The sequence below is a fragment of the Bombus pascuorum genome, unplaced genomic scaffold (genome assembly GCF_905332965.1).
Source record: "Bombus pascuorum unplaced genomic scaffold, iyBomPasc1.1, whole genome shotgun sequence".
Taxonomy (NCBI): Eukaryota; Metazoa; Arthropoda; class Insecta; order Hymenoptera; family Apidae; genus Bombus; species Bombus pascuorum.
The window spans coordinates 1385613-1457701 of NW_026869730.1; the positions used below are offsets into that span (position 1 = coordinate 1385613).

The following is a 72089-nucleotide window of genomic DNA, read 5'->3' on the forward strand; positions in this document are numbered from 1 at the left end:
CTTTTATGAAATTGTGCTTGAATTATGCCATGTGTAAAACCGGATGTTTAATTAAATCCTAACTTCAAACAGTACGTAATTCTGGGCCGTAATTTATATGCATATATTCTGATATATTTGATGATGTATTAAGTGAAGTACCATTTTAATTTTCAATATCAAACTCATTTTTAAAATCAATTTAATTTCACGATACAAAAATTGGAATAACAAAAATTGTGTAATCACTTCGATGTATTTCAACTGAAATGCAATACTTGCCTTTCGTGTATGTATAAGATCTAATATTATCTTTTAAAAGGGTGAACAATTGTTTCCTTGAAACGTTGAGTTTAGTATTTCGTAATTTCACAAAAATTCATAATAAGACAATTATTTTTCTATCACGAAAACGCAACCAACTCTTGTTAACAGGCTAATATTTAAAAAGGTAATAAAACAATATTTGATGCAACAGAATACTCGTTGTGAGTTTATGAGATCATTCTGATCTTCTAGTATATACAAATGTCCCAAGGGTTTATTTAAATTCCGATCCGTTAAATTTGCATTGTACTATTAAGTAAAGTAAGTGGCACATTAGCGATATTTAGATAAATGATCTCGTACTTCCTGTTATTTCAGGGCTAAAAGAAATTGGCTTCCGTAATTTCATTTACAAACACGAGAGACGAAAGGAATTTGTCCCGCTGTCGGTGTATCTATGCTATTAATCACACGGTTAAATCCCCGGATTTAATCCAAATGTGCTTAAAAGTGAAACTTCTCTATTAATATCTCCGTGGAATTTTATTTTTAGCTCTTTTCTTTTGCTGTAAATCTAACGGATAAATCGATTACTTTGATCTTAAAATTCTGCGAATAAATTGTTTAAAGTCAAAATATATGGACATTACGTCCGATCAAAAATGTTATGAAAATTATAATTATGGGTTGTTCAGAAAATTTACAGCGAAAGTTAAAAAAGTAAAAAAAGAAGTTAAACGAATAATATATGCACCGATTGAGTAATATATTATAGATGACTTTTAATATTTATAATTTCATGAGTCTTCCTTGAAAAATTGTTCGCCTTTTTCGGGAATAAATAATAATTTTTATAGACTTCTAAAGTATCTCGTTTCTCACCGTCGTTTTTTGACTAAGCTTGCTACGTAAATGATACGATAAATAATAATGAGATTATACTATATTCAACGAATGAAACAGCTAAACAGCAACGATGGACAGCTAAGAAGTAAGAATTTCTTTAACATCGTCTGTCACTAAAAGAAAGAAACCAGTTTTATTAGCGAATTTTGGATATTTCTCCTCGATTCTCTTTCGTATTCAGTTCGAAATAACATTTGTTCGAGCATTTCGTTATTTAATGGAAGTTCACAACAAAGACGCTACGATGGTTTCGAACAATACGAAATAGAATTCGAAATGTAAATGAATATATTTACGTAAGTAGATAAGCATGTAGGTGTGTGTAAGCAACTTTGTAGTATAATATATTCAAATAATGTCAAAGCTATTCTCTGTTATTTAACTATAACAAAATGAAGTATAATAGAAAGTGCAAATTGTACCTTGCAATACAGATTTTTAAAATAAAACGAAGAGCATAATTGAAGGTGATCTCCTTTGTTCTATCGTACTCTCGACCTTTATTCTTACAATTTAAATTACACGATTTATTAAATCATATAACGACGTACATTTTCCTCGCTTTCTCAAACAGTTCATGTCCTTGGTATTTTACAAAGTAGCGTAAAATAGACTCTTTTTTTACCAGATAATTATGAAAATATAATACAATAACTGTATTATTATAATTTATACAGACAAATACTTTTAAATAATAGAAATGTAATTTTTCTTAGCAACATTAGCGAATCCTTGCTATAATAACTTCAGCGTGAAGATCCGTTTGATACCTTTCATTTAACACCCTTTAATACGTTTTATTCAAATTTCATTGACTGTTCGTTAAATATACCTGTAACGACTAATGATAATACATATTATGCGAGTTAATTAATGCACGATCGCTTGTATCTCGAGTACGAAAACAATTATTCAAATGAAATGAAAACAAAAGATAAAGTATAATATAATAAATAATGCAATAACACTGTATCATGAAGACGAATAAAAGCATAATTTATTGACTACAAACTTTCAATATAATCGTCGTTAACATTGATACGTTTTTGACGTGTAACAAATTTTTTTTATTCCGTCAGCGGAATTCTGCTGGCCTATTTTTGATGAAAGATTTCACAGCTGTCTTCTGCCCATCGTCGGGCTTCAAATGAATACCCTTCGATATCTTATTTAACTTCAGGCAAGGAATGGAAATTCGATGAATTTTTGTACGTATAACAGACAGTTCAGATCGGGTTGTCAGTTCACATCAGATATGGTTTTTCGATCGGTTCAGAATCTTTGCCGAATTAATAATAACCGAAAATAGCTTTCGCGCAGTGCCGTATCTTCTGAAAATTCAACTGTCACGCGTATGATTACTTCCTTTATTTGTTCGTTCGTTCCGATATTTGTAGTTAGGAAAAATGAATTTAAATATTATTATCGGCGTCGTAGAAAGACAATCAACAGAGGAAATTGGTTATTTCTTATCGTAAAAGATCAACTGAGTTTGTATCGAATTCTCATGTCTCAACCAAGAAGAGATGAAATAAGAGTTTTTAATTATTTCCGGATGTCAATATTTTGATAATCTGTTAAAAAGAGTGGAAAAAGATTTAACAGAAGAGAACACAACTATGAGAACAAGCATCGGTTCCGAAGAGAGATTGATGATATGTTTGAGGTAAGTAAGTTTTATTAAATTTTATACTTAGTTTTATAATTAACTATAATGGCGATGTATTGATGATTTAATTAATGCAGACTGTTATCTTTATAAGGTTTTTATTCATAAAATTCATTTGGTGGTCTGGAAGCCAACCAGCCAATTTCGACTTGTTGGCAACGTCGTTCTAATCGAATCTCCCGAACGAAATTGATTGAACATAAAATATAGTCAAAATTGAACTGACTAAACTTTACTACGTGGCGAAGTTTACTCAACTGAGCAAACTCGGTGATGCGCTTTAACTTCTAATCTCACTAGTGATTTCCATGAAAGGCTCTTACAAACAATCAAAAAACACTTCCTGCAACAAATCCACCGCTCACTCAAATCATACCTAAGCAACTTTACAGTAAAAATAAAAGATGTATATTCTGAATTAAAAAAACATCAAGGCATCAAACACATTGTTACGACCTTTCCCGGCGAGAGCCGGTCGTGGGGGAACGCGTCAGCGAGAGGGGTAACTACGATTCTACTAATCGATGCTGCGAAATGGTCGCTCCCCGTGCGGTTCCGGTAGAACCGGGGTGGCTCAATGAATGCAGCTGTGTTCTACATTCACATGCTTCTACACATATTCCACTCTCAACTGTAGAATACAGTTGCATTCATATATATATATATATATATATAACTTATAAGTATATATAAGTATATATGTATATATATAAGTGTTAATCTCATATAAATATAAATATAAATATATATATTTTTTTTTATATCAGATTAATACTTACAGCTTATACAGAAAGTATTGGTTTTAATCGTATCGGAAGATACCGATAGAATGTTCGAGTGAGACCTTGTAAAATGTTACTTTTCGGAATGACAGTTCGCTTTAGACTGACTATCTTAGACCGATTCTTTGTTTTTCGGGAAGACAATACCCACCACCCTAGGATTACGACACCGCACGCGCCAATGATCACGTAGGCCGATTTCTTTATAAAAACGAACAAATCGCAATCGATCTTTCTGGAAGTCGCGGCCAAGTGGCAACCAGACGCTCGTCGATACATTGTATGTTCATTGTATACCCGCCGGGAATGTAATACAGGAGACCCCGGGCGATGGTTAAAAATATGATCCGTAATGAATTCGGGGCGCAAAAACATCCTACGTGGCAAAACGACCGTTTCTGCAGTAACCATAAATGTGGGTCGTAGAGATTATTGAAGGTGCAGACACGTGGATGCCCGCTTGGCCCGGGCGCATGGCGCGTGGCGAGGCAAAATCCCACTCGACGTTACGCCCACCACAGAAAATAAATTAAAAGTCTACAATACAATGGTAAAATCAATTTGGACGTACTGAATACCACTATGGGGGACAGCAGCAATAAGCCACATGGATAAACCAGAATTTCTACAATCCCAGATACTGAGAACAATAGTCAACGCCCCATGGTATGTCAGAAACGAGGATATACGCAGAATTAAAAATACCAACGGTGAAGGAGAACATTTTGGCAGGTATGCAGAAAAATACAAAAGACGAACGACAACACCTCGAAACCAGCGGGCTGCTGAAGCGAGCAAAATTCTCACAGAAAGAAGACTAAAAAGAACTGACCTCGCTGAAGAAATAAAATAATCAAACTCGAATATGGTATTCCGCTGGAGGTAGCCACCCACATGTTATTTAGCAGTTAAATTAAGAAAATTTACCAAATGTCCAGCTCGACAAATTGTAAAATACAAATTAAATAATAAAAAGAAGAAACTAATGATTGACTTCCGACCTTAACTCGAAAAAGCTAAAACTGTTCTGCTGCTCTCACCCGAGATCACGTCAACGAAATAATACACACGATGGAAAATAAACAATACTGTACAGCCGTATTCCTGGACATAGAGAAAGCATTCGACAAAATAAACCACGAAAGCCAACTACAAACACTCAAAGAATAATTCCCGGAACAAGTATACCAAATAATAAAATCATACATAAGCTTACAGAACCTTTACAATAGAAGTAAAGAACGCACATTCCGATGTCAGACATCAAAGCAGGGGTGCCGCAATGAAGCGTCCTAGGGATCGTACACGCTACATACACGGCCAACATACCAACAACTACCAATAGCAAAATATTGAGATTCGCGGACGGCACAGCCCGTACTAATCAGGCATATTAACCCTGTAACAGCAGCCAAATTGCTACAAAAACAGAAAATTAGATACAAGACAAACGAATTAAAGCTAACCCTAACGAACGCAATCACGTCACATTCATATCAAGCTGAGAAAATAGATAACAGCTTCCCGAACGGCACGCAAATAACGCGAACAAGACAAGTCAGCATATCAAATCAATAGTAGACGAAATGCAGGCAGCAAGAAGACAAATGGGCAAATGTTAACAAGCCGAAAATCCAAATTGAGCACAGAAAACAAACTAAAAATATACAAAATAATCATAAAACCAATCTGGACAAAATCTAAACAAAATCGAAACAATTCAAGCCAAAATCCTTAGAACAATAGTAAACGCCCCGTGGTACGTTAGAAACGAGGACATACGGAAAGACCTTGGAAATACCAACGGTCAAGGAGGAGATTTCAGGTGGCAGCTGAAACGTGCAACACAACGAACATCGCAAGAAGACTAAAAAGGAAACACCCAATAGACCTCATACAAGATATAACTTATTTATTTTTATTTTATTTTTTTATTACCAATGAGATATAACACTTTACCAAATGTCCTTCAGGACAAATTGTAAAAAGCAAAATAAACTATTAGAAAAAAAAAAAAAAAAGAAAAAAAAAAAGACCGTGAGGAAGACCGGGAGTGCTCGATATCACTAATTGGCTTGCTCGCCTAAAAAACGAGGATGAATCAGGAATCCCTCCTTTCTGGAACGCGAGCGAAGTGATTCGAGGAGTGGTCGAACGTGGCGGCCTCTCCGGTTACTGTGAAATGATTCCTCCGAGTCTCGATAATTGCCCCTGGTACTTGACACCAGTCGAGATCCCTCGGAATTCTTAATTTATGGCGCGAATACGTGTGGCAAGAAAGAAATCGACCTTTCTATGCGTGAAGTGTCAGCTTATATAATCGCCGAGAGACTTTAACACCGGATTAAACAGCACAGCGAACAGATCGCTAACAAAATTAATTTAGTAATGCAACATGTAATTCATCTTTTAAATATTTTTTGATTACCTGTACGAAACACGTACTTGCATTAAATATTTTGTAGCTTTTACGTAAATTATTGGTTTTCTCTTATATTCATTATTGCATGATAATCCCCATAAAATTCAAAGCATTACGTATTCTATACTTGATATATTGTTAACATCAAGATCTGTATTGATTGTATGTGAAGTTTGACCTACATACCTTGATGGCTGAATATCGTGCATTCTACTTATTAAATAAATAATTATTGAAAGAGTACGTACGTACTCGTATAATCTGTACAGAATGCATCACAGCTTGTTTAAAATTATATTCTCGAATAATTAACAAAACAGTGGATGTTAATTGAAGTAAAGAAAGAAAGTGCGGAAGGGATTATCTACTTTCTAGGTAAGCATAATAAGTTAACAATTAACAAACAATTCAGGATGCAGGAAATCCTATTATAATAAAATACATGTCTATTCAGTGAAAACATTATAAATATTTATTATTATATGTTTAAGATGACTATTCATGCTGTATATTAATTATTTTTTAAATATACAGAGTGTCTAGAAATTTCTGTCATTTGAAATAACTACCAAACGCGAGAGTAAATAACACGAAGAGGTGTTTTTTAAGCTTTTTTTTACGTGGATTATAATAAATATAAAAATTCCAGTTAAAAATTTTCACGTCGCGTTTTTTAAATGGAACATCGTATTTTTGTTCTCGTACGATGAAAGGTCCGAGGACGAATTCGATGCCCTGTTTTCAAGTGGTCTTGAATTAACGCAACGTCGCAACAGAGGAAATGTCGAAACACACAAGGGCTGAGTTTTTTGTTTCTCTATTTTTTCACTTTACATTGCACGTTCGAAATTCGCATATCGGTTAAAACGCTGCAGCACTCTGTTTGAAAATGGAGAACAACCATTTGTTTCGATACACCTACGCGTGTGACACCATACGCGAAAAGCATTGTCTACGAAACAGGACCAACAGCTCTTGAAAATAGGAAGAATCGAATTACTGATACACATGCAAGTGTAGTAGAACAAATGGTTGAAAAATTTGTCCGTTTCAACGATACTTTTTCTATAGCGACGTTGCATCAATTCAAAATTATTTGTCAGTAGCGTTTTGAATTTTTCTTTTTTTTTTTACTCTGTTATGACATGCGAATTAAAATGTGATATCCCATCTAAAAGATGCAAAACGACCTTCGACTGGCTTTGAAAATTTTTAACTTTAACATTTTACATTTTTACACTTCTTATTACTATTTTATTTTATTTAATTTTATTTTTAATATTTTTTTTTCCACTTATTACATTTCTCCGTATCATCTATCGTTTGGCAGTTATTTCCAATTGCAGATATTTGTACAGACGCTACATATTTGGTGTAAACATTTGGCAATCTCTGTGTACATTTTCACATTCGTCTCGATCAATATAATCACGATAATTGCGTCTCATTGGTGTATTAATGACATTTCAGTGTTTTATATAGGATACAGAATGTATGCGAAAATGGATTGATAAATAACGCTCACGCGTCACGTAGCTCGAGGACAAAAATAGATGCAATGGTACTGGTAAGCCGGGAGCTTGTAGCTTCATTCCTCCCCTATACCATACCAAAAATCAATAACTGTACATGACGCAATTACAGATACCGTTTATGGGGAAGTTGAATATTGACACGATGTCAACGAGACTCAAGCAACGTGCAATAATCGATTTAATAACGAGAAACGTTATAACCGTTATATTATAATATTATTACCGAATCGATAATGAATAGCCGAGAGCAGCAGTTCTGTATTTACGCCTTACCTTCAGCTGCCGAACATATGAATTGATGGATTCAATATAGTTTGTAATAGCAATTACCATAAAAGCTTATTCACACTATGGTGGATCATTCATTCACCGCACAAATTATTTGTTTTGCGTAGTACCGCATGACACACACATTTCATATGCGGGCGCACAGTAAAGTTAAATTATTAAATGAATTTACACAAGCCAAGTTCAATTACAATTGTATGTAGCACCTTTTCCGAGGAATCAATTGCCAGTATCCTTTCTTAACAGAGTTGCCAACATGTTCAAAGCAAATTGGAAATCTCAAATTGCGCTCTGCCATGGTATTAGTTTAGAATATTGCCGTTATTATTTAAACTTAATTAGTTAATTGGGAAGCGAGAAACTACAGGAAACTATAATCGAACTTCACTTAAGTGAATTCGTTTAATTATCGCGTTGTATTTGGCGCCCCTTTCTCAAGATCGATTGGCGAATGTTTAAGGCATCTAATACCAACGGACAGAATGTAAATTTAATTCTAACAAAAGGGGAAGAATTAAGATTTATTATTATGCTTAAACATATTATAATATAAGGCATTCAATAATATTCAAATTGCGACTTCTAAACGGATTACAGATTTTTCCTGACAAAGTTCCACCGTTCCCTCGAAAGCCCGTCATAATTCCTTCGGGAACATCTCTTAAGCGTTTCAATGAAATTGTCGAGCACAGCACTCTTCTGGTCCCCAGCAAACTCAATTTCAATAGAACTACATTTAGCATTAATTATATGCGTAAGATGGGATTTATTCAAATCATGTCGTATAATAAATATTCACAAGATATATGTATACATTAAATATATTGTAATTTCTGTTTTCAGCAGTTTCGCTACTTTTATATAAAACAATATAAAAATGTAAATGTATGTAAGGTGGTTGAAACGACATAGCGAGATCATAATATCGGTCAATAACTATTTAAATATTTTTGTGCTAAATATATTATAAAAAAAATATATATGTTTATATGTACTTGTATTAAATATTTGTAAATTCTATATACATTATTAGATTGATTGCAAACTTTACCGATGACCGTAATAGTCGTCTACGTCGGTTAAAACTAAATCATAGATATTTATGCAAATTTTTGTAAATTTCAATATTAAATTTTTGTAACTTACAGAATGAAATTTAAAAAATGTTGCATCTACTAAATATTATAAAATCTACTATGTTCTCAATGGAGTTTACAATAAAACTTTACCGTTGAACAACGATCGTCTAAATAAACATAAGTCTGGCGATGTAATTAAACCTGTGTTTTATTTTGAACTACTGATAACGATGAAACTTTTCATGTTGACGATGGTATAAAGAGATACGTGCATCCGCAAAACGAGCAAATGTAGGAAGCGAGTAAATAAATTTCAGAATTGTTAAATATGAAAATTACCGTTACACTGTGGATTTTATCCAACATCATGTATTCTGAACACGACTAAAGGATTAAAACCCCGACAGATATTTGTTTCGTCCGAAACAAATATATATATATGTATATATATAGAGAGAGAGAGACAGAGTAACATAGATATGTATAGTAACATAATCTCTAAGCGACCTTCATCTCGTGAAGTTTATGCCTATCGAGATCGCAGGTTTTAGCAAACGTGGACGTTGAAACCAAAGAATATAAGGAAATATCTTCTATTGCAGTAATATCATTTATCCCTTACTTTCTCTTAGATTATCGTCTTTCACTTGCTTCGGCTAATTCATTACGGACGGTACTCGACTCGCTGACAAATTGAAAGCGATTACGTCTTCGGATCCTCTCGCGTGTCGTTTCAGATTTCAGGTTTAATTTTCGAAACTAAATTCCACTTCAGGATCTTCTTACGTTATATACATAATCCTATTTTATCATTAATTATTCGAGGCGATAGAAAGCAGAAATGTATGTAGTTGTTCGTGTGCTAAAATGGCCTTGTAAATTCTAAAAGAAAAAAAGAAAAAGAAAAAGCCTTGGAAAAATGAAAAAACCTTTCTCAATACTGGCCGAATTTCATGTAAAATACTTTTCACGTTGTCACAGTTGAAAGAGATACTTTAGTAGACTTACTCGGATGGATCACCTAGCAGATTACTACACACATACGTTCATCCATATACACACACACATACGCTTCTACTATCGTGAAACATATTTTGCGTTAGTTAAAAACTACGCGTAGGAGAAGAAAACATTTTTCCACACAGTTGTTTGTAATACAATTTGGACGAGATATTTTGCAACGCAATATCGTTTACATGACGCTTTGTACGAGATAGCTCGCAGAGAAATATCGCTCATGTGGCGCTTTGAACGTGATATGTATGTTACACGTTTTTCACTAGAAAGAAAGATCTCGCAAATTCGAGGAACGAATCTCGCAGAATGATTCGCAGAAAAATTAATTTGTAAAATACTGCGTATTTATGAATATAAAAGAGCATCGGTTTCCACGAACAAGTAATCCTATTCCTTTGTCGTATGAAATAATTCAAAGCACGGTATTATGCATAATGGTACGTTACAATCGTTACAAAAGTACCTCGTTTTTTCTACGTAACTCATTCTCCTCACAACGTACGCAGTATTTTGTAGGATGGCATTTCTTTATCGTAGGAGCTATTTTCTTAGGGAAACATCGAGATTTAATGCAAAAGAGGAACTTTTTCTGAGATCTTTTTGTTTTGCGATAAAAATTTTCAACTGGTGTAAAATACTTCTTTAATGATCCAGAAATAATGTCTTCTTTTATCTCGCGAAAAGTTTTTCCATCTTCGTGACAAGAGAATATTACAAGACAATTAAATATCGTTATGTTAAGCAAATGTAGAAGATACTTCTCGTGCCATTTCATAAATTTACTTATGGTCAGATTCTCCCGTAAAATTTGATGGATTTCATTTGCTCCACTCATGTATGTGTTATAATCTAGAACGACATTGAGTTTCTGCCGGTATTGTCCCGTACCGTGATCGATATTAGTTGACATCACCAAGCGAGGAGAATGTACAGTAGCAAGGGTTGATACTAGCTTCTTGTCTTCCCACGCACAAAAAGCCACCGTTTCGCTATATCTGACTAGCATTTGTCCTTTTTTCAATTTTTTTATATCTCTTGCAATCGTCCCGTAACGTGGCATTTCCTTTCGTTTTAGACGTACAATACCGCAAACGTTAGTTCCATTTTTATGTAATATTTCGTACAAGGCAGGAGACGAATGGTAATTATTGAGGAACAGAGTTCTTCCTTGTTGAAGCAAATGTTTCGTTAAATGTAATACAATTGAACCGTAGGCATCAAGTGGTTTGGAATTCAAGTCACGTAGCAATTGTCCACTTCGAATTGTATACATAGCCAGTTTCACATTCAGCCAAAACAAAGGTTTTTAGTCCAAAAGTTGCTCGTTTGTTAGGAATATACTGGTTATATGGCAGTCTATCTTCCCATAGCATCACGCTTTCATTAACGACGATATTTCTTTCTGGCCGATACGCGCTTTGAAAGCGTAACGGTAATCTGTCGATAACAGGTTGTACTTTGTACGTTACATCGATGTCTTTTCCATTTATTTTTCTCATTATCCTCGTCGTTAAAATTTAAGAATCGCAGGATTCGCAAGAATTTGTCTCGTGACATAACGTTTCTTATAAATTGAAAGCTGTACATGGGATCGGTATTCCAATACATAGAGATCGTAGGTAAATGGACTATACACGTGTAAATAATAATAGGGATGGCGGAATACATATCAGTAACGGTAATATTATAAGGAACCCTGGAGAAACCGTATTTCTCGAACGAAGCGAAGGAAATATCCCGCGTATTCGTTTATTAGTCAACGATATTGCGTCGACATATGTGTCTCTTTCGTGTTCCAAAGCGATTAACAACATTTGAACCTGAGATATTTTGTTCAAAGCATCGCATGAATAATATACCGTGAGGTATTTCGTATAAAGCGTTATACGAAACGACATTGCGTTGTAAAATATTTCCTTCTCAAATACGAGAGGATTAAAAGGATAAACATAACAAATGGAATATTGAAACGACGAACAGAATAACAAAATAACTGTTTACTTGGAGGTATAAAGTCTGATGAATTTGTTTTGTCCTTGTTTATCTTATCGATTTGAATTAAACGTAATTACCTTTACGTAATTATTATGAATACCTTGTACAGAAACCACTGTACGTTTCAAAAGTCTAAGAAATGAATTTTCGTTTGCAAATTTCACCTATAAATTAGTATACACAAGCAACTTGTACATGCAGATAGAGAAATTCCACTTATTTCCTTGCATTTTGTTTTAAGGATGAAAGGATAAAATGGCTGAACGTAATAATCCTTCTTTCATACCAATTTAATGTAAGAATCGTATCGTTGAATAAACACAAATACCTACAAATCGAAAAATTCTGTTTAAATGAATATGTATGTATACATGCATTTACAATCAAGTTCCATGAATTCGTATCCATGAATTGAAATTATTTTCATATATTCGAGAACAAAAGGACACGTATTTATACGTAACTATCGATACTATCGATTTATACGTAGCTATATATAAGGAAAAAGTATGCTTGTTTCTTTCGTGAAATGCAGATATACACAATTACGTATAATTTCATGGTAAATAAATGTTTAAATAAATATTGCAGAGAGTAATTAGTCGATATACCAATAAGTATTTAAGTATTTATAAATATCGTGTACCAATAAGTATTTATATTTTATTTATTTCATATTTTTAATTTTCTCTTTACGTCAAAAGTTCTCTTCTCCTATCTCAATTATCCCAGAACTTTTCAGGTTTTTCGGCGAAAAACTTTATTGTATAATTTCTTGTGTCGACCAAAGAGTTACGGTCTTTATCATTAAGGGAATTTTGTAATGACCTGAATAGGGGAAAATTTGAGGGTCCAACGTCTGTTGAACACGGTGGGCGTGCTTCAACATCTTTTGTCGAGTAATCAAAGACGCGCAAAGCCACGCATTGTTCTGACGAAACTGAAACTTCTGGACGTTTTTGTTCAATTGCTGTCTCTAATTCGTCTCATTGCGAGCAATATCCTTCCGAATTTATCGTCTGGTCGTTTGTCGTCATAAACAGCGGATATATTGTTTCCTACTTGTGTAGCATTTTTGCCTTTTCGGTAAAAGAAAAGCATCAAATGCCTATAATGAACTTTGTTTCCTTCCATATTTAGATTTGAAACTAACAAAAATTAATGTATTCTAAGCAAGACTTTTTCTAAAGATGCATCAAATATCACCTTTTACGATATGTACACAATTCATTTGTTTTCAATCATTCTGATATATTCAGACCTGTTTTAATGCCACCTACTGAACATCGGCACGAAATTTCCCAACAACCCAATGTATCACGTAATATATAATTTAAATATCTTTATAAAACAATCTCGTAACTCCTGTATATATTGCGTATGATGGAGGCAGACATAGTTTTGCTTCTTTCTCCTTTTTATAATTTATCACGTGTCTGATAAAATCTCATACGAATAGTTCATAGAAATAACTCAAATCTAATTTCTATATCACAATATCGAATCTTGATTCTGTAAGTATGATAATATAACCATAGTGTTCAAAGAATAGGAAATCAAAATATATGACTATTTCAGCTTGTTGAAACAGTTTAATAATATGTAAAAATACAATTTTATAGTTTACATGTACATCTATGTTTATATGTATGTAAGTACATATATACCATTGATCGTTTTAGATAATAAATGCTGTAAACATACTGTAAAATAAAAATAGGGATAGATAGAAGCTTTTTAAGTTTATGTAATATGTAAATAGCAAATCTGAAAGATCCTAAGAAGTGTATTAGAAAAAGTATAGAATCCAAAAATGACCAAATATTATTTCATTTTATAAGAGTTTTATTTGAAGAAGCTATTACATCTTTATATACTGTAACATTAAATTTGAATACAAGTTTATCTTAGGATAAGTTAAGTTAGTAATTTTGTTATATACGTACATAAAATAATACAAAATATATAAAACTAAATTCTATTTGTTTGTTGCTCATATTCTGGAAATATATAAGTGGAGTATAAACATATAAACATATTGTGGAGTTCTCTGATTTTAATACCACCCAATATCGATAAATGTTATATATATACATATATATATATATATATGCAGTATCGAGGGAAAACCCTAAGAAATTGAGATCTACTTGACCATGGATTGTTCACGTCTCTGAAACTTGTGCGTGCCGGGCATACCGGAGTCATGCTATAAGGGGAGGCCGTTAATTAATTGAGAAGCGAGTATTGTCAGGTTGCCAAGGAGTGTGGTCAGCGTGAAAAAGAGAGTTGGAACCGTTGTAACGAGAGTAGCGAATGACAAATGGTGACTACGTGTATATAGATTGGCCGTACATCATACTTGATTTTGTGTTGACGTGAACGATATTAAAACCTACTAGCACTATACTCTCCCCCATTACATTACACGATATACACACGTGTACACACACACACACACACACACACACACACACACACACACACACACACACACACACACACACACCATATCATATCATATATCGTGTAATGTAAAACTTATATACTCCTCTCCGTACCTCTCTGTACCCCTCGGATCAATCCTTGTTTTTAAAGAGAGCTATTCATTTACTTCATACCTCTATTAAGTACACGCCCTTGCCCTGACCGTGACCGCGTCCCATTAATCTAGGGCATCCATAAATCTAGGGCACCCATAAATCTAGGGCACCCATATTCGGATTAAATCATAAATAATTATTTCTCAGCTTTATTATTTAAATACAGCTATAATAATAATAAAAAAAAAACTGGACTAAAGTATCGGGGACCTTTCCAAACATTTCAAAAGAAAAACTCCAATGTCCTTTCATCTCCGACATATATGTATATATATATATTAAAATGTCACACCTACTTTTATCATCAAGTGACATTAAAATCAGAAAATCGAGCAAAATGTCATAATCCACAATTATGCTTGTTTCATCTTTAGTTAAAAAACACAATGTATTGCGTTATACCATTCTCTGCAATTTCCGTATTATTAGTGAGAAGGGAGGTAGTATATTCAGGTAGATTACGAAAGGAACTAATATAATTGTGCTCGACAGAGATGTAACAGATGCAACTACGCTGCGTGTTATTCATAACGAACAGTGCTTCGGCATCTCGAACATCTACACATCTTGATTTGCAAATAGCTATGCACAGTTGCAACAGATTTAATAAGGTCTCAGAACACTTAACTCGTCCTTCAACGTTTTACAACTTGCAAGATTTCTACGTTGAAAGATACATTATCAATTTGCCAATAAGTTACTTTCAAACCCAAACTTATTATTTGTATATTAATTGTTGTTAATATCTTCTCTCATTATAGATATACTTATTATTATTTTTTTTTTTGCATCGTAATAATTATTATTACGCGTTTTCTTATTATCTGAATGATATAATTTTATTACAATTATTAAGTTGTAAATACTGAATTTATTCAAAAATAATGAAGCAAAGATAATTGTTCAGAATCAATTAAATGTATGAAGCAAATTCAATACATTGTACATTATGCATCGCAACATTTCTTTCGTTACAAAAAAAAAGTTATTAATTCATGAATTTAATTAGTACTGATTAGTATTTTCCTTCTCAACTATAAACGAGTTATATAAGACCTATGCTTAATGAAAGGATATATCTGTTACCCACATAAACTCGTTATTCTCAATAAATTGCAGACATTCGATATTTTATTAAGTTTCCTCATCCACTAGCAGCAGCTCATCAATAATGAAAGTTCGTTATTGATCCAAGAATTGATATATCATAAAGAGTATGTGCGTATAGCAGCATCGAGAAAATGTTCAAAATCGTTTCTTTTTTCTTTTTTCTTTTTTCTTCGAAAACGAAGCGTCTTCGACTTGTTTTCTCACGATTGTATGAAATAGATACAATGGCTCATAAAAGTATTTTGCAACTACTATTTTTATGATAGAAAAGCCAAAAACCAATCTGAAAATATACATAAAAGTTATTTACAAACATATATTTAATAAAGATTAGCACACAGCATTAATAGCCTCCTTGGTATGCCTAGAAAAAATCTCAAAAGTGGTTCCAGTAAATATTTAGGCTTATTTCATACATATGGAAAATGTTTGATGAAATGTTAAATGACTGTTTAAATACTTTATTGATTTCTACAAAATATCTGCATACTTGTGTTAGGTGTTTTGTAATATCTATGTATATTTTCAGATTTGCTAAAAACTTTACCAATATAGCTATGACAATCGGATTTTGTTACAATACTAATGACATTTCAAAATGTTTCTTTCAAGACATATAGTATATTCATAAAAGGTGTCTTCTGCAAGAATATGAATACCTTCATGAGCAACTGTATAAAAAGAATGCCGTTACTTGACTCCTATTTTAATCTTCTAAAAGCTTTCCTGATCTTTCGTGGATTGAGTAATCGAGTGGGACTGATCATTGGGCGGTAATTGATGGTGGCAGTATTTTGTTGTACTAGAGTAGACGCAGTATTTCGTTGTACTCGAGTAGACGCAGTATCTCGTTGTACTTGAGTAGGTGCACTAAAACAACACATGGCAACACATTTTTTTATGGAAAAAAGATCCTGCTATTAATGTGTAAAATAATTTTATATTTTGTAGATACTTAAATTCATAAACACTAAAACGGAACGATGGTCTAGTATTGGGATTAAAATTAAATCCTTCGGACTGGATTGAACCAGGTTCCTAAAAAGGAAATCATATATTAATCATAATAATGTTAATCATTTGTAAAACACAATCATTAACATAGTTGGTATCGCGAACCTCTAATATACTACAATACAATTTTGTAAATTTCTTTCTATACCGCTGTAAAAGTGCTTTCAAAAATAGGAATACGGTAACTCTTATCAGGTCATCGCATTATTCGAAATACTGTTTATCGACAAGTCATGATAGTCATATCTTATGATAGTAGCAATGGAATTTGAAAATGTTACGTATAACGTATATAATATTAGGTTGTCCGAAAAGTTTCTTTCGTTTTATAAGGAAATAATAGATGCACAACATTTTCTGTTTTATATTATTTTACTGAATTTTGAATGAAACGAAAGAAACTTTTGGGACAGCCTAATCTATTGCTAAAAGATTTTTACGAGTGTTCGGTGTGTACAGAAGAGTGTACAAAGGGTGTACAGAATACAACAGAATAAATCGATTATCGAATATGCTAGGAATTTTTTCAGTGACTTAATACTTTTAGTTTACTTACAGCTGTATGATCTCCTGGTGACGAATCAAAATTAAACGCGCATTCTAGAGGAATAGATGATGAAGTAGACAATTGTTGACTTTGGGTAACAGGTTGCGATATAGAAAATGAACTTGTAGTTGGACATTGCGGAAATGCTGCTAGTTCCGGATTAGGTCCGTTAAATGTATAATCGGTGGAATCAATCGATATTTGAATCTGAGTCGATACAGGAGGTATCATATTCGTAGGAAAATTGAATCGAGTCCCATGCATTACAGCCGGTTCAGTAGGAATGGCGTTAAATATAAATTTTTGATGTACACGTATAAGAGGCGTTGACTCGCCGGTAGACGTTCTAACAGTACTATCACCAGATACTACTGATGTCACTGACAATGTGCCACGTACAGTTGGCATCCCGAGTGTTGTATTATATGTTGTTTCTTTTTGGTTTGTTGGTGTTGAATCGCAAGCTGCAGGTTTATTTTCTAGCACCGGAGAAGTGCAAGATTTACGTGAAATTGCGCCACCAAATTCACATTGTTTATTAGATAAACTAAAAGTAGTTGGTACCAAAATCGATGATTCGGGTGTTCCAGAATTATGCAAAGTTTGTGATGCATTAGGTACTTGGAATGCTGGACTTGATAATGTTGTTGTCGTTGTTGATTTCCACCAGAAAGGCGTAGATCTACTTTCTGCGTTATCACACGCTGACTCTTAACTTTTTGACGTTGGAGAACAAAGAAACTGGCTCGTACTTGTGTCACCAAATGAATATTGTTTTTTAGATAAATTAAAAGTAGGTGGTTTTAAAATTGATGATTTGGATGTTCCAGATTTATGCAAAGTTTGTGCTGCAGTAGGTACTTGGAATGCTGGACTTGATAATGTTGTTGTCGTTGTTGCTTTCCAACAGAAAGGCGTAGATCTACCCTCTGCGTTATCACGCGCTGACTCTTTACTTTCTGACGTTGGAGAAACAAGAAACTGACTCGTACTTGTGTCACCAAATGAATATTGTTTTTTAGATAAACTAAAAGTAACTGGTGTTAAAATTGACGATTTGGGAGCTGGAAATTCAAGGTTATTCCATTTATCGGTCCATTCTTCTTTGCATGCACGTGAAACTGGTTCAAGTGTTTGTGCAGTTTTTACGTATTTATTATTTGACAATGTTAGAGCATTAAAAGCGTTGGAAATATGTAATGTATCTACTATTGTACTAGAAGTCTTAATCGCTGGAAATTCTGGCATTGAGTCTTTCTTCAGATTCTCTGAATCTTGCTTTACATCGGCCTTTGCATCATCACCTTCAATTCTTCGAAATTTATTTCTATTTTCTGAGATCGACGAAGCTGTATTTTCAGCTGTCTTTGCTGTATTTGTATTTTTTCCTCCTTCAAACATTGTCGCATATAAAGTTACTTTTAGATATTGTAACATCAATCTCCTGTTGGCCATCTCTGTTAATATCAAATTTAACATTGGCAATATTTACAGAGATAGATTTAGTCGACGTTGTACCTGGAAATGATTAAATCCTGATAGCAATATTAGCAGTACAGTTAGCTATATTACAATTTGGACAAAAATAACAGAAATAATCGAATCAACAATTAATGCAGTGAACTGTATAGAAAATGTTTTATTATATATTTCACATATTTTTATAACGTCTTCCTTTTTTAATTGTCCTCGTAATATTATACAAATTCGGAAATTTTAAATTGTACAAAATAGTAGGTCACATTAATATTCGGACCGTCTAAACCAGAATTACTTTTTAGAAATTGGACCAGAGGACTTGAATTTCTTGGAGAAGTTAAAAGGATTAGATTACCAAATGATATGGAAGATAGACTTGGAAAGAAATTGCAATTAGTTGGGATTGCGAAGAAAACAGTAATAGTCATTTGTCATGACATTTTTATCTAAACCTGTAATGACTATTACGATCTTCTAACGATACGTTTCGTAGACTTATGTAGGTTATGTACATGCTTCAAGTTTCATCGAAATCAATTGATGCAGAAAGATGTAAGAATTGTTAGATAGATGTAGAATTGATAGATGTGGAAAACAGGTTTCGTTATTTGCAATTTTATAAATATTGCAGTTTTCGCCATTTTGAATATTTAGTTTATACCAATATTGATCGACGAACATTGAGCGCACAGTAGGGGTTAATTAATCAAAATGAAACATTTCATACCACATTATTTACGACGATTAAAAGCAGTTCAGTGAGCATTTAAAGGATTGATCAATTAGAATATAACACAATTTACATATCCACATTTAACACATAGTTAGACAAGCAGAATACTCAAATCTGTAGTTAACAGTTATAAATCAATATGAATGATATATGAAATTCGAGATAAAATACAGGATAACAGAATAAGCCAACGCCCAAATCACGTTGAATACACTCGTTCCCGTCCGAACACGAGAAACTTAAGCAACGCTGGGCACGGGTGGGGTAGTACTCTAAGATAGGTGACCACTAGGGGGGAACTGCGTGTGGTGTTGGTTTTTTCAGAGGAGGTCAGCCCAACATTGAACTGGTTGAGAAGATGAAGCGAGCAGTAATTGAACGAAGAAGGAGATACGGAGCATGAAAAAGGACAACCCTGATGATTGCCGACGCCGGGTATTACTGGGGTTGTCAGCCCTCAAAGCAGAGAAAGGAGGGCGGGGAAGGGTTTTTAGTGGGTATGGCAACAACATCCGCCCGAGTCCCCCACATAACCCCAGTGATGCGGGTCACTGGGTATGCGTAACAGCATTTTTTTCCCCTCCTCACGCAAAAAAAAGAAAAGAAGGACAATCGAATAAAATAGCCAAGCATAATATGATAGTTTGATAATGGAATCTTGAAGCAGTTTCCTTCGTTCAATGTTACACTATTTTCTTTTACTATTTATGAACAAGGCAATTGTCGAAATGATTGCAAAATGTATTATAATAAAACAGATCGTATTTTTACGGATTGGCAGTTGTGACCGATTTGTAGATTTGTTTAACAATTGCAGTGACATCGTGATGAATTGTGGGGATACACTCCGGCATAATACAGGCTCAGAATCGCGTAATGATAGAAAAACTTTTCCTCCTTTTCCTTTTTTTCTTTTACGAGATTTTAAGATCATCATTTTCCGAAAATGGAATTCTATCGTATGTTCTTTTATATTTTCTCTAATCGATACATTTATTTATTCTTTATAGAAGAATATTGAGATTCTTTGCCTTAAAATGCCTTCGTACTTACGTAACTCATTTTGAGATAGCAGAGGCATGATCATTATGAATATGTTTTCACACACGGACAATAATTCAGTCACGTAGCAGGTGGCAGGTAGCAGGTACATAAAACATATAATTTAACAAACACGAAGATGGCACCCAGCTGGGGGCAGCCACCCACCTGCTATATTTTATTTTTATTCTTTTATTACCAATAAATAAGATATAATATTTTACCAAATGTCCTTCAGGACAAATTGTAAAAACCAAGATAAACTAAAAAAAGATAAAAAAAATAAAAAAAACGTAGCATGCAGAGCTGAATTTTATCTGTCCACTTTGAAGAATCACTACGGTTGAAACGAGGATAAAAAGTCGCATTTATGTTGTTTCATTTTAGTACACACAAATGGAAACAGCGTTTATCCGTCGCATCTGTGCGAAGTGAAATATAAATTCGCCGAAAGCGACGTTTTCCGACGAATCGTCCGCTGTATCGATCCGCAGTGAGAGAGTGTAAATTTGACTTTACTTAGAACTCGCAACTACGAAGGAACAGTAAGTAATTCCAACATAGAAATTCTCCACGAATTCCAATCTAAAACCTTAAGATCCTTAATAAATGCACCTTTGTACGTAAACCCTCCAATTAGTCAACTACTCGAGTTGTTGGAACAGATCCGCAGGCTAAAAAGACATTATATCTTATACCTAAGCACTAGATTCAAATAGAATCAAATATATTATAAATACTTCTTAATCATGTTATAGTACCACGTCAGATAAATTTATTTAAAATTCTCTAACGAGAATTGATTGTAAAATAAACGCAAATAAAAAAAAAAAACATATAACTTGACCAAACTACTGACCATGTTTGACTGACCGCGTTTATACAAAGCATCTGTCGATAACTGCTGCTTAAAACAACTGCAAAACGATTGACAAAGGAAACTAATGTATAAGCATCTTTTGTGTGCTTTATTGATACCGTTCAACGTTCAATATTTTTCATCATATAATTGCAATCCTCTAAAGTTACCTCGAGAATATCGGTATTAAATAACTATTTAATTATTTAGTTACAACTAAAAGTTCCTAACATAATTACAATGTTTCATCTACTTTGTTACAAATGCGTAGCTGATAAAGTTACCTTATTGCAATTACGACGCAATAACTGCAAAATAAAGACTGTACGTATACTTGTATTATAAAAATCGTGCAAATAGAATAACAACGGATTGGTGTCCATTTTTTTCTTTTTCTTTTTTCTTTTTCGATTACCGATAACTGATAAATTAACGTATTACGAACGTTTTACAGATTAAAACCACTAACAAGCTTTAGGATTTTTATCTGATTTTAGTAAGCTCGGTTACCTTCGAATAACAGTAATCCTGTTTTCAACTGTGCATTTTTACACCCGGATGAATATATACTGGAGCAATCGCTTGATGTAAGTTTACCGTTTGACAAGGCACATCCTTGATAAGATCCTACTTACTACCAGTATTATATTCCACTAATTATGGATTAACGAGGCAGCCATTCTACATGGCAGTATAAGCAGGAAATGTAGAGTAGGATTCGTTTATACGATACTAGGTTAAAATTGACTTGAACTTCCCTTGAAAGCTTAAAATGGAGTTAAAATCTTTGCCAAATATGTCTTGAACTTGTATGATTCTGAATTATTTATTAATTCGGTTTGGTTTCTAAAGTGGGAGTGAACGATCGATAAAAGGTTCTACATCCTGAAATAAGTCAAGAATTTATAGAATGTGTTTTCACACGGCGCTTAAGTGAATACAGGCAAAAATGAATCAATAAGAGAAGTTATTCTGCATTTCAAACTAAATCGAAAATGTAGAATAAAATTTCATAGTACCGTTTCTGGGAAAATAAGATTTGAAAATTTATCGAGTAGACGTGCAGCAAGTCGATTCTTAATTCAACGCATTAAACTCTATTTTCTTAAAGACGAAGCTTTACATAGAAGAAACTTGTTTTACATCTTTATTTTCGCAAGCAATAGCCAAATTCACATACATTAAACGAATTCGATTCTCTTGAAAAATCAGATAAATGGAAGAATGTTATTCTTTACTGCATACTTTTTACTTATTTTTGGAGATGGAATACCTCGTATTCCACATCTATCCTTCAAATTTTATTTTCCGTATAATATCTCGTATAATTTCTCGTACTAAGATGCAAGCAAGATGCTAGCAAGCCGCCCTTGAGAGAAGGTTGCTAGCGGGAAGCGTCGTTCCGAGAAAAGTAGATTTCCCGTACCTCCTCTTAGATGGATGGTAGATTTAAGGACTTATTAAAAATAAAGACTATTTGTCCGTTTGAAGGATTTTAATTAACGAAATTCTAAGAATTATAGCGGGTGTTCGGTCTAGCTGAACATGTCCCGTGGAAATGCATCGCCATCTGGTAATTATCTTGCCCGAAGAATAGGGTCTGTGTGTGGCGAGCCTCGGGGTAGATATCCATTACAACGTTCACTGTCAAGTATCGCTACGACTATTTCTTTTTAAAGGGAGCTATACAATTATTCTGTACCTTTGTTAAGTAAAACGTTTATTCCGTGGTCGTGGCTGCATCTGACAACCAGTTATCGCCTCGAATCCAAACTCGTTATCGCAAATCTCAGACAATTATAATCGATTTAATTCACAAAGGTTTATAATAATCGGTTTAATTTATAAAGACAGTATTGGGATATTTTTCAACGAATTCCAAGGGAGGAGGCCCGGTGTCCTTTCATCTCCGACATATATATATATATATATATTGAGGTTTTCACGTACGAAAAGTTAAATTTATATATATTCTATACAATATTCTATAGAGTAACATTAGAAAGCGTTTTGCAATAATATCTTCAATCGTAGTAGTGTACATATTCTTCCACTTAATTTCAATTTCGATTATGCTTTGTGAAAAGGCAGTAGTTCCTACGCTCGATAAGAACATAAAATTACAAATTTCACGTTTTCAACATTAACTGATAATTTAACGGGTAAAAACAATTTTAACGAGCGTTCGATCTAATCTTCAAATCACGTGTTTTTCTATAAATGCATCGAACCACTTCGAAACAATGATGGAAAGATTTTACGATAAAATACAAATATACATAAATATCTTAATAATTACCGTTAATAATTACCTAAATCGTCTAACAATATAATCACGCGCTATCCATTGCAACACGAACCAAATACGCTTAACTTTCAGATTGTAGAAGTTTGATAAAACGTTTCTTCATATATATATATTTCGTTGCATAATTTCGATACGAGATTAAATATTTCTTGTTTGAAGTAAAAATAGCAAATAAAAAGATTAATTACTCCAAGTAACTTTATTTGAAAATAACGCTTGAAAACGAATTATTATTGCTAGAATTGCATTTAATATCGTGCAAATATACATACAATTTCGCCATTACTAGCTTTATTACACATTCTGCAGTAGGTATTCTCAGAAGTAGGTATTTAAACTAAATACTGCGAGATAGAATGCTTGTCTTGTGAACAATTTAAGTTTCCAAGTCTGTGCAAATTATTGCGAAGCTTATAAAACGAGGTATGTGAGATATTCATAAGCTTATTCCACGGAATTTAATACACGGTTATACTGTAAATTTAATGCTTGAAAAGAGGAAGGTTTTTCTTCGAGTCGGGTTGTATACTACCGCATAAAAATTTAATCCTTTACACCACGTTAACGGTTAGATACATTATTTCATTATATATTTCGTCATATACTTTGCAATATATATCGCAAGATATATTTTATTCGCAACATTATTGCAATGATTTTATTCTTTATAACTGTTGCGACCGTTCGCGGAGAGACGCGGTCGCGAGGAAACGCGTCAGCGAGAGTCGTAAATTCTCGCTACGATTCGGTTAATCGACGCCGCGAAATGGTCGCTCCCCGCGTTTCGTTTAGGATAACCGGGATGATTCAATGAGTGCAACTTATTCTACTATTGTAGAATAAATATATATATTTATATCAGAATCACTTACAATGTATATAAGAGATCGGTTTAGATGGTGTCGGAGGTTACCACTAGAGTGTTCGAGTTAGATATTATACAATGTGATTAATTTGGACGCGACCGTACAGAGAGTTTTTGACTGCGATTGATCGGTTCGAATGTTAGATTGCGACTTTACGATGCTTCTCAGTGAGTTCGTTGGACTGAGCGATCGTGGTAGACGTGTTGATTGAATTGACGACGAAGACGAACTGACTTGATCGTGACGATGCTGTGTCGGAGGTGAGCTAAGGAAGGGTGTGTCTAACGCACGGAATCATCTGATTTGTTGATGACAGTTTTTGGTTGGAGAAGTGAGGGTAATAGAAATTGTTTCTATTGGTTAGTAAGACTATCGATAGACTAGGAAGGGTATTAGCCACCCTCGATGGAAAGTTGGGAGTAGGAGGCATCGCACGTGTGAACACTTAGCGTTCACGTGTTTTCAAGACGTTAACCAGAAACCTTAGAAAACGCTTTCGTGGAAAAGTCCTTGTTTGCGATGAAAGACTTTCGCCAGAGTTTTCTGAGATTTATAGTCAGGCTGCGAGTGTTTTCAAGAGTATGCGATAAGGATGTGCGGGCATCTGGCTGCCATCCGTCCGCGCTGTGAGGTCCGGCTCAGGTAGAGAGTCGGTCGACGTAACATCCTCCCCCCGTTGAGAGGGTACCGATCAAAATGATGTGATTGATTAGATGAGGTGGATCTCGCATTAGATCGCGTTGCTGTTGATCAGGTCGGAGTCATCTGGTGTCGATCTGCTCGGTAGTGGTACTATCCGCTTGATGCTAGCTGGAGACAGTTGGATGGAGCATCCCTGTCGAAGAGCGATGACTTTGGATTTTGTGGCGGTTGCGAACCCTTTGCTCGTTGACATAAAATGGTTTGCAGTGGTTGATTCCGAGGCTGATGAACGGATGCTGTTCCACTCGGAGAGTCCAGATTATATCTGGAAAAATAACAGAGTTATGATAATCTGACAAGTATGTTGTTTATGTCCTGTTCGGGAGTCGGAGTCTCGACCGTCGTGATCCTTGTGGTTGTACGGAAACTTGCGGTTGTGATTATTGACCCAGGAAGTGTCCTTGGATGATCGTGGACCGTCTCGGTCCTGGAATGTAGTGGACCAGCTTGATCCAAGAGGTAGCGTTGAACGGAATTCCAGTGTTGCTTGATGCTGTTTCGTTTGACACGATGCGGGGTTCTGTAGTTGATTGGGAGGCTTGGCTCCCCCCGATGAGTCGCCCGACTCGAGTTCTCCCAGTGATGTTCCTTGGTAGGTAATGAACGTTGGGTGTCGCGGCGTGGTTGGGATCCTAATGCCCCCTCGTCTCAACTGCTGATTGTCCGGATTCCTTGAAGTCAGGATGGATTGGCAGTGGGACAAGTCTTTTGATGCCTCGATCCACGATGTTTTTCGCCGTTTGAATCGTAGCCGTTCGGATGACACCATCGTCGCCTGGATGGACCTTGATAACTCGTCCCAGAGGCCACTGCATAGAGGGCACATTGTCCTCTCTGAGGATGACGATTGCGCCTTCCTGGATGTTGTGCCCACCTTTGTTCCATTTGCTGCGGTTACTCAATTCGTTTAAATATTCCTTATGCCAGCGATTCCAAAAATGTTGCCTGATCTGTTGAAGATGTTGCCATCTGGAGAGCCGATTGGAAGGGACGTCTCTGAAATCTCGCTCCCGTAAACTCATTAGTGAATCGCCGATGAGGAAATGGCCGGGAGTGAGGACTAGGAGATCGTTCGGATCGGAGGATATCGGAGTTAACGGTCGTGAGTTGAGGATTGCCTCGATCTCAATAATGAGGGTGTTGAATTGTTCGAAGGTGAGTAACTCGTTGCCGATTACGCGTTTGAGATGACGTTTAAATGACTTTACCGCTGCTTCCCAGAGTCCGCCGAAGTGCGGGGTATGAGGGGGAATAAAATGCCATTCAATGTGCTTATCTGACAGAAATGAGGCCACCTTGGAATTATGATCGTTCGATCGTAGGAGTTCGTGAAGCTCACGTAATTCGTTGTTCGCCCCAACAAAGTTTGTGCCGTTGTCCGAATGGATGGTAGAGCAAAACCCGCGTCGAGCGATGAATCTTCGGAGTGTGGCGATGAAGGCCTCGCTAGTGAGATCGCCGACGAGTTCGATATGCACCGCCTTAACCGCTAAGCATACAAAGATGGCAACATATGCCTTGACCTGGCGGCGGTTGCGATCTCTCCTTTCCTTGATGTGGAATGGTCCGCAGTAGTCGACGCCGACGTTCGTGAATGGGCGTGACTCGGTCACTCTCGCCTCAGGTAGATCACCCATAATGTAATCCACCGGCGGTGGATGAGCGCGGCAGCAACGGACGCAGCTCTTGATCGTATGCCAAACTTGACTTCGACCGTCGATGGGCCAGTATCTTCGTCGTACGGCGTACAGCGTAGCTTGTGTTCCTGCGTGCATGTGGACGTTGTGTGCATGATCGATGATGCGTGCTGTAACATATGACTTAGGCAAAATTATCGGATGTTTTTGAGGAAAAGGTATCAGTGAATGACTAAGTCGGCCGCCTACGCGTAATATGCCTTCCTTATCTATGAACGGGTTGAGTCGCGTGAGCTTTCCCTTTATTGTTGCGTCTCGATCCTTCTGGAGCGCACGTATTTCTGCGGAAAAATAGATGCCTTGCAATAGTTTGATGATCTTGTTGTGGGCTGTATTTAATTCAGTTGCCGTGATGGGTGTAGTCGGATTGTTTTTATGTTTCCAACGGAGACAGCGAGCGATGATCCGGATCAACTTAGGCCAAGATGAATACCTTTCTAGAAATTCATGATCGGCGGGGGTTGCGGACATACAGGTTGCTCGTTTTTGTTCCGGTAACTCCGTTAGTGGTGGCAGTGTACATGTCGGCCAGTGTTCTTCAGATAGTTGGAGCCATTCAGGACCGTGTTGCCAAATAGTCGGGCGTAGAAATTCTTCAGGCGTTTGTCCTCGCGAGATTAGATCCGCGGGATTGTCGTTGGTCGGAACATGGCACCAATCGTGCGAACTAGTTCTAGTCTGGATTTCGGAGATTCGGTTGGCCACAAACGTTTTCAGTGTGTGAGGAGACGTGCTTATCCAATGGAGGACGATGGTGGAGTCGGTCCAGTAGACGGCTCGAGACACATTGCGCGATAGAGCCTGTTGTATGGTAGACATCAGGGACGTAAGAAGAAGGGCTCCGCACAATTCAAGCCGAGGAATGGTTTGGGACTTGAGCGGGGCTACCCTTGATTTTGCGGCTAAAAGCTGGACCTGCACGTGGCCGTCAGGATTAACGGTTCGTAGATAAACGCAAGCTCCGTATGCTTTCTCGCTTGCATCGCAGAAACCATGCATTTCGATTTCTTTTGCGGATCCGATTATTGCCTTGCGTTGGAACGAGATATTGTTCAGGAGCGCTAATTGGGAATAATAGCGGCTCCATTCGGAATGGAAATCTGCGGGGAGTGATTCATCCCAATCGACCTTCAGTGCCCAGACTCTCTGTAGTAATATTTTTGCTCGAACAATTACTGGCGCGAGTAGTCCTAAAGGATCGTAAATCCTAGCGATTACGGAGCTGATCGATCGTTTGGTAACGTGAGGAATATTGGCCATGGCGGCGACTGAGTAAAGGATTGAATCATCGGAGGACCTCCAATAAACTCCAAGTGTCTTTAATGGTTGGGACTCACCCAATTGTAGGTTTTGGTTTATGTCGTGGTCCGATAGTCCGTTGAGTAGTTCGCGGTTGTTGGATGCCCATTTTCTGATTTTCAGGCCGGCCAGTTGGAGAAGTTCGGTGAGTTCTGTTCTGATTGACAACGCCTCGCTCATCGTGTCAGCCCCGGTAAGGGCGTCGTCGACGTAGAAATCCCGCTGCAAGACTGACGAAGCTCGCGGAAATCGATGTCCTTCATCGTTTGCCAATTGTTTGAGACATCGGATAGCTAGGTAGGGTGCGGCCGACAGGCCGAACGTGATGGTGTTGAGTTGATAAGTTTCGATTTCGCCGTTCGAATTGCGCCACAAAATTTTCTGATACTTACGATCTTCCGGGCGTACGAGAAATTGTCGATACATCTTCTCGATATCACCCGTGAGAACATACTGATGAGAGCGGAATCTCAAGAGAATATCGAATAAGTCCTCTTGTAACTTCGGTCCTGTGTGAAGGGTGTCGTTCAAAGAAACTCCGGTGGTGCTCGGTGCGGATCCGTCGAACACGACGCGGAGCTTTGTAGATGTGCTCGAGTCCTTGATTACGCCGTGATGTGGCAGATAGTGTTCATCGGCTGATTGATGATGTGATGCGATTGTCGTCATGTGCCCTAATTCCAAGTATTCCTGAATTACCGCCCGATATGCTGCTTCGAATTTCTGATCGCGTTGGAATTGGCGCTGAAGAGAGGCGAGTCGTTTCATCGCCATTGTTTTAGTTGATCCGAGTGAGGAAAGTTTGTCGTTAAACGGGAGTGCGACGATGTATCGCCCTTCGCTGGTGCGTTGGACGTACGCTTGAAAGTGTTCCTCGCATTGTCGATCCGCTTCTGACACGTGTTTTGTTTGTGGTCCCTCGTCGAGTTCCCAAAAGCGAGTAAGATCCGTTTCAAGATCGGCTGTGAAGGTGTGAAATGCCCTGGCCGTTGACGGGAAGACCGGGCTCCCCCCCGATGACCCACCCGAAGTGTGTTTTTTGTAAACGGAGGTCGGGGCCTGTTGGCGGATTAAGGTTGATTTGGCCGACACATAGTGATGCAATGGTGGGCCCTGCGCTCAGCAAAATATCGATTGGGGATGGTAAATGGAATGTTGGATCGGCAAGATGGATATTCTTGGGTATTGGGATTGTTGATCGGTCTATTGGTTGATCCGGAATGGATGTCGAAATTGTTGGTATGATGAGAAATGTTAAGGTGCGTTGGTAGGTTCCGTTAGTGGATGTGATCGTGGCTGTAATAAAACGATTTGACGTCGTGGATAAAACATCGAGGGCTTTGATTGAGATGGAACACTTTTGTTGCGGAAGTCCTAAAGAGTTTGCAAGGCGTTCGGTAATAAAATTCATACTAGCACCGGTATCTAACAATGCTCGGCAGCGAACTGGTTGAGCTTTATCGTTTAAAATGTTGATGCGTGCAGATATTAACAGGTCGTTGGGTAATGTGGTGACAAAGTCTATGAGCAGTGATTCGGTTTTCCGAGTCGCGTCGGTCTGTGGTTGTCATTGTGTGATTTGTTGTTGGATATCGGATACTGGACTAGGGTACGATTGGTTCGGTGATGTACTAGTTGGGTGTTTCGAAGGACTTCTGCATTTGCCTGGGGGTGTCGTTGCGGGCTCTTCGTTGCTGGAATTGGTTCGATCCGTAGTCTGAGCATCGGATCTATGAAGAAGGGTGTGATGACGTTGTCCGCAAATGCGACAGGACCCGGCGGAACACTGTGGGAGTGTATGTCCTGTCGTCAGACAGTTGGTGCATGCCGATATTTCTTCGGCGGCCCTGATGCGCTCTTCGATGGTTTTCGTTCTAAAGGTTCTACAAGTCCAGATCTTGTGCGGTCCGCTACACATTGGACAAATTGATGACGATCGTGATGTGACAAACGCCTGCCCGCGTGGCTGGCGCGTCGTCCTTGAGGGTTCGCTGAGTAGACTCCGATCGTTCAAGAAATTGAGGAATTCCGTGAATGTGGGGAACGGTGTGTGTTGTGTTTTATCCTTCCAGATGAGATCGGTATCCCGGTCTAATCTAAAGGTGCATAGATATAATAGCACGGAGTCTGCCGTCAAATGTCCGAGCGACTCTAATGCCTTGTAATGCCATTCTAGTTTGGTCGCGTAGGATTGCAGGTCTAGGTGTGCTGTGCGCGATGCGAGGCCTGTGTTGAATATCTCTTGCAGGTGTCTCTGCACGATCTTCTCTGGCCTGTTATACCTTTTCTCTAGTATTGCCCACGCGGCGGAATAATTGGTTGCTACGTTATTCAAAGATGGTATGGTTAGCGCCGCGGCGCCCGTTAAGCAGGATCGAAGATATGTCAAACGTTTGCAGTCGTCGATTCGTGGGTTGTCGTGAACCGTGTTACGAAATTGATTCGCGAAACCTGGCCAGTCCTCGTAAGCACCCGAAAACGTGGGTAACTGAATTTTTGGCAACTCGATGGGTTCCGGCGAGGAAATGTTCGAAGTCGGAACTCGGATCGTCGGCTCTGATTGTTTCGTTGCGGTGTCAATGATGGCCGACGCGTCCCCGAAGATAGTATAGAATGTCCGTTGTAAATTCACGCGATCTTGCTGTGTCGGGCCTTCTTCCCTATCGTCTAGGTCACACTGATTCTTTTTGAATGATGCGAATTCTATCTCTAACTCTTTCAAAGTACGTTGGATGGTGTGGATAGGGCCCCCTTCCTCATAACTGTCGAGTATTGCGCGAGCTATCTCTAATTCTTTTCTGAACGCCTCTCGTTTTAATATCAACTGTTTTGTGCGCTCTTCTAGATTGGGCGCCATTGCTGATTTCGATACTTTGATTGGGCTTACCTTGGAGTTGCGGTATGAGACCGACGTTGTTCCGACGGCAAGATATCGCTTGTTACTATGCAGCGGACTGTGGTTGATGTGCGCTTCGCGAGGAAGGTGATCCTTCCCGAAGGTGACACAATGGTAGAGAAGTTGAAATGGTTGTACTTGCGATGTTGCTGATTGTCCCGCTGCGGCGGGAGGTTGAGTGGTTGCGTTCTTCGACCAACGGGTTGTACCTCTTCGAAGGTGATGCGCCTGGCCTCGCTGGAGTGGTAACGCTTCCGCCAATTATGATGGATTCACGTGGCACTGTATGTTCACTGATAAGTCCACCTTTTCACTGACACGTGATCCGGCTCGAAGGACCAAATGTTGCGACCGTTCGCGGAGAGACGCGGTCGCGAGGAAACGCGTCAGCGAGAGTCGTAAATTCTCGCTACGATTCGGTTAATCGACGCCGCGAAATGGTCGCTCCCCGCGTTTCGTTTAGGATAACCGGGATGATTCAATGAGTGCAACTTATTCTACTATTGTAGAATAAATATATATATTTATATCAGAATCACTTACAATGTATATAAGAGATCGGTTTAGATGGTGTCGGAGGTTACCACTAGAGTGTTCGAGTTAGATATTATACAATGTGATTAATTTGGACGCGACCGTACAGAGAGTTTTCGACTGCGATTGATCGGTTCGAATGTTAGATTGCGACTTTACGATGCTTCTCAGTGAGTTCGTTGGACTGAGCGATCGTGGTAGACGTGTTGATTGAATTGACGACGAAGACGAACTGACTTGATCGTGACGATGCTGTGTCGGAGGTGAGCTAAGGAAGGGTGTGTCTAACGCACGGAATCATCTGATTTGTTGATGACAGTTTTTGGTTGGAGAAGTGAGGGTAATAGAAATTGTTTCTATTGGTTAGTAAGACTATCGATAGACTAGGAAGGGTATTAGCCACCCTCGATGGAAAGTTGGGAGTAGGAGGCATCGCACGTGTGAACACTTAGCGTTCACGTGTTTTCAAGACGTTAACCAGAAACCTTAGAAAACGCTTTCGTGGAAAAGTCCTTGTTTGCGATGAAAGACTTTCGCCAGAGTTTTCTGAGATTTATAGTCAGGCTGCGAGTGTTTTCAAGAGTATGCGATAAGGATGTGCGGGCATCTGGCTGCCATCCGTCCGCGCTGTGAGGTCCGGCTCAGGTAGAGAGTCGGTCGACGTAACAATAACCAATATTGCAATATTCTATTTAGAAGTATTAGGACATTCGTGTGAAATTTGACGATTAACATGCAAAATATAAAAGTCAGAGTATCAACAGAAATCCACTTATATTTTCTCACGTGATCTGTAATTAGAGGTAACTTCAAAATCGTAATTTTATTTTTATACTTCCATGTATAATTCGTTAATTATTATAATAATCTTATAATATAGAATCACTTATTAATCAATCAATAACCGCTGTATACATATCTTGTAGTTTTATCTTTGTATCATCATTTCGTAATATGTTGAATGTAATATACGATAATGTTATTGTATCTTCATGTTAAATAATGTATTCTACTTATTAACTTGCAGTATGATATGATTATGTATTATAATTTAGTCGCTGGAACCGTGTCATTTGCTATTGCCAATAATTAAATTCTGGACGTTTGTGCATATTAAATTTACAGAAAACGTATGATATATATACGCATATAAAATATGCGCAGTACGTCAGCAGTACGTCAGTACATCATACAAGCTAATATGTCGAACATTATTATACATATAATATTTAACGATCAATATTTAACAGCACTTCTATAATTATTCTGATATGCGCAGTTTGCGCGATAAATTATCAGGTTTTTGCCCAAATTTGTAAATGTTAACTGATGAAGTTTATGCAGAACAAGGACGTAAAGTTGGATATTCACTATTATACGCGTATAAGATGACAGTTGGATACTGTTGAAAATATTGATGATAGAAAAAAATGTTAAGAAAATCAAAAATTTTGCACGGGGAAGAAAATTTAGTGTAATTGAATTTTTTGCACGAGGGCATTTCAAGTTCGCTAAACATAATGATGAATTCAACGACTATACTCATTCAAGGTCATTCAAAATCAATCTAAGTCACAGAAAATTTGGTGGTGTTCGTGGTCGATTTTACGAAGCCCACAAGGATTCTCTGTTGCTCGGTACATATTTCCTTGTTCCTTTGATTTTGTTGGTTATGGTACACGATCGCTATCCACGAGGTTCCGCGAAAGGAAATCTACGTGGGCCATTCGTTTACCTTCTCGGTACATTATGTCAAAAGTAAAATTTTGTAAATAAGCCCACCACCTGTAAACCCCGTCATTCACTTTATTACTGGTTCCCTTCAACGAATTACAATCAATAACAACAAGAAATTCCCGTCCATGTAGATAGTGGCGAAAATGTTTAACGGCGTTTACAACTGCCAACGTCTCTAGTTCATACGAATGATACGTAGAATCCACGGGACTAGTTTTCTTACTATACTATACTATTCTATTAGCCGGTTTTTACCGTCGACCTTATTGGTCAAAATAGCCCCGTATCCACGCGATTTAACGTTAGGATGTAATTCTATGGGATAATTAATTAGGGTCGAACATCATTTACGCCAGTTCATCAGTCAGGATGGAAATTACCTTTTGGCTTATATTTTCATGTTTATCTGTCCAATTTAAGGTAAGCAACAAGATACGAGTAGGCGAGGTCGCCCAAGACCTTGGGAACAGCCAAACGACGTCGTTACGTACTCGTATTGCCCGTTGGGGGTGAAAACTGCTGTACATTCTGTAGAATTAGGATGAATGGGAATTTCATGGAACCCGCTGGCCATGTTCGGGCTAATAAGAGGTAGAAGATATCGATCCGCGACATTATTTTTATTTAGTTCCCGAAAATCTACGCACAATCTGTCCGAGCCGTCCTTTTTCTTTACGAGTTTTCTTTACATAACCGTGAATTACTAGGCCTTATAATTTTTACTCTAATTAATTCGCTTATTCTATCACGCATTATTCTTCGCTCTTTCTCGCTCAATCTATAAGGGCTTCTTCCTTGCGCGGCAACGTTTGGATCAATAAACCGTATTTCTAGCTGGCTCGTATCTACACGAGAGCGTGGGAAGCCCGTAACGAATGAACTTTTGAACTTTTCGAGAACAAAGATCAAACGACTTTAACCATGATCAAGTACCTCGGTATCAACATCATAAACATCGATCTTCTTCTCAGCGGTTTTGTCACAGACATTAACAACTTTTGTTTTACAAAGAGCAAGAAATTTTCTGTAATATTCACGTTAAAAGCTTGTCTTAAAATTTCACGATCAATCATGATATCATATTCCAAGTAAGTAACTATCAGCAAGGACATGAAAAATGATCTCCCATGTAAAACCATTAATACATACTGTGAACAAAATTTGTGATGTACATTTAATACAAGTGTTTTCTATCTATCCCTCGCAGTATTACTAAATCACTCATTCTTTTGCCGGAAAATTTTGGGGCTACGGATTCTTCAATTAGTGAGCATTCAGCTCCCGAAACGAAGTTAAAGTGGAATGATGATTTAATGTACCAATTGGATCTTCCTCTACGCGGGAGTCTACTCGACGTTCGTTATTACAATCGTAGTTTTTCCTCCACAATAACGGACAATTAGGCGCGACATATCCCTTCTAGCGGCACTTGAAGCAAGATGCCGTCGATGATGTGGCTGATCGATTTTCATCAGAGTTTCGTATATTCTTCACCTGCTCCAATTTTATCCTCTTGCGACAACCCGACATTCGATGTCCGTAGTGGCCACAGTGATGGCACTTTATCCGGGGCTTTCTGACGAAGCCGTCGACTTCTCCTCGTCGCAGAGAAATCACATTTCACTCTGAAATTGATCTTCCGTCTCTATGTCATTCGTGAGTGCTAGTCGTTCGGAGAGTCGATCTTGTAGACCGAGGCAAAGAGCGGCGGCATTAATTATTTCGGCCGTCAATAAATTTTGCCATCTTGTCTTCAGAAGGGAACGGAGACGATTACCGTAAGCTCCTGAGGATTCGCTCTTCGACAGTCCTTCCTTGTATATCTCCATTAGCGCCGAGGTCGCCGTCTCTTGGCCACCAAAACGCGTGATGAAAAGTTCATTAATTACCGGCTAGGTAATTTCTTCATCGTTCAGTACTTGCGTAATCCAATGCGCTGCGGAACCCTCTAAAGCACGATTCAAGGCAGAAAATAACTCGCTGCCTCGTAAAGGATTTTCTTTCATCATTAGGATAACGATTATGCACCATGCAGCCGGGTCGGCGCTCACGATACCGGGGTTAAAACGTGGTAGCGTTAAATTTCCAAGTCCGCCGCTCGATCTTTGCTCTCGCGGCTGAGTCAACTCGCGCACAATAGGTCACGAGCTGTTGCATCGTTACAATCGGCACTGATCCCACTTCTGTGATGTCGGGTTATCATTAAGATTAAAGTTAGGGGCATATAACGAATCTTCAGAGGAATTATTCATCGTTGTCACACAATCGAGGTAACGTTTATTAACACAAGTATGGATGTGACAATAACTATATAATAAGTATGGATGTTCGATAACGAATCCGCTGTCGACGGGATAACAGATGTACTTTGCTTAATTTTTTTCATTTTCAATAACTATCATCGTCGATGGAAATTCTTTTTGACTAAGAATAATCACTAGCGTTATCGGCGATAAAAACATTTTTGGATTATTTCTGACCAAATGGTTGGCAAAGCTGATATACATCTAAGAACAATTTATTTGTTATATATATGCAAAATGGAGAGGATAGTCGTAGTACAATCGGAAACAAGCTGATTCTACATGAAAAAATAAGTCGAAACTGTACAATAAAATTTGTTCATATGACGCTTCGTTTCTGAGAAAATCAAATTTGAAAATTTGTCAAGCATACTTTAATTTTCCTATGTTTTTCCTATATTTTTTTACTTATTTTCAAATGAAATTTAAATCCCTGTCGATTATTTACCCTTATCCGGAATTAAGCAAATTTAGGTATATTTGTCAAATCTTCAAAGTCGATTTTCTTGAAAGCGAAGCCGCAGACGAACGAATACCATACGAAATTGCTTTCATATTTTTCACGTGGAATCACCCCTGCCAGATCGTACTGCGACTACCGCTCCATCTCGTGTAATAAAATTTTTCGATATGAAATAGCATTTATATTAACTTTTATTCTTACAGTAGATTTCAATTTAATATCTATAATTCGAGAGGGTAACATTTTTGTCCAAATATTGGCTTCGTAAAGACGTCAAAATCCGTAAACGTCAAACTTTGACAAATAATTTGAAACTTGGTAAACTAGATTGAAGATCTTTCAATTCGTTACGTTTCTACGTTCTCGTGATCCCACGAAAAACAGTTTACAAGCTTCAACGTTCCGTCTCTCATGTTACAACCCCTGGTTAACTCCCCAATCTAATTTTTCTGCGCTGATTTGATTCGCTTGCCGAGCGGATTTCAAATTGTATCTACCGATCGATTTGTTGACCAGGCACGTTTCACTTTCGCGACACGACGACTGCGTTTATTCGCAGCAAACGTATTACGTTACATGGAATGTAAAAGCTCCAACACGATACGAGAACAAAGAGGGTCTCTAGTCCCGTTGAAAATGTTTCCGCGGTCGAGGCATACGAGCCGACTCTCCACCTCACTCGCTTTTTCCCTGCCTCGTCCATGATAAAACCAATAGATCGCCTTGGTCGAACAGGAAAAAATTTGATCTCATCTTGTTAATATGAACGTTCCTCCTCCTTAAGCACCAAATGCCGAAGATTTTATGGAAATGGCACGGCTGTTATATTCCTTCGAGGGGGAGCAATGATCGCATAGGCACTATCGGTTTCCATTATACGTCTCGATTCCATATTGTCGATCGCCTATTTGAGGGGGTTGAACGATAGGCGGAAGTATCAGAGGTCGAGGGTTGAAGCTTAGGGAAACGGAGATTGTAACTACAGGTCGGTTAGAGGTATTGCATCGTAATGTTCCGTTGCAGTGTACCGTTGCTCGTAAGTATAGTTCATAAACGTTGGTAATCTGTGACGATATCATTGATAGCTGATAATGTATCTAGGCAATTGAAACGATTTGCGACAACATTATTTAGATTTATTTGAAGTGTAGAAATTAATGGTAAATATGATTATAATTAGAAGTCTAGTATAGTAATTAAAAAAACTATTGGCACATACTGTTATTCTCCAATGAAGCAGTCTTCCGTCAGATTTTGTTCGTCAAACTTTTGTAACCATATTAAAGTACTACTGATATGAAAATGATATTGATAATGAAATGTAGTATATTTTGACCTAATTAATTAGCATGTAAATGCTGTAATAAATAGAATGGTATGCCGATAGTTTCTGTAGCCACGTGTGCCTTTTTATGCAATCACCAAACTATAATAATAAATTATCTATTAAAAAACAGCAACATTATATTTTCCCATCTAGCGTGTACAATTTGCTATTTAAATATCGCTGATTTTAATATCGGAAGTCAAATTACAACTTACAAAGAGATCTGGAAGATTTCTCTTTATCTAATTTATAATCAAAAGATTAAAAAGTTAAAAAATTTGTAGCTGAAGACTTCGTCAATAGTTTTGTAATATTTTACGATTACAAACACCAGTTTTATTGTTGCGTATTAGCTTCGAAAAATTAATTCAATCCGACCATAATATATTATTATATGAAACTAAAGTAATTACGAATGTAGTTATAATAATTTATTCTTAATTTTGTAAAATATACATCAAAAATAAACAAGTGTCTTAATACTTTTTAAGAGTAATGCACACTTTGGTCGATTTGTATGAACAAGACACAAATGCTACTAAAACACATGGTAGAACAAATAAACATCCAGGACCACTTTATTCTCTGTTACAGTCATCCCTGAATATCATAACAGCCTGTTATGCCCGGAGCTATCAAATATTATGGAAGAGTCTTGTTACCGAAAGAATCCATTGTTTTTAGCTCACTCGGTGATAAAGCTATATATACAGTAGATATGATGGAAACGGATTGAATAAATTGATAGATAGAATATTGTGATTAACCGAGGCAATAATATTTAATGTTATTTAACATCTAGATCAATCAGGTATTCAATTCAATCAGTACGACACTGATATAGTTTTAAATGAATAATTATTCCACAACAGGATTATGAAAGATGATTAATTCATACGTTTTAGTAACATTCGTGCATTGTCAAAACAAATCAATTAACATATCCAAATACATAGGAGCGAAATCCTACGTAAACATTACAATTTGGTTTAGACACATGTTTAATTTCAGAATATTATAATTTTAATTGATGTTCTACACTTTATACGACGTATGTTATTAATAATAACATGCACAGATTTTGTTATATAGTATACTTTAATGTCACGATCGTTTATCATATATATGTGAATTTTTAACAAATTAAAAACGGATAAAATGTAGAATATAGATAAATAAATATCACGGATGTAAGTGCAATGAAACAAATCAGCCTATTTCTACAACAAACTGAAATTTAACTTTCAGAAAGACTTTTAACAAACTAGGATTTAACCTAGCCGTTTAGAATGTTGTTCATCCTTATACAAAGTAACCAATTTTTGTTCTCTTTCCATCAATCACGTACGTATTACGCGCAAATTCTGTCAAACATTTTTAAATACAAAGTGTAAGAATTGTCGATCTTTCCAGGGAAATTCAAATTACTTTTCACTGAAATTTCATTGAAGCTTTGGAACGAAATATTTAATTTTTTGTTTCGACATAAATTGATTTATTTTTAGACATTTACAATTTCTATTTATTTGACAATCATCAAATAACGTGTCACACAAACTGTTGTCGTTTAATATTTTGCGACAGTGCTTAAAGAATTCATAGCTAGAAGATAATGTACGCATTATAGAACTGTGTAAAATAGTACGTAGCAATTGAAATGCTGCACAAAGGAAATTATTTGATCGTTGACCCAATAGAAGTGAAATAGAAATAATTATGTCGTGTCTTATTATCGAGAAATAACCCTTTATCCTTGTTGAAAAATGTATAATAAAATTGGCCAAAATGTACGCCATGCTGTTGTGAGAAACTTATACGTTTCTAACGGATATTCCCGTTTTAAAATTTCATTAGTTACCGCTAAGGACATTTCATTAAATCTTCCGACGAGAAGAGTAAACAGATAAACAAATTTAAAACCAGAATAATTATTTGCAGAAAGAGAGGAATGTGTTTTTCGATCAAATATGGGAGCATACACATCAGAAAATTTAGTCCAACGTAAAACCAGAGAAAATTAATACCACTGCAAAACCAATACACGTAATCCTCTCAGATATTAAACCGCCAATGTAATTTATTTTTGCTCCTCGCTACTTTTAATTTAGTTTTTATCTTTCCGCTAAATTTCATAAGATTTTTCATAAATTTTCATAAATTTTCACAAGTCTAATTTCCATATGTGCATAGTATTATAATATTTATACGTATCTAATATTTGCGTATTATTTTTCTATATTATATTATATTAATAAATATTTTTACGTTATCCCTTTTATACGTATACACCTGCTAAATACTATAAAAAATACTACACTTTGAATGTTTCAAATATTTGTATATCGTCTCTTCAATTTTTACGTCTTTAAAATTGAACATTATTGATTATGACATTATTTCCTATTATATCCTATTATGGAAATTGTTAATTTTAGAGTCATCATTCTTGTGGATCTGAATACATTTCTATGTGTACATTATTTTCGTTATAGTCTCCCTATTATCGTATTACAATAGACAGATCCATTGGTTATAAGTTAGACATATACGTACATTCTGCCTGTTTATTCTTTCCAATTTCAAATCTTAGTGCACAAATTGCAGATTTTTCGTATCTGTAGTCAATGATTGACCGGATTTGAAAGTAGTATATAAAAACTGACTGTTGCAGTTTTTCAGCAATGTCATATGATTCTTACAATATGACGACCAGATGCGTAAGTAGATGTGTAGAAAAAAAGATGAAAATAGTATAATAAATAGGAACAAGTTATATACATAAATAGATAATATATACACTATATATATATATATATATATATATATATATATATATATATATATATATTGCTCTCAACTGTTACAAAGACTTCGCGATATCAATGCTAGTAATATTTACTTATATTTTTATAATTATCGATAAATGTACTACAGAAATTGCGAACCACGCGAATAAGTGATCGCAAAAAAAAAAGAAAAAAAGAAATTTTTTCAGGAAGTACCGAACCCTCTGATAATTCCTGTAAAATTCTACCGTAATTCAACACTCACTTGTAAAATTCTGTCGTAATTCAACCCTCACTGTGTTGCTTCCTACGCGCGGATAGAAGCTGGAGGGTGCGCAAACGCGGTATGGATGACGGAAGGGGGAAGTTATCGATCGTCCGCCGCAAACACGGTCGAGGAGGCACGCTTCAAAAGAAACGTCCAAGCTACTGATGTTTAGAATAGTTGCGAAAGAACGTTTATGCAATACCTTAAGGACTAGAGACGACATCCTTTCGCTTTACCGACCATAACAGAGCCGATCCTCGTTGTCGTTGCCGATTATACATTCCGTGAATCGACGAGCTGGCCATCGTTGACGTAATTTAACACCGTATCAAAGACCTTAAAAGTATTATAGTTCCTGTCAAACGAGCATCTAGTATCGAGATAACGAACCATTATTTTCCTATAGTACGTCATCATACGCCGTTTTATAATAGGTTCGATGGCGCGATGTAACACGAGTTTGGTACCGTTTATCGTCTCACATGCGAAATGAATTTTACTTTTACTATGCATGACTTTCTGTATCAAGACTCTGATGAATTTTAACCTATTAACTAGGGTCATCCTTTGATCAAAAACTTCTATAACCGATCAAAGTCAACGACAAAACCAGCACAGCATAGACGCAATAACTTATATTATTATATTATAATAATATAATAATTTTTGTAACCTCTATATAGATTTTCAGACTCGTTACAAATTTGAGCAGCGTAGTCACGATATATTTGTGTTTTATTACAATATTGGCGAAACTTCAAAATGTTACGTATAGCAAATAGAATATATGTGAGTCGCAACATGTGGACCATTTTGTCGATTTACATCAACAATTCACGAATGTTACTAAAATATATAGATAAATGACAAATTAATAATCAAAGCCATATTTATTATCTTCTTGTGGAATCATTAGATTTTTTAAATTACGCATAACGGTTGTTACGTCGAATGACACCCTCATCGACCGGATCATCTACCGCGGGCAGACTGGCAACCAGATGTTCGCACACTGTCACGGCGCCCCTTCAATGTCGTGTTTCTAACCGTCGCTAGCGGTCCGCCGGCGTCGTATATCAATACAATGTATCGACGAGTGTATGGTTGCCACCTGGCCGCGAGTTCCAGAGACTTTTATCTCTTGTGACGCTCATATTAGTGTATGACTAATCGTTGAATATAGACGATATTTTAACCTATTAACACAGTGATAAATTCATTAAACCGCTCCGGTTATCCTAATCGAAACACGAGGAACCACTACTTCGCGGTGTCGATTACACGAATCGTAGCGAGAATTTACCCCTCTCGCTGACGCGTTTTCCCCGCGACCGCGTCTCTCCGCAAACGGTCGTAACAACGTTCGACGAGATAAATACGTCACATAAATACGTGATAGATACGTTTGCATATGGCCTTATACATAAATATGCAAAACATGCATCATACAAAGAACGTGAAATAAAACAATACATTTTTATAGTCTGCTAATCATTCTAACAAACTTCTATCTTTATATATTTCATTTTATTTATTATTTATTTATTAATTTCGTTCTCCTATTTGCATTCTATAAAAAAGCACATTTGCATAAACGTCAGCAGTGTCATAACATGTACAACGTACATATCTATAAAAATGTTCTATGGTAAATGTCGGAAAACTTTCATGAGCCACTGTGTGTAAGTAGTACTTGACGTAACTGACAAGCAAGACATACATGGTGAACAAAGGAAAGAGAGAAAAAGGAAAAGAAAAGGAAAAAAAGAAAGAAAAGGAAAGAAAGAAAAGGAGAGAAAGAAAGAAAGAAAAGGAAAGAAAGAAAGAAAGAAAAAGAAAGAAAGAAAGAAAGAAATATTATAATGCAAACTGTAACAGCAGGTAGAACCGCAGAAAAATTCGACTCGATAACCGCAGGAATATCAATGAGCCGGTCGCATTCTTCGATTACAAATAGTTGTTATTGTGACACACGGCAAGCAGAACGTAATTTGCGTTGCTCGTTCGCGATGTGACTGTTAAAACAAACGAGTAACCGGCCCGTGGCTGTTCACTTCGAGAACATCAGAGCTCGTAATGGATGACAGCTATTAGTGTCTGGTGCACGCCCGAAAATTGCTGGCGTTAACTTTATCATCGTGGTCAGTGAAACTGTTGATTATTGTCGGTTACGGTTTAAACGGTATTGGACCATGCTGCAACAAATCATTGGAACGCATCGATTGCCCGGCTAAGCTTCACGCGATTGCTTTTTTCACGCACCGAGTGTGCCGATGGATACGATTAAAAATCAAATTTCGAATAATTTCATACTGGCCAAGGCAGATAGAAAATTGTTAACCTGTTGATAACTAGGTCATTTCTTAACCAGAAACGTCTACAATTAATGAATTAAAAATTTACAAAAAGAATCAACCTCGGTTAAATTAATTATAGTATTTGCAAATATACGTATATAAGTATTGTATACGTATGTACATATGTATGTACGTATGTACATCATTCGACAAGTAACGTCGAATTTTTAAAATGTAAAAATTTAGTTACATTCATTGACGAGTATATACCATTTGTTTCGTTCCTGGAACATGTACTGCCACTGAGGTAATTTTTAAATCCCTCTTTTATAAATATAAATAATGGAAAATATTCCTCTTAACTGGAAATTTTTCCGTAAGTGAAACCTGTTAACGTAGCGCTTGAAAATAATAGCATTTATTCTTTTAATTACCAATTCTCGGTTTCTGCAGTTACCATTTCATTTTTATATTGAATTTCTATATTGAAAACATTGATACGTATATTAAATCCCAAATTGAAAACGATATTGATACAATATTTAGCTATTAACCGGTGTATACGGCAGTACACAATGTAGAATATACTAAATTTCATTTTTGGAAGAAATAAAAATTACTCTATAACTTTGAATAAAATTTATATTTAATGCACTAAAATATTGTTTTAAACGAAATAGTTTACTTTCGTAATTTTAAATATACACAAATTCATGTTGTTTCGTATAAAGGAAAAATCAAGCTTTGACTAACAAAACTATAATTATTTATGTTTCGGATCAGGAATCGTAAACGAGCAAGTGAGATTTTTATCGGCAAAGCAAAACTTATAATTTGATAGCAAAGGAAGACTATTTTTTAAAGCTGTATAAACCTGCAATATCTTAGTGATTCGATATATGTATCAATATCTTGAATATAAAAATTGTTTTATTTAGGTATAAGATAAAAGTTTGAATATCTAAGCTTAAATGAAAAAAAAAAAAAAAAAAAAAAAAATTTAGTATATCAACTGAGGTTTTATTCCACGTTTTCATCTAATCGGTGACTCTACTTAATGTTTTCATCGAAGGTTGGAAATTTTAACCACTGTCCGATTTTATGATAATATTTTCACCTAATATTAATATTCGGATATTAATCCATCGTAACCAAGTCGTCCATAGTTCATTTACGCGACTAAAGCGCAAATGTCGTCACTATATTCAAAATGCCGCTGATTGGAAAATTAACGGTGTACACGGCAACCGATCAATATGCGTCTTGTACAAACCACTTTCAGATGGATGCAAACGAAATCAGAGTTAAAACTATATTGAAACGGTTCGGTGCAATCAAAACGCATAAACGCTTGTAATTTTAGTAGCTCATCGAAGTGATATAATTTACGGGAGACGTCATTTCGACGTATTTCGAATTTCATGCGGAAAATTACACGAGCCATTTACATTTCTCTGCCATTAACTTTTATCCATTTAGCAATATAAATGTATATCGAAATTCATTTTTTGCAAAGCTTTCCAAAGTTTCCAAGCTTTCTGTGTAGTATACCTATATCTATACGCGTCTATTTGACGCATTCGAAATGTGCGTAAACCTAGTGTTAAAGTTGTTATATTTTAAAATCAAACAAACGATCATCTCCAATCAATTTCCTTAATCCAACAGTTCTCGGGGAAATAAAGAATATCTAAGTTTTTCAAGTTGGAACTAGATGAACAATCGGAGACAGATACGGCAATCCAATTTACACGTTTTGCATCGTTTTGATAAATAGTTACACGATATATCTCCTCCACAGTGTCACCCGAGGAATATTATTTCGACCATTTATTAAATATTTCAGCCATAGAAACGAAAGAGTTAAGTAAATACCTGAGCTGCTGTAATTAAAAACTGTAACTGAAAAAGAAAATCGTACAATCTGTGTAACCTAACCCCTCCCTATCTCATAGGTACTATATCTTAAAGGAAAAGCTTCTTATCGCTAAAATTTACTCGAAGATGTAATTTAATTTAACAGGAATAAAAAAGTGAAACACAGCGCACAGATTAGTTGATGACACTTTTGTCACGACATTACGACTGTTCAAAATTCTACAGATATTATCAATATATACATAAACAAGTATACACATATACGTAAATATTTCTGTTTTTTATAAAGATAAGGCTCATAACCGCCAGAAATAAAATTTGAATCAAAAATGTTATCCAAATAACATTTTCTAAAGTAAATATCTACAACAAATATTGCAAGAATTATCCGGTTCTAAAATTGTTTGTTCGCTGATATTTCAAGTAGCGCACGCTTTAAATTCTTCCTCCATTTCAGCAGATCTCGAATTTAATTTATTACGAATACAGAGCTTTATCGAAGTGTTGCTTCCTGACCTAAATAATATAATCAACCATAAGGAAACCTTAAAGGAATTTAATAAAACAAAGTCGTAAGAAAAATTAAACAAGTTACCTACCTATTATTGGCATATACATGATACTTGATACTTAAAACAATTCATGGTAATTATTTAGAAAGCTGCCGCCGTCTTGAATTTTTATGCTTTTTTAATATATTGTCGGGCTCATGATTCTAAACAACTTTTTCCTGCACGTATAACCGCTGCTCGGTCTTAATATCCGAAAATTTCATGTTAAATAGAAAGAATATAGTATTACGAACATTAATACGAACGTGACTTCTTCGACGCTTTTAGAATTTCGAGATCACACATCAGACTATATTGGCATTTCTATGCATTGTATGATTTTGTTGGGAAAATCAGAAACATACAACATTTTTCTGTATATTCTGTAAATCTAAGAGACTCTTTTTGTTAAAATGTTCTTCCATTGAAAAAGATTCTTATTTTATAGAATTTAGAAAAGTTTATGTAATTTCAGAAAACGAATGAAAATAAGTTTACATAAATCAATAATTTGAATATTGTTTACTTCCTATTTTTACATAGAATTAATAGTAAAACTATTGTTAATATTCTCCTGTGTGAATTTTTTTCAATTTAAATTGTCCTTTAAATAGAATATTTTTTTGCATTTATGCAACAGTTAAAAAAGATTATGAACTTAAAGACACCTTGTAAAAACTTCAAATTAATTTTCAAACTAAAGGTTTAATATATCTCCATTTACGATTTGAAATTTAAGATAATACCACAACTATCTTTGTTAAAAGCACCACATGAAGCCTTTTATAGAAAGAAACTGAAACTAACAGTTCAACATAAGATCATAATTTATCAACTATTTCCTCTGATTTCATTTGCTTAATTTTCGACATTGAAATAGATGCTTTTCTTTTACTGTTATATAAGTTCTTAAAATATGCAAACGAAAAGTCTTGTAAATATTTCAAAATTTCACGTAATGCAATATACTTTCATTCGAAAATTTCGTTTTCTTAACTTAGAAGTTAAAAACTGTATTTTGTGTCTTATGTCGTAGTTCTAAGTACTTAAGCTCGAGCCCTAGTTTATCGTACTTTAAAATGGCAGATCCCAAGAGCATAGCACAATGAAAAATAGTCTTAAAGTTATATGCTCCTGAGAATCATGTAATTTCAACACGTTCCTTATATTGAATAATAGCTATTAATGGTAATAACTATTACTAATTGTAATTAGTCCGTTTGTAGCATGTAACCAATTGCATATATATGTAGAAGATGAAAGGACACCGGGCCTTCCCCTTGGAATTCTTTGGAAAATTTCCCAACACTATCTTTATAAATTAAACCGATCATCATAAATCTGTAGTCATCAGAAATCTTTATAAATTAAACTGATCTTTATAAATCTTTAGTCCTTATAAATCTTTGTGAATTAAACCGATTATAATCGTCCGAGATTTGCGATAATGAGCTTGGGCTCGAGGCGACCACTAGTCGCCGAACGTAGCCGCGGTCACGGGATGAACGTTTTACCTAACAGAGGTATAGAATTGCATAGATCTCCTTAAAAAGAAACCGTCTTTGCCCCGTGGCTCGCCACACACAGACCCAATTATTCCCGCAACATAATTGCCAGATGTCGATGCATCATTCACAGTATATGTTCAGCTAGCCTGAGGACCCGCTATAAATTTTAGGATTTAATTGACTAAGGTCCTTCAAATTGACAAACAGTCTTTATCCTAACAGTCCGGAAGATACGGCAGATCTGCTTTCCTCACGAACGACGTTTCCCGCTAGCAACTTTCTTTCAATGGCGGCTAGTATCTTTCTCTAACCACCAACATAGAAATTTCTGTTTTAATTAACAGATTATTTGCGACCAACTCTTATATAGAATTTTAAGTAAATACATAGAAATTAACCAATTAACGGCAACGTCCATTTCCCTCACTTTCTGAACGAGGGTTGTCCTCGACGAATCCGATCATCTCGTGACCTGAGACACACCCCATCATAGTTTTTCTCTGTAGCATCACTGTGATGGAGAGGAACATTCTCGTGCGATCTCATCAGCGAGTAAAACAACGTCCTTACGATCAGTGGATATTTCACGTTTTTAGCAAACAGTCCGACTTAGACTTTGGAAGAAAGTATATTCGTTATTCCGTTAACCGCGGATTCGTTATTGAACCTAAGATCATTGCTGATAGTATCTCCAATATCTAATTATCACGGCTACTTGTTAAATTCTGTGATAATCATATTTGTACTGGTAGATATCTTCTCTATTGCCTAATAACAATGTCTACTCCAAATGAAGATTGCTTACAGGCAGCTAATCATAATGTTAACCAGACGCATATATATCTGCTTTCTAAACAAGAAAAATATATCTGTGTGAGGTACATTTATTTAGAGTATAATCATAACTCATACTATATAAATATTTAATGTATTAATGTAATGTAATGACATTACATATCCCTACAATTATTTTATTAGAAGAATAAAATTTTATTCTTCTAATAAAATGTTTTTTAGGTTTAATTATTTTTTGTTTCTTATGTTACAAATATTTCAATTTATATTTTGTAGACTTACCATCTTTTCCAGTTGGCAACCAAATTCCTTGATTTATAATGAACGATGGATTTTAAGCCTGTATTATTGCCGAGAACTAGTATTGGTTCGGGTTGACTTCCATTTGCTATGGACGACTCCATTTTTTTATAAGCAATGATTGCTACAATGTCTTGTTGAAATTCGATGTGAACGAGAAATAGTCTGTAAATGAATTTAAACACATAATTAATATATAAAATACAATTGTGCGAGGTATCATAAATTTAATTACAAAATATATAACTCCTTCACCTGTGATATGACCTAGTTGTAAGATCATTTGTAGTTAATTTTATGCAACCACCACCTCTGAAAGAGAACTCGCTGCAAAATTCGAAGCTATTTACATATAGCATTGGCATTTTATTTTCAATATTTACAACATTTTTTAATACTCGAACAACATTCTTCCTCGTTTCATAAACATAATGTATCGGTTCTTCTGAACACTCATTTCGATCGTTTTCACTTTTCGGTTCTGGAAGTTGAGGCGATGATGTAAATTTCATGTGCGGTATAGGTACTGAAATTTGTGGATTTTGCAGGGATAAATTGTAAAATGGTTTGTGTTTAAATCTTTTTCCATCCCTTTCATATAGTGCCTGCATAAACTATGTGCATCTCAGTTATAATATATTCATGTGATAAATTCAGTTTTTTTTTTTTTTTTTTTTTTTTTTTATATATATGGTTTATTTTGGTTTTTACAATTTGTCATGAAGGACATTTGGTAAAGTGTTATATCTCATTGGTAATAAAAAAAATAAAATAAAAATAAATATAGCATGTGGGTGGCTACCCTCAGCAGGGTGCCAACTTCGTGTTTTCTAAGTTATATCTTTTATGATAAATTCAGTTTGTTAAAAATAATGTGTTTGTCAAAATTTGACATACCTGACCACAGCGATAATACATGCTACCACTGCCACGGCAAAATGATGTTTTGAATACTTCTTCTTCGTAGATAGATACATGAACGTATAAATAAGGAAACAACTGTGCCCAAAATAGATCTTCTACTTCTTGGAATGTCTTAGATCCGAAAAATTCGTGAGTCCAACCTGGACCAAAAAGTGCAACAGAAAGTCCTTCGTGTCGTATTTTTTGTAAAGCCTGTAGATTATAATGGTTTAATGAAATATTAAACGATATTATATTATATGCTACAATAAAATAAGTAATATTGTAATTACATATGATGAATTAAATCCACCACCGCCAAGACAACCTCTACCTCAAACATCAACTCCTACATATATATCATGAATATCTCGACTGTGAGTTTTTGCTAGTGCCAAACTGTTTTTCAATTTTGATTTCGTCCAGTTATAATTCAAGTAAATGGCATCGCAGTTTAAAAAGAAATCTCTGAAACATTGTATTCAGAACATTAAATAAAATTTACAAACAGAAACAATTGTAAAAGTATAAGAGTGTAATAAGCTTACATGTTTTTACTGTTAAGCTCATTTTGCCAATTTAATTTTCCTTCATTGGTTACGCTATCGTACCATATAATTTCAGAATTTCTAATTGCTTCATGAATATTTTCTGTTAGATATTTTACAAAATAAATTAAATTATTAACTTGCTCACTTTTAATGGTATTTTCAATATTTAATAACCAGCCATCAAACTTATAAAATTTTGCAACAAGTATTAGTGCATCTGCAAATCTTCTTACTTTTTCATGAGATTCAAGTATAACATCCCAGATACCTTCTCTTTCCGTAATTACAGTACCAAGAACTTTTGCACCATGATTATGTGCTGCATTAATCCATCCAAAAGGGGGCACAGTTATGAAATAATGACTAAAATACACAAAAGTGTCAATAACACTCCAGTGATAAAATAGGTAAGAATCATAAGATTCTGATCCATATATAAATCTGAAAAATCACGGGTATATTATGTATAATATATGAATTAATAAATATAGTGATTTCTATTACCTGTCTTCTAGGTAGTCACCTTTCATATCATGACAGAGCAACGTTTTCGGATGTACTTCTCTATCCAATTTTTCTAACCGCGTTCTTCCTGCGCTTATTTCTAAACCACTGTACACATAATCAGTTGAATCTCGTAGTTCTCCAATTTCTGGCCATGGTTTCAAGTTACCCACGTTATCGAATAATTCTTTTAAGTTTTTGAAAGGTTGTGACTCTGTAACTTCCGTCCTCATCTCTCTGAATTATACTGTTCCACAGATCACTTTCAAATAGTTTTTAATTCATTAACTCAAACAAAGGTTTCTCTTCTTATTTTGGTTCACCGGAAACTTGTATATACATGCGAAGCAGATAGTGTTCCCATCTAACAGAACTGGCATATCAAATTACGTCTCATGATATAATACCATTATCTACCAACTGCTAATGGGCAAAAAGATGTTCATTTCTCTATCAAACAAAGTATACAAAATAAAATTATGAATTTATAATGCTCCTACATCAATGTTTATATGATTGTTTCGACTTTGAAAGTAATATTCTTATTTACGCAAGTATATATTCTTTAATATTTTGCAAAAATTATATCGAAACAAACAATTTGGAATAAACATAACTAAGTAAATACTTTAACTTTTTTTTATATTTAATTAAATATTTTATTTGATTTGAGTAGAATTTAACACCTAACCTTTACGTTTAAAATATTACTCTTTCTCATTCTCTCTTTCAATGTTATTTCTTCTGCTTCCGTTTTATGATATTTATGACATTTCTTAGTTCAGATATAAGTAACTTTTTCGTAATTTATAAAAAATGACACTCTTTTTAATTATCCTACACTATTAATCCATTACATGTCTTGTTGTAATTTAACTTTTAGCAACTTAAGATATGTGCATGTACAGAGTAATTTTCTTCCTAAGAATTCTTCCATTTGATATTACGATAATTCCAAAAACTTAAATTAATTTGCAAATAACGTAATGCACAGCCATACACAAGCCATACAAGTTATACTTATGTCCTTTAAGTCACCAGAAATAAATTTTAAATTTTATATTAATATATATTATAGGGAGAAGCACTATACAAAATAATAATGTTAAAGACATACGTGCAATTTATTAGTATAGATACTTACTATATGCAAAGCGTTCTCTTCAAAGATAATATGTCGGCTACCAAACGATCGACGGCAACCGAACGCATTTCTGGTACTGATAATAACAGTATAGTTACAAGACAGTTGTGTATCTATGACTAACTATAAAATTTGAAAATCGATGCTTGGTCTCGCGGCATTGTCGCATGTCTCATGGGACATAAAATGTATCGCCTACGGTCTATTATGTGAATATATTAATAAACTTAACAAATTTGTTATTATTTTCTCTAGGTAATTTTTCTCCCTCAAAATTCCGAGGAAAGTACTGAACTGTTGACTCGTTACCAGTGTTGACAACATTTCATCATTTATCACCTTTCCCACTTCATAGTCAGGTTTTTCAAATTAAGAGCGGCATATGGTACATTTGTATGGTACGTGCGAGAGGGAGGTAACGTATAGCACAACCACACACAAGTATGTATCCCCTTCATAGTATGTATGCGAGCGTTGTACGATGGCCTAGGACTCCGTTGAGAGAAAAGAGAGAAGCGCAGTGTGAAAATCTTATGCCCTAGATCTCTGGCGAGTATCACACGTGTAGAGCAATTACGTGAATATTAGAAAAGTGAAGTTCCTTATAATACCTCTCCAAGTCCTCTCCATATTTTAATAGCCGTAAATTGGCGCAGCAGCGCCAAAATTTGAAAGAATAAGGAAACACATACATATGTACGTATCTTTCTTTTGTGAGACAGAAGAGCTTTATTTTTCGGGTCTTCCAACGTTGCCGTCTGAAGCGTGCTTTCCATTTGCGACTAGCCACGCGATTATAAAATCCATTGCCGAATATTGCACAATTTTTATTCGTACTACCGCGATTAAGGATCGCGCGCGACTCTAAAATTGCGACTTACCTCGACAAGTCAGTCGCCTGCAACTACAAAGTATACGGAACATGTACGTGCTATTATATCCATCGTCAGAAGAATCGCGCGAGACCGAACGTCATTTTGCTGCTAGAAGTGTGGGCACTCCTCACTAAGGACGTCTTAATATATAACACTATTAACTTAAAGCACTATATAATATTATGTAGTTATAAATTATAATATTATATACTATTGTAGTATATACTATTATAATTTATAATATCGTCAATATAAATAATTAACATTATAGTGATAAAAATGACAAAAACCTAAAATTCAATTATTTTATTTATATTATTCAGCTTTTCCAAAGGTTTTTCGTTCAGTACTAATGGTTTCTCGACATAAAAGTTTACTATCCTTTTATGAGAAATGCGGATTGATTAACAGATTGATTAACGTGTTAAGAAATGGATGGTTCTATTAAAAAGAATATAGCTGATCTTCATTGGGTGTCGCGCGTGATACTAGCCAGAAATGAAAAGAAGCTGAAAGACGTCCTTATTCCTTATCATTGTACATGCGTCGTGCAGCATCATCAAGTCGAGTTATCGTCACACGTGCGTGTTTCCTAAGAATCAATAAGAAGAATATCGGGATCCTTATCGCGAACCGAAACTATAACATACAGCCAAATTTACACCTTTTCACTTTGGATAATCTGTAAGTAATATACGTTTTACAACGGTTTGTAATATTTCTCAATTATACAATTTGAATTGCATTTGCTCCTAAGATGCTCAGCTGGTCTCTGACTCGATACAAAACGAGAGGAACGACCCTCCTACGAATATTCTGTTTGAAATAAACTGGTATGTATTCTGATTGTATAATATAATCGAATATAATCTGATTGTATTAGAAACAAATTCCTAATAGAAACGTTTTTGTATCATATGACTCGGAACGATTCAGATTAGATCATATTACTATATAATCTGTATAATCTAATCTACAAGACAAGCAACTTTATAACTTTATAAACGTCATATCGATTAAATAAAAAAAAACGGGATTGTTTCTTACATTTCCTCTGTATCTTAAAAATTATTTATCATACGTGAAAAAGTGTCAATAGAAGATTGTTGTTAATTCGTGCATTCGCGGGGATACGTGTCTCGGTTAGGCGCGTCAACGGGAGTCGTAAATTCCCGTTAGGATATAGGAATCGACACAGCGAGCAGGGCGATCCCCTGATTTCTGTTAGGATAATAGGAGTGGTTGTGGTAAAATAACTGTCGTCTACAGTCATCTAATATAAGGAATTTATTGCCGTTTACAACACGTGGAACGTATACAGATAAGATTGGATTTCGTCGGACCTTACACTGTTTAACTCGAGAGTTGATGTTGTTAGCGCGTTGACTGTCGATACCGTGTTAGAATAGTAGACTTGACTACCCGATGAGTGTTGTAGCACTGACTTGATTCTCCGATGTGTAGAATAAACGTGATTTGACTCTACGTGGCGTCGTAGAGCAATGTTTGACCGAATGAGCGTAATGACTTGACTCTTCCGCGTTGTTGAAGAGTAGTGTACTTGACTGTCTGCGGAGTATAAGAACAGAGACTGACCCATCTCGTACTATTTAGGAGGAAAGCTCGGTGTGGGTGTACCCTTGCTGAACTAAGGACGCGGATTCGTTGTTCACACTTTTCGGTAGAATAATGAGGGTAACGATCCGCGATGCCCATTGGTTATAGCCGAAGTTAATAAACAAATCCGCGGAGAGAGGCTCCTGCAGATATGACTTATGGGTGTCCTTGGTCTTGGGAAAAATCAGCTGTTTAGCAGGGCACACCTGCTTTCCCCGTAATTAGCAAGAGTGTGAAATAAACCTAATGACTGTTCAAATGACCATCCATAAACTGAAAATATTTGTATGAATCGAAGTTAAGCTGAAAAGATTCGGTTTATGCTGGTTCCTTGGGTTTCTTGCAGGTCAGTGTAACGAGGGGTAGGCCTTGGCGGCCAGACCGAAAGGGACGTCGCACGTGTCACGTAATTTTTAAGTAATTACACAAAAGTTGAGTTCAGACTTAGTGTTTTATTACAGAGGCCAATATTGTAACTGGATTAAAATTAGAAATAGAACTATTTGAACGGACTCGTACCATCAAAGAAGAAAGCTCGGTGTAGGTGTTCCCTTTGGAACTCAGAACGCGGATTCGTTGTCCACACTTTTGGTGGAAAAGTGAGGGTAACGATCCGCGATGCCCATTGGTAAATGAATTAGGTAGTAAAGACAAGGAGAGCTAGATATGGCTCATGGGCATCCTTGTTTATGGGAAAAGTCTTATCTTGCCAGACACCCGCTTTCTCCGTATTAGGTAAGAGTAGAGTGCAATAAACATAAACCGAAAATGTTTACGTGAAGAAAAACTGAACAGATTTGGTTTATGGCGTCTTCTTAGGCCTGCTGCGAGTTAATGGAACAATAGATAGGTCTTGGCGTTCGGACTACGTGGAATTTTACAAGGACCGTCACATCTGGCGTACCACATGGCAAAAAGGAAAGTTGGTACGTGACATTCCCCCCTCCTTAGATTGAACTTGGTCCCTCAAGTTTTCTTCAGGAGGCCCTTTGTGAAATCGCACTCGATGTGATTTGAAATTGCAGCTGATTCCTCTTCTCTTTGGGGGTGGCATGAATTGGTTGAGGTACAGGTGTTGGGTGTTGGTGGGACTGTTAACTAAGATTTCATTTCGGCGAAAAGAAAAGGTTAGATTGATACATAAATAGTTATTCTGGCAAAGAGAAGTGTCGACCTGGAAAGTAGGGTTTTAAACGATTCCCATGTATTTTTCTTTCTTGAATTAAATAGTATGGAGTACATACTTTATCAATCGTGTACGGTCCCAACCATTCCACATCGAGTTTGTGTCTTTTATGGTCGTTGTGTATTAATACGGAGTCTCCTTCTTTGAATACTGATTGCGGCTTTATGATTTTTCGTTTCTGATCGCGCTGATATCGCTGTTTGCTTTTGATTAATGTTTTACGCGCGTGTTGGAGTCTGGAGTCCCATTCCTTTTTACGGAACGTGACTTCGTCTGCGTATGTGCGTTGGGGATTCTTGGATATTGTGGAAGGGAGATTGGCTTGGTGTCCGAATGTGAGTTCGAATGGCGTGTAACCAGTGGAATCATGTATCATGGTATTGTATGCGAGGCATACAAAATTAAGCTGATCGTCCCATTCTTCATCTGAATTTCGCTGTATAGATTTCAACATGTCCGTTACTACTGCGTGTGTTCGCTCTAAAGATCCGTTACTCTGTGGGTGGAAGGATGTCGTTTTGATGTGTTTAATTTTAAACGCGTCTTCGTACTGTTGCATTAAACTAGATATAAAATTCTGTCCGCGGTCGGTTAGCATTTTCTTTGGAGCGGAAAAGATATAAATGTAGTGGTTCAAGAGTGCGTTCCAAATTGTCTCCGTTTGTTGAGTCTTTAGTGGCACGAGTATTAAATATTTTGTCAGTTCGTCATGTATGGATAAAATGTACTGATTGCCTTTCTTTGTCTTTTTCAATGGCCCTAGTAAATCCATAGCAATTTTATCGTTCGGTTCGAAGGGTGTGTCAGTGATACAGGGTTCTTCGCGCGGTCTGATGCGCGTGGTTTTAGATATTTGGCAGGTGTCGCATGATTCTACGTGTTGTTGTACGCGTTTCATCAAATCTGGTACTCGGTGCCGTTCACGAATGCGGTCGTATGTTTTTTGTATGCCGGGGTGTCCTACTAAGTCGTGATTTTCCTTCAATAGTTCCTCTATTTCCTCGTCGCGGTATGTTTTAATTGGTTCCCACGCGAAATTTAATTCTCTCACGGTGTCGTTCAGGAATAATAAAATTTGTTTGATCGCGTTCTTTTCTGTTTCTGTGAAACTGTCGTCGCCTATACCTATCTTTTCGTTTGCATGGATAATCTCGTTTAACTTGTTCAACCATTTAGTTTCGTCGTAATTCCCTAGCTCTGTCTTGAATAATTGATAGAAAGATTTATGGTTCGGAGGCATTTTGAGAATTTTGGGTAACGCGTCGGTAGATTTTTTCCAATCGTGATATTTTTTTTCGAGTTCTATGTTCAAATTTCTGTTTCGTCTAGTTAAAACATGTATCCTAGATATTGCGTCGGCTGCGGTATTATCTTTTCCTTTAGTGTACTCTATATCGTATTCGTACTCCTCTAGTTTTAGTCTCCACCTCATCAGGCGTGACGAGGGGTCTTTGCAATTTTGTAGCCATTTTAGCGCTTGGTGATCGGTTCGAATAAGGAATTTCCGGCCTAACAGATATTGTCGGAGGCGTTTCACGGCCCATACGATTGCCAAGAGTTCTTTTTCGGTTGTGGAATAATTCTGTTCGGGTGGGTTCAAAGTTCGTGAGATGTAACAACAGGGGTGTCCGTCTTGTGATAAGATCGCACCTATACCTTCGTTACTAGCGTCAGTCGTTACTGTGAATTGTTTTGTAAAATCTGGGAATTTTAACACGGGTGATGAGCAGAGTTTGTCTTTTAGTGTTTGGAATGCTTCTTGGGTTTTATCTGTCCAATGAAATGGTGCGTCCTTTTTCGTAAGTTCGGTCAATGGTTTCGCGATTTTGGAAAAATTTTTGATGAACTTGCGGTAATAACCCGCTAGTCCTAAGAAACTTTTGATGTCTGTGGGATTGCGTGGCTGTTTGAAATTACTAACGGCTTCTAATTTCTTGGGATTTGGTTTTACACCTTCGGCGGTTACCAAATGCCCGAGATATTCCAGTTCGGGTTTAAGGAATTCGCATTTATCAGGCTGTATCTTGAGTCCGACTTCGCGTAAACGTTGCAATACTATCGCGAGATTGTTATTGTGTTCCTCGATTGACTGTCCGAATATTATGATATCATCCAAGTAAACAAAGCAATGTTTATTTACGAGTCCTCTTAAAGCGGTGTCCATCATCCGTTGGAATGTGGCAGGTGCGTTTTTTAAACCAAATGGCATTCTATTGTAATGGTAATGTCCTTGTGGCGTTGAGAATGCTGTGTATTTTTTAGAGTCTGTGTCCATTGGGATTTGGTGGAATCCAGAGGATAGATCGAGGGCCGAGAAGAATTTTGCGTTGCCTAGTTGGGATAGTATGTCGTCTATGTCGGGTAATGGGTATGCGTCTTGGTCAGTTAGTTCGTTTATTTTCCTAAAGTCTATTACAATTCGCCATTTCTGTTTCCCTGAGGCGTCTGCCTTTTTTGGTACTACCCAGACTGGTGAATTGTAAGGGGAGTCAGATGGTTCTATTATGTTCTTTCGTAGCATTTCGTCCGTTTGTCGTTCGATTTCCTCTTTGTGGCATTCGGGTGGTCGGTAAGATTTTGTGTTAATGACTTTATTTTCTTTTAGCGTTATTCTGTGTTTAGCAAGGTTAGTGCACGGTAAAAGTTCGGTTTCTAGGTTAAATACGTCGAGGTAAAACAGCAATATCTTTTCGATTGGTTCACGGAGAGTTTTCTCTATATGCGAGAGTCTGACTAGATCTTTAAATGTGGAGACTTGACCGTATGTATTTGAATTTTCAATGAGATTAGTTATTCTGGCTGGGCACTTACCACCATTGATAAAGCATATCCTCGTCGGTTTTCCTTCCAGATAGACCATTTTTGACAATGCTTGTTTAGGGGGTGTTACGTCGGCCGACTCTCTACCTGAGCCGGACCTCACATCGCGGACGGATGGCAGCCAGATGTCCGCACATCCTTATCGCGTACTCTTGAAAACACTCGCAGCCTGACTATAAATCTCAGAAAACTCTGGCGAAAGTCTTTCATCGCAAACAAGGGCTTTTCCACGAAAGCGTTTTCTAAGGTTTCTGGTTAACGTCTGGAAAACACGTGAACGCTAAGTGTTCACACGTGCGATGCCTCCTACTCCCAACTTTCCATCGAGGGTGGCTAATACCCTTCCTAGTCCATCGATAGTCTTACTAACCAATAGAAACAATTTCTATTACCCTCACTTCTCCAACCAAAAACTGTCATCAACAAATCAGATGATTCCGTGCGTTAGACACACCCTTCCTTAGCTCACCTCCGACACAGCATCGTCACGATCAAGTCAGTTCGTCTTCGTCGTCAATTCAATCAACACTTCTACCACGATCGCTCAGTCCAACGAACTCACTGAGAAGCATCGCAAAGTCGCAATCTAACATTCTAACCGATCAGTCGCAGTCGAAAACTCTCTGTACGGTCGCGTCCAAATCAGTCACATTGTATAAGATATAACTCGAACATTCTAGTGGTAACTTCCGATACTATTTAAACCGACACCTTATATAATCTGTAAGTGTTATTGTGATACAAATATATATTTATTCTACAATCGTAGAATAAGTTGCATTCAGTAAATCACCCCGGTTATCCTAAACGAAACGCGGGGAGCGACCATTTCGCGGCGTCGATTAGCCGAATCGTAGCGAGAATTTACGACTCTCGCTGACGCGTTTCCTCGCGACCGCGTCTCTTCGCGAACGGTCGCAACAGGGGGTACGTTGTTTTCCTGTTGCAACAGGAGAATGTTATCGTCCAGTTTGAGCTGTTGGTTTGAAAGTTCGAATTTAAATTTAGATAGCGCCGGCAAACCGAGTATGCCGTCCTCTATAATCGGAAAGTTATCGTCCACCACGAAGAATTCTATGACCTTACCGAATAATTTTATTAACGCGTGTTCATTAGTCCTAAACTTAGAATGTCCCATCGAGAATTTTTGTTCTTTCACTATTGTTGGTCGTAATACACATCGTCTTTTGAGCACATTAATTCCTGCTCCGCTGTCAACGAGGAGTTCATGTCGTCGTCCGTCGGATCGTAGAACCACTGTGGGTAGTCTTCCTGTTGTGGCGTTAATTCGAAGGTCTGGTCTATTGGTTCCTTTGTTTCCTCCTTGTGTGTCTCGAGATTGTGGACTGCCGGTGGTCTCGGAAATTGACTGGGTGTTTGAAAATTTTTACATTGACTAGAGAAGTGTCCGATTCGGTTACACTTCAAACATTTCATTTGAGTCCTTTGGGCGAGTGGCATTCGTTCGGTTTGCTGGAAGTTCCTTGGCGTCGGATAAGGTGTTGGAATTGGTTTCCTTATGGCTGGTTTAGGATAATTGGTCGTCGGTTGTTGCTGTTCGGGGAATCGTGATCGTTCCATTGGTCTTGGTCGTCCCATTGGTCTTGGTTGTCGATTTCGATCTTCCCTGAAGTATCGCTCGATCTCGGAGGCTTTCTTTTCGGCTTCGGCGATGTTGGACAGTGGATAACCGAGTAATATCCGTCCTATTTCGGGTTTGAGTCCCTTTAGGTACACACGAACAGTCTTCTTCGTGATTTCTTCGGTCATAATTTTACGTGTCAGTGGTTGTGGGTACTCATTGGTTACTGCGTACAGCAAACGGTTGAGTATTCTTCTAAACCGAATATTAAAACTTTGCACTGATTCCTCGCGCCCCTGTCTCAACTCTCGTAATTGTTCTTGGTACTCATCCGAAGTCACTTGTGCTGCTAAGTTATTTCTCAGTGCGTCGTACAGATCACTGTAACACTCAATAGGAATGTTGCGAATACTTTGGGCTGCTTTTCCCACGATTTTTTCCACTTTTATTGCTTTTAGCAACAGATCTTGCTCCATACAGCGATCCTTCATACTTCTCACTTCTTTGATGAAGTCTTCAACTCCTACATCATCATCTCCGTTGAGCGTTGGGATGTAGCGTATTGCATCCTTAGCTCGTAGAGTGGGAGAAGCGGGCGGAAAATAGCCTCTTTCTTCCACCTCGGGTTGTTCGATGTTGGGGTGAACAGGTGGTCGCTTTATCTGAGTACTGCTGGTATTAATTTCATCTATCGTAACATAGGAGTCTAATTCGGTAGTAGCGTCACGTCCTGAATTTATTTTAGACATATGTTTTCCCAATAATTCTACCTCCGCTGCAAGTTTTTTGTTTTCATTGTCCGCTTCTTCCAGACGTTGCATAATAAGTGCGTTTTGTTTTAATATCTCGTCGAGTGTGGCACGAATCGGATTATCCGTAACTCCGGTTGCGGAAACGGTCTCGGTTTCGTCTTTTCGCGATGTAGACATGATTCTAATTAAATTTACTGAGTCTGAACTATTTATTTGAGCTCGAAACGCTCGAAACGCTTGAGAAACTTGATTTTCTCGTACGGTAATGTACAAATGAATCCAGATTTCCAGCTTACCGTAGTAGCTATGGCCGTTGAGGAGTCTCTGGGATGTTTCCTCTCTGGTTGGTTCTAGATTCCGAATCTTATTTGTAGGCTTGCTCTGCGCTGACCGTAGTCCTCTCGTCTAGTTTCACCGTAGTGGAACGTTGAAAGTTGCTGCAGGGCTTCGTAGTAGCAAAGATTCGCAGTGGTCCGCTGATCCTTCGATCTTCAATGATGCGCGTACGCCGAAATCGTAATTTCGTTTTCACTGAAGCGAATGGATCCTGGCAGGATCGCCAAAATGTCACGTAAAATAATAATGAATTTAAGGAGAAAAGAAACTTTTATTTTTCTCTTTTGTTTACAATACACTTCCGAGCTCTAGACGTGACCGTTCAAGACTATCTGACTGCTCTACTGCTCTTACTGAGGAAAACTCGGTGTGGGTGTTCCCTTTGGAATTCAAAACGCGGATTTGTTGTCCACACTTTTTGGTGGAAAAGTGAGGGTAATGATCCGCGATGCCCATTGGTAAATGAATTAGGTAGTAAAGACAAGGAGAGCTAGATATGGCTCGTGGGCATCCTTGTTCGTGGAAAAACTCTTATCTTGCCAGACACCCGCTTTCTCCGTATTAGGTAAGAGCGTGCAACAAACATAAACCGAAAATATTTACGTGAAGGAAATTGAAACTGAACAGATTCGGTTTATGTTTGTCTTCCTAGGCCTGTTGCGAGTTAATAGAACAATAGATAGGTCTTGGCGTCCGGACTACGTGGAATTTTACAAGGACCGTCACATCTGGCGTACTACATGGCAAAAAGGAAAGTTGGTACGTGACACTAGCATGAACATGAAAACTTATAGCTTTTTGCAAAATATTTAATGTTTGATTACATATTTTTTTTGTTTTTTTTTGTTTTTATGTGATTAGTTTTTTATTTTATTTTGGTTATTTTACAATTTGTTCTTGTGGACATTTGGTAAAGTGTTATATCTCGTTGGTGAAGAAAAAAAAATAAAATAAAATAAAAAATAAATATAGCATGTGGGTGGCTACCCCCAGCGGGGTGCCAGCTTCGTTTTTTCTAAGTTATATCTTTTATGTTTCGATTACATATGTAGATAAAAATATAAGCAACAATTTTTCAATAGTAACGGTAACAGAAAAAAAATGAAACTATAAACTTAGTATCGTAAAAACATCGTATCTATAATAATATTAATTAATATATATATTAATTAATATAATTAAATTAATCATTGGTAGAAATTGGTATCAACAAAAATCTATTATATTTACATTTATTGTTTCTAGCCAATATACTAACAATATAACTTTTATATTATATAACTATAATAATTTATTATAATATAACTTTTGGAATATTTAGAATTGGATTTTATTCCAGTTGTTAGTGAGTAATATCCATTTTCCATGTCGTTATTTCGTATAATGTTCTTTTTTAAGTATTTATGACAGTGAAAAGATTTTTCTATGATAGTATTTGCGTTAATACGTGATCATGTTTATGGTTGAAATAATAACGTTCTTTGAAACCGATGGGCTACATATCTGGCTAATGCGTCTGACAGCGACGAATACTCTCATGCGAGTAAACACTAAACGACCCGGTTTTCGGACGAAAAACAATACAGATTGGAATTACTTTGCGTACATAATACACGAAAAAACTGAATCATGGTTGAACGAGAATTTTCAGATAATATATTATCGTTTTCGAATCGGTAAAAAAATTGATGGAAAGCCAATTTGTCTTTTAAACTTATATCGGTATATACACTTACATATGTGGAACGCATAATAATAATATTTTTTAGTGAGTGTTACTGGTGTGCACTTTTCACTCACGAATGAATCCGGCTCGAAGGACCAAATGTTACAACCGTTCGTGGAGAGACGCCGTCGCGAGGGAAACGCGTCCGACGGGAGGCGTAAATTCTCGCTACGATTCGGTTAATCGATGCCGCGAAATAGTCGTTCCCCTTGTTTCGGTTAACATAACAGGGGTGGTTTGATGAATTTAACACTGTTAACAGGTTCAAATATCGTCTATATTCAACATACTTCCCCCGTTGAAAGGCTACCGATCAAAATTCAATAGAGGTAAAAAGTTGAACTCGGTGTCATTGACGGAGTTTAACGTGTCGCTCTCTACATTATGAATTATCGTGATAGGGCATGGGACATCCTGTAACGAATTCGTATAGGTCAATGGTTGCGACGAATTGTCGCCTGGTGAGGTCTTCTCTTTCGCCCAATCCATATCATCGTGAATGATTGCCTGATTCAATGCGTTTGGTGGCGTTGAATCAGAGTGTCGCGATGCTGCAAGTATTATTATTATTATTATTATTATTATTATTATTATTATTATTATTATTATGCAATGAACTTTGCGTGTCATGCGACGGAATCGGCGCTAGATTCGATACGACTTTCTCCGTCGGCGGAGTATGAACATTGTTACTGTTATTATTGAAATCATTCTTACGTCTCTGGACACTGCTGCAAGTGTTGCTGCTGCATTCCGGTGGTTGTGGATTCGCCACTGTGTTGGAGGCATCCATTGAGGAAGAATCAATTTCGTTGTTGAATTGTATTATCAGTTGTATATAGAAATCCAGTAAGTTCTCAGGTTTCTTGTCGTCGATCTCGAGCAATTCGTCAATGACAATGTTCAATCGTTTGCAAATGTCGTCAAATAGTTTTCGATAAGATATTAAGACGGCCTTGTTGCGCTGACCGGACAGTTCGTAGCCGTCGAGTAGGTTCCATACGCTCTCGAATTCGTCGTTTAGATATTGCCACTCCTCATGCAAGGCGGTGATTCTTTCTTCGTTTTCCATTGTTTGTGAAGAAGATACTTCGTTGCCGAAGGTGATGCTTATGATGTGCGATCGGTGATTCCCGATGCGGAGTTGTTTCGGCTGCAGTGGTCACTCGTCACTGTGTAGCGGAATGTCGTTGACGTACGTTTCGTGAGGAAGGTGATCCTTGCCGAGAGTGACGCGTTTTTTCGTCAGATCGAAGTTGTTGAATATCGTTATGTTGACGATTGCGGCGTTCCAGTTGCGGCGGGAGGTTGCGTGGTTGCGTTCTTCAACTATCGGGTTTTGCCTATTCAGAATTGACGGCTCTGGCGTTACCGACTTCACTCAAGTGGTAACGCTTCCGCCGTTGATTATGTTGGATTCAAGTGGCACTGTATGTTAGTGAGTGTTACTGGTGTGCACTTTTCACTCACCACTGAATCCGGCTCGAAGAACCAAATGTTACAACCGTTCGTGGAGAGACGCCGTCGCGAGGGAAACGCGTCCGACGGGAGGCGTAAATTCTCGCTACGATTCGGTTAATCGATGCCGCGAAATAGTCGTTCCCCTTGTTTCGGTTAACGTAACAGGGGTGGTTTAATGAATGAAACCTGTTAACACTGTGTTAACAGGTTGATATATCGTCTATATTCAACAATCACTTATACAATAATATAAGCGTCACAAAGTATTTGGCGATACGTACAATTAATGTGTTACAGAGAAATTCTACCCGACTTTACGATGTCTCTCGATGAATTCGTTGGATTAAGCGACTTTATTCGTCAGTATGCAGCTCTCGATGTATGCGGTTATACCTTAGAAACTGATTGATTTACGGGTAGAGTGGTTGTTCCACTTATTGATTGCTTGGACAATCAGAACGAACTAATAATAATATTGTGGCATTTTTTAAAGATATGTTTATGATTTTTAAAGCTACTTTCTATTAAATTCTAACGTAATGATAGAATAATGAAGTTAATATTGGTAATTGTTTTCATTCCTTTTTTCCTTTATTATTTTGATACCCTTTCTTGTATAGAATTTTGATATTAAATAACTTCTCATATCTTTGTTGAAATATCGTACATATAACATTTTGTATTAATATCTGTATTTTGTATTATAATTGTTTCAATATTGGCTATATTAAAGATTGATATGACAATTACAATGTTTTGAAATAAATTGGTATATGTATCATCCTTTTTTAACAAAACAAGGATAACGATATCGACATGTGCTGAAACAACATGTCAAAAGTTACCAGTGTCCATATAAAAGATCTAATTTTCCAACGTTAAATAGTTGTAGCGCATAGATCATGGTTTCAGTGTTAGGAACCCTTAATTAAATCCATTACGGAATACAGTTTCTGAAAAATAAATGAAATTTATGTTGCAATGTATATAACGAGGAGAGATTGGAAACCTAATCGCATTAAGCGTATACTTTGTTTAAGTATAATGAATGAAGATTGAACAATTAAACTTTATATTTAAATTTTATTTTTGATATACATATTTTTTATGAAATAAAATAAACACAAGAAAAAATAATGAAATTATGAATAATTCCATCAAGAATAATATTAATATTATTATTAACTTTTATTATTGTTAATATAATATATAATATATATAATATAAATATTATTATTAAAATTGATATTATTTTAATTTTATTTAATTAGGTAGCAATTGAATTTATTTTATAATTTTCGAAGAAAAAAGCTACATTGTTACATGTTTTTAAATTTAAAAAATTTTTGTTATGTACATTTCATAGTTACATTATTTAATATAGTTTTTCATATTACAAACCTTTTAATTTTTACTCAGTTTTTTTTTTTTTTTTTATTAAATGTAAGTTTAGTCATTTACGAGTTTTTAACTTCTTCTTTAAATTAAATAATTATGGAATTAATTATTAAGTTACAATCCACTTTTATAAGAACATATTTTACCTGAAAGAAGGATCGCAATTTCAATTAATAAACTGAAAGACTGAAAAATTTCCCAAACAATTTCTCATATTCTTTCATTAGAACTTTTAATACAAAAATTCTCCAAATAATTTTAAAGCATTTAGTTGTTACTTGAATTTGATCAAAAGAGAATGTTTCATTTCAGTCCTTTAAATTTCTTTTTTTTCAATGTTCATCTTTTCAGAAAAATATTCGTAGATGACTTCTTCCATTTCGAATTTGGGACAGATTTTGCATGCGCATTAAATGATTATAAAACCAACGATTTTTGTACAATCTATATCAATACAATCTTAATTTTGGGTCAGCTTATCAAATTATGTAAAGCATATAAAAGCCTATGGTTCACACCACTTTGTTTTTAATATACATATGTATGATTAATGCATGGAAATATGTCTTCCATTAAGTGAATTATCTTCTTGAACTGAAAAATTAAAATTTTGTATTGAAATTAAAACAAAGTTCGCTGTTATAAAAATTTATTTCCATTTTTAGTAATGTAGAGATTTAATGTTATTATCTATTGTTAACAAACTTTACATTCGAACAGAATGATCTTATGTACTTATTTCGAATAGCAATGAATTGTTATTCATCTGATCTTTAATATATTGGCAAAGCATATTTACCTATATCTGTAGATTTCAATCTATCGTGAACAATTCGAAAATTTAATTAACAATTAATTTTTTTGAAGAAAGGTCAAATTACAGTTATTCAGATTCTTCTCGCCTCTACTTTTTATTCGTGTTTAAAAAATTTCGCTTAAAGTTAATTTTGCACACGGGCAATGCCACCTACTGTCAGCTTCCCTCCAAGGGGTAGTTAAGACCCTTCCTAGTCCATCGACGATTTTAGTAGCCAATGGAAATAACATCTATTACCCTCACTTTTCCGGCAAAAACATGTCATTAACAAATCCGCTGATTGTGTGCGTTAGACACACCCTTCCTTAGCTCTCCTCCGACACAGCATCATCACTTTCAAGTCAGTTCGTTCTGATCGTCCAAGCAATCAACAAGTAGAACAACCACTCTACCCGTAAATCAATCAGTTTCTAAGGTATAACCGCATACATCGAGAGCTGCATACTGACGAATAAAGTCGCTTAATCCAACGAATTCATCGTAAAGTCGGGTAGAATTTCTCTGTAACACATTAATTGTACGTATCGCCAAATACTTTGTGACGCTTATATTATTGTATAAGTGATTGTTGAATATAGACGATATATCAACCTGTTAACACAGTGTTAACAGGTTTCATTCATTAAACCACCCCTGTTACGTTAACCGAAACAAGGGGAACGACTATTTCGCGGCATCGATTAACCGAATCGTAGCGAAAATTTACGCCTCCCGTCGGACGCGTTTCCCTCGCGACGGCGTCTCTCCACGAACGGTTGTAACATTTGGTTCTTCGAGCCGGATTCAGTGGTGAGTGAAAAGTGCACACCAGTAACACTCACTAACATACAGTGCCACTTGAATCCAACATAATCAACGGCGGAAGCGTTACCACTTGAGTGAAGTCGGTAACGCCAGAGCCGTCAATTCTGAATAGGCAAAACCCGATAGTTGAAGAACGCAACCACGCAACCTCCCGCCGCAACTGGAACGCCGCAATCGTCAACATAACGATATTCAACAACTTCGATCTGACGAAAAAACGCGTCACTCTCGGCAAGGATCACCTTCCTCACGAAACGTACGTCAACGACATTCCGCTACACAGTGACGAGTGACCACTGCAGCCGAAACAACTCCGCATCGGGAATCACCGATCGCACATCATAAGCATCACCTTCGGCAACGAAGTATCTTCTTCACAAACAATGGAAAACGAAGAAAGAATCACCGCCTTGCATGAGGAGTGGCAATATCTAAACGACGAATTCGAGAGCGTATGGAACCTACTCGACGGCTACGAACTGTCCGGTCAGCGCAACAAGGCCGTCTTAATATCTTATCGAAAACTATTTGACGACATTTGCAAACGATTGAACATTGTCATTGACGAATTGCTCGAGATCGACGACAAGAAACCTGAGAACTTACTGGATTTCTATATACAACTGATAATACAATTCAACAACGAAATTGATTCTTCCTCAATGGATGCCTCCAACACAGTGGCGAATCCACAACCACCGGAATGCAGCAGCAACACTTGCAGCAGTGTCCAGAGACGTAAGAATGATTTCAATAATAACAGTAACAATGTTCATACTCCGCCGACGGAGAAAGTCGTATCGAATCTAGCGCCGATTCCGTCGCATGACACGCAAAGTTCATTGCATAATAATAATAATAATAATAATAATAATAATAATAATAATAATAATAATAATAATAATAATAATAATAATAATAATAATACTTGCAGCATCGCGACACTCTGATTCAACGCCACCAAACGCATTGAATCAGGCAATCATTCACGATGATATGGATTGGGCGAAAGAGAAGACCTCACCAGGCGACAATTCGTTGCAACCATTGACCTATACGAATTCGTTACAGGATGTCCCATGTCCTATCACGATAATTGATAATCTAGAGAGCAACACGTTAAAGTCCGTCGATGACACGATAAAAGAGTTCGATCTTTTATCTCTATAGAATTTTGATCGGTAGCCTTTCAACGGGGGGAGTATGTTGAATATAGACGATATATCAACCTGTTAACAGTGTTAAATTCATCAAACCACCCCTGTTATGTTAACCGAAACAAGGGGAACGACTATTTCGCGGCGCCGATTAACCGAATCGTAGAGAGAATTTACGCGTCCCGCCGACGCGTTTTCCTCGCGACGGTGTCTCTCCGCGAATGGTCGTAACACATATTATCATATTATTCTCGTAAGTTACTTACACAACTTATTATATACCTGTGTTTTGAGAGTTTCGTATAATAAAAACAATAAACATTTTTTGTTTCTAGAAGTTACAATGATTGTCGCATTCCTAGCTTAACCTTTACTCTATTAACGAGCAATCGTCTTTCGAAACACGTCGCAGCTCATAAATATGTAAATGCATAATGTCTATAATCATCATAAATGAGAAAATTACGTTTTTCTATAAATGTGTTTTTCAATCTATAAACTCAGATTTGATGTTCTCGCGTGCCTGTTGCTCTGCAGCGCATATGTATGTGCTCACTCGTTAAAGCATATATACGCACACAAGCACACCCATATGCGCGCACATACTCTCACGTTCGAAGTGGAAATCGCGTATTACACGGGGGTAAACTAGAAAAGGAAAACCACGTCGAATGTCAGATTTGCCTGACAACAGGAGCTTGCAAAGTATGTTTCCATGGTATCCACGGTATCCATGGATCTCATATACGCACACAGGCAAAGGCACTTTTTAAATCTGAGAAAAAATTAGGCGAGGGTTGCGTGGGGTTAATAATGGCCATTCGCGCGATCCTGATTGGTCAATACTCGCTCGTGCGCGTTGCTGCTTTTTCGCAAACGGTGCAAGCAGGCTCCGTGCGCTGTGCTCTGTGTTCAGTCGAGTTCAATCGTCTGCCGAAGAAAGTAGCCAGCTGGCGGAAGCTGAAGAAACGTGAAGTGACCTCTCTTCGTCAGAAATCGTCATTATGGCCACGCTCACGATCATCCTTGTATACTGGCTCGAAACTCACATCGGCAGTCGATACCATTGTAAGTAATGTTTTTTCGATTTAACCCTCGATTTAACCCTCATTCATCCCTCGTGTCAATTTGACACCTTGCCATAAACGTAAAGAAATATACGTACATGTTGCTTTATTACTGGTGGAGGATGCGTGTAATTTTATATTAGAATGTATACAATTTTTATTTATCTTATTTTTTACTTTCAACAAACACATTCACGAATTTATAACTATTTATTTCATTAGACAAATTAGCTTAGGAAAATGCCAGTTAAAAATCCACTATTACATATTTCACTTAAAGTTCCATGTGTCAGTGAAATCTTCGTTAGAAAAGAGCCGAGTAATTTCCAGGGAAATTTTTGAAGTTAAAGTAATGCCGGCACAATTTCAACGATAACCTTTTTTCTCTACTCTCTTTCTCTCTCTCTCTCTCTGTTCTTTTTTCTTCAACCTTTCTTCCTTTTTTATATTTCCTTCTTTTTTTCCTATTTTCTCTGTTCGAGTTGGAGATTTTCAATTGTTAAGAGTAACAGGTTTCGAGAAAACGAAGAACATTCCATCGAAATCGGAATTGTGAAAATTTAACGTGTTAAAAGTTAGCTCGTTAATTTGAAAAAGGATTGCATCGTTAATTTGAGAAAAAACATCGACTTTGTATAAAAAGGCACAAATATTCGTCCAAGAACCTAAAGCATTCGAATCTTCCTTGGATCACTAGTATATGCGTTAAAATTAAAATTTCTTGTGCGACAACTTCGTCAAAGGAATTCTTCAAAGACCCGTCTAACGATCCTTCGTTAACAAAGCGTGTTCGAAAATCTATTATTAATCCATGAAACCCGTAACTCTATACTCTATACTCTTTGCTAGTGAACAGCAGTGAACAGTACTCGTAAAAAATACGACCACTTGACCCTTTTATAATTAGCGCTCGTTGCTCTTTCCTTCTCCTCTCATTTTCTCTTCGGTATCATCGACCCGTTTCATAATATCGAAATTTACCTATCAAAAATTTATTGTTAGTAAAAAGTTTCAATGTGTGCCGTAGGAATCGGCTAAAAAGAATATCTCTGTCACTCTCGATCCTGGTGAAAATAGCTATAGAAATGTCCCAGAAGAGCCTAAGATATTTCTAATTCTTGAGAAAATTATTATTAGTTATTAGTGATAAGAAAAATTGTGTTATTACGCGACTGTAAAAACTTCCGATTTCGGAAGAATTTAACGCGATAGACGAAGAGATTAATGGAAAATTGCCTTCTTTGGAAAGTAGATTAGAAAAATATGTAGGTGATAGAAATAACAGCGGATGATCATTGAAAGAAATTATAGATACACATAATATAATTATAATATAATGCACATAATCAAAATGGATAAGCATTCGAGTATTTTATTTTGGATATTGTATATATGTATTTACACAGTCTACCTATGATCTTCCCTAACACGTAAATTAACAGCATTGCATGCGCTTTTATCATTGCCGCATGCGGCAAACGAGCCGCTTATTTCCCAGATTGGTTAACCCAGTTCTGCCTATGGTGATTGTAGCGTCTTTGACGAAGTCCAAAATGTTTAAAAGATCAGAGAAATTCTTGGTTATAAACTCCGATGAATTTACGAATGTCAGAAAACCTACAAAGATGGTCTTATCACGTTTTTGTGATCTTTATGAGAAGTAGTTGAAGTAAGCGATTCGAAGATATAAAGCCTTTTGAGAGTTGATAAATGTTTTGTGGGAAACGAATAAGATTGGTTTAGTTATCTATATTAATTTGTCTTTGTTAATATTATTAGTTTGCATATAGTTAATGTTAGTAATACTTTTTAAATGTTCAAGAAATCAATAGAAACGTGCATTTAATTCTGATATGAAATGGAAAGGTAGTTTTAATGTAAAGTCGATTGACAAATTATTATTGAATTTTGAAATTACTCTTCCATAAAAAATGTCACTTAATGTTTCAGAACTCATTTGAAACGTGGAGGTAGATATTGTTGATTTAATATTATTTTAAACCACAGATGATGGAAGCACGTAATAAAGGAAGGGTGAAAAGGTTATAATCTTACAAAATGTGATTGAAAAGTAGGAAAACACGATAAAGGAAATTTTCATAATTCTTTTAGCAAAGAGGAAAAATTCTATGAAGCGATTTTGTGTGACGGAAGAGTTGCAATGCAAAGTATAACTTTATTATTAAGTCATTTTGTATGGAAGAAAGTTTTTTCTGTTTCGAACTTTCAAAATAATACACAGTTTTATTGAATATTATGAAATGCTAGTAACGAAGAATAAACGCATATATAGTTACTTATTTTTAATTCGTATTACCATTTATCATTTTCATTTTTAAATTTATATTATTGCTTACTATCTTCATTATGTATGAAAAAATGTTTATTTCTTTTTAAATAATTCGCAGTTTTACTAAATATTCTAAGATAACAGTTGAGAAATACAAGCGCACGGTTGCTCATTATTGTCTTTTATCTTCAGTTTTAAATTCGGATACTTATATTTCTTGTATCTTGATTAAAACGTTTACATTTGCAAGTTCGTTGATGCTTCATTTAGAAAAACGAAGGCATTTTGTGCAAACATCTGCAGCTTAGCTTCCGTTTCTTTTCCAAAGTACATATTTTACTTGAGTCGCCTCTTTGTAATTAGCAAATTAATTAACACATTAAGACTTTATTTTTTACATTCTCTATACATTTTTGTGTAAATAAAGGAAGCTGTTGATGCAATGAATTTTTGCGAAAAGTATCATAAGATGTAGTAAGAATGTTACTGAAAAATTAACTTAACTAAAGCTCATCGGATTTAACAATACGTTTATTGATCCACCTCGGTATTTTACATATTATCATTTAATTATGTATATATAATATATATATATATATATATATATATAATACATATATAGTATATAGTATATATATATATAGTATATGTATAGTATATAGTATATTTATATATATATATATATAGTATATAGCATATAGTATATATATAGTATATATATATAGTATATAGTATATATATAGTATATATATATATAGTATATATGTAGTATATATATATATATATATATATAGGATTGGTTATCGTAATTTGCCATTTATTTCAATTACTGAATTATATCTATTTAGTGTACTGTTTGTTGAAATTAAATATAAGATTCATGCAAAAATTTAATAATATACCAACAAATATGAGCAGCATAAATTTTGTCAGTATTGATTTAATCGAGCATAAAATTATTTATAATTTGTACGAAAATATTTGTTATTATACGCGTATTTGTTATTATACGCTGTCTCGTTAATTCGTCTTCTATTAATTGTTGCAAAATTCATAAATACGATTTGTGATCAGTTTAATGCTTGGTGATCATAATAAGTTAACATAATAAATTCTTTTAACTTTTTCATATTTTGCACCGCTATTATGTATGAATACAAAATTCTAATGGATCAACTATTTCCTTCATAGTCCGAGTTATCTCGTCTTATATGTATGAAATATAACGATGTATTATACAACACCAACGTATTAAAATT

General features: G+C 36.1%; 2 protein-coding genes and 1 pseudogene across 2 annotated transcripts; all 3 read right to left on the reverse strand.

Moving 5' to 3' along the window:
• Positions 1–15327: 15327 nt before the first annotated feature.
• Positions 15328–17462, reverse strand: LOC132915616 (uncharacterized). The gene is made up of 2 exons (XM_060975449.1): positions 17223–17462; positions 15328–16690 (listed from the first exon to the last, which is right to left on the reverse strand). The coding sequence occupies exons 1-2, from the start codon at positions 17442–17444 to the stop codon at positions 16523–16525; spliced, it is 390 nt and encodes a 129-aa protein (XP_060831432.1). The 5' UTR covers positions 17445–17462; the 3' UTR covers positions 15328–16522.
• An 8371-nt stretch (positions 17463–25833) lies between these two features.
• LOC132915631 (uncharacterized) lies at positions 25834–28971 on the reverse strand. The gene has a single exon (XM_060975469.1). The coding sequence runs from the start codon at positions 28969–28971 to the stop codon at positions 25834–25836; it is 3138 nt and encodes a 1045-aa protein (XP_060831452.1).
• An 18724-nt stretch (positions 28972–47695) lies between these two features.
• On the reverse strand, positions 47696–51061 carry LOC132915632 (cytosolic endo-beta-N-acetylglucosaminidase-like; annotated as a pseudogene).
• Positions 51062–72089: the final 21028 nt, after the last annotated feature.

Excerpts from the sequence above, each read along its gene's own strand:
- LOC132915631 (XM_060975469.1), bottom strand. The coding sequence starts at position 28,971 with ATGGCGATGAAACGACTCGCCTCTCTTCAGCGCCAATTCCAACGCGAT.
- LOC132915616 (XM_060975449.1), bottom strand. The coding sequence starts at position 17,444 with ATGATACCTCCTGTATCGACTCAGATTCAAATATCGATTGATTCCACC. Across the intron at positions 16,691-17,222 it reads CACCAGGAGATCATACAGCT|GAACCTGGTTCAATCCAGTC; the intron begins GTAAGTAAACTA and ends TTTCCTTTTTAG.